A 72089-nucleotide genomic window follows, 5' to 3' on the forward strand; every position below is an offset into this window, starting at 1 on the left:
AACAAATAACGAACATAGTCAAGTTACCATTTTGTGTTGTTGGCTTTACATCCTCACATGTCTGTGTTGAATAAGCTTGCATTGGGGACAAATAATTGCAGCTATCATCAGATGTCACCCAGAGCATAGACGATTAATGGGTTCAGCCATCATATATGAATATTGGTTTTGTCCGGTTTTCAAAGACGATCCGGTTTTTATAGCCATTGAAATCACATGACCTTTAAACGGGACAAAATGGCGCTGCCCATGTCAATGAGGAGTGTTCGATTTGTTGATAGGTGATATGTGGTAAACGTCGCTGAACAACCATGGTTCGGGTGTTCGATTGTCATAGTTTCAAGTCAAAGAAAGTTATTCCCATCCAAGATGAACCACTGGCAATATGTGCAGACGAGAAGCACGTTTTTGTGGCGACGAGACGATGCACTGTTGTTGTTTTCGCAATAACGGAGGACGGCTGTCGGGAGACGAGGCGTTTTGAGACCGTGTCCCTGGTTGAACAACTACTCTACAACCCTGCCAGTGTGTAGTTATCTACTCTTTCTTTTCAAATCAAAATGATCAAATATATCAAGATGTCATTGGATTGTTTGTCGTGAAATACCCCAGAAACTGATGATCCAGCTTAAAATCAAAGTCACACCGGTGCGGAAGATAAATCTAATAGATAATGTGGCTGTCATAGATATGTCACGTATTGTAGCGGTTATGTCAGGGTCAGTTATCAAGAGTTTTTACGAGAGAAGTAACTGTCATCTGTTTAAACACATTATAAACACATGCTGCAGTCTATCCCTTCAGCGAAAAGGCTAGTTTAAATTCATAAAGTTATGATTTTCCTAGAGACGTAAGGCATACAGACTTTTTGTGTGATTTTGTCAACATTTTATAGGACATTGTTAGATATCATTAAGTAGTTTAAGAAAATCTCTAGGACATTTTGGATGACAAATCATCCTATTAATCATCCGAAAATGTTCCAATTTCAAAACCAGTTGGTACTAAGGACTACTCAAATTCTACAAGTACCCTAAGCATGCTAAGTGACCATTCCTATGGTCTAGCTGCAAATGCTTTCACATATTCTGATTTTGTTATTCATCAGACAACTTGACAGTTTGGATAATTTTTTTCTTTCCAACACAAAAACATTTCAAAGAACATGTTGAAATTATTTATAGCGTAGTCTAGTGGATAGAACTTCTGCCTGGGGAGCGGAAGATCAGGGATTCGATTCCCGGCCGATTCATATCAAAAGATGTTAAAAGCTGGTACTTGTTGTTACCCTGCCTGTCGCTCGGCATTTAGGGGCTAAAACAAGGACTGGCTGACTCGAAGTCAGTATACGGTTGGGTATTCATGTTAAGCTGCGACATGGTATCTCAGTGGGCTAGCACTTTAAAATTTGCATTAGTCCGGACTTGTACAAGCTGCCACAAACACACACACATGCATGCATGTCGCTTTATAAGTGCAATTATCTTGAACGCGATGTTAAACCCCATTTCACCTCAGACATGCTGGAGTTTGTATTTCTTTGTGTTTTAGACATTGAGATGATCCTTCTTACCTTGGACTTTAACTATTCATGGTTTTTATCTGGATCTTGCAAAACAGACCATGATCACTACAGTATAACAGAATGAATTTGTGAATTTTAACTGATATTTGTTGCAGACTTTGGACGAATATCAGCCTCTGAGCAGATCCAGATAAATTTCTACTTATGATGTTTCACCTTGCTTTTCAGAAAACTATTTAATAACAGTCGAGTTCAAGAAATCATGGAAAAATTTAACCAAATATATCCGTGTCTATCTAAACTGGGATTGTGACATTCCTCAAGGTTCTAAAATCAAGACTAAAGTACGCATCGCTGGCAAATCCCATTCCTCTCTCATATCTTCCACTCAGAACTATCTGGATGTCGTGGAAATTCCTGTAGATCGGAAAATTGCTGACATATCAGTGTGTTCCCAAACAGGGAACTTTGCTGTGGCAATCGATCGCGAGGTCAAGGTCTTCCACTTAGTAGACAAGACTGTGCCAAGCTCGGGGAAGACGTATCGAGATGTGGAGATCTTTCTGGAGCTTTGCTGGAACTTTAGGCTGGTGACGCTGTCACTGTGCGAGGATTATGTGGTGTGTTCCTCCCAGAACGAGTTCCAGGCTGTGAGGTTGGAGTACACGGATTCCGATTCCGAGTCGTCTCGTCTTAACCAAATAAAATCAGAGAGGAAAAGGTATGTGTATGAAAACTATTACTTATATGCTTGGTATATTATTCAAGGCTGAGATTTAGCTAGGCTTCTAAACTAATGGCCATGGCAGGCAGGCGTTATTTTCCCAAATAAGAATTTCATAAATTCTCAAAATTGCATTCAATGTAATGAAGTCTTACTGTAATTATTTGTTTATAATACTCAATTTTTTCACAAGTTTAGACTCCAAAATTAGGGGGGTGTATTAGACATGAGAACTAGATGTTACCCCCTTTTATCCAGCCAAGCGTGTGGCCATACAACAGAAGACGACCAATGGAACGTTTTGACTGGAAATTACCGGTAGTTAAATCCACTGATGTATAAACAGAAATCACAACACTTACCTCTATTTTTCTCTGATAATAATGATATATTCAATGTTTATTACAACTTATTTGTTTCAGCTATTCTTTTGTTAAATTAATTTGAAATTGTATTATTACAGCCATTTATTGTCATAGTTATGATGGATTGACTTTGGAATCTATGTTAACTACAGAGGCCAGTGATTGACACTGAGTAAAAAAAAAAAAATAAAAACATTTCAAATAACCTCAGAAGTATTCTCTTTGTTGGTACATTTAATATGCTTCAATTCCAAAGGACATACTGAACGATGATGATTGCTTTCCCTGGGCTTGTCAATGTTGTCAGTTGAATAGCCTTTCAAAAGTATTTTGAAACTATTAAGACTGATGGTATGTCTATGTTGACATGAGATAATATCACTAAACTAAATGACAGGGTAAACACAGGCTATAGGATATTGACATCAATGACATGTATGAGTTTGTTGTTCTATTGACAAATTGATTTAGTTTCATGTTGAGTAAGAACATGCTTAAAGGGGCACTGATCCAACGCAATTCCCCGGAACTGGTTGTTGCCTTTGTTATTGTTTTTTCCCAGTGAGTACCCGGATGTATAGCAGAAATCTAGACTAGTTCGCGACCTCTGCTGCGCCATTCGTAAGCGCATTAGTCACTTTTATGGATACCGGTAGTAATAAGGGCGTATGGTCACATTGATCAACAAAATGAAATAAAGATTTCGAGATAATAAGGAAATGTAGGTATCTTTGTGGGTAGCATTGGTAATGGTGACGAAGTTTTGATAAGTCACTTGCTTTTTGTCTGTTTGTTTAGGCTGAAGAAATTAATTAACATGCGCCCTTTGTCAAAATCTTTATAGATCACAGTTAACCAATCAGTGTTTATGCAAAAATGCATAAAACAAATATTGCATCCAGCCTCCAAGTTTATTTAGCTGTCCTTGCAGATGGTAGCCCAGTCTCTGGTCACGCTCAGTGGCGTTGCGTATCATCCGGGTACTCACAGGGGAAAAAACAATAACAAAGGCAACAACCAGTCCGGGGAATTGCGTTAGATCAGTGCCCCTTTAACACTCTCAATTAGGGATGATCATGTTTACTCATGTTATCAGTCCCATCCAAGTTGTCTTTTCTTGTGCATCAATGGGATAGATATTTTACCAAGGCTAAAGAGACTTACCATTACTACTTACACTTACTATTTTTTAATTTTTTAAATAATTTATTCCCAAAATTAACAACTCGGAGCAGCTCGGACCCCATTACATGTTGGGAGTGATAATTCAGATAATCGCAACATTACAATGAAAAATAAAAGAATTATATATTCAAATTGTGGTCTACCCGACTGTTCAGCCCAACCAATAATACATCGGTTGGGTTTGTATTGGTTTACTTGTTTTTCATCGTCTGTTTCTCCTGGCCTCACGTTTCAGTGAACCTACTCTAACCCCTGGATCCATTCTCGTGTTTCTTGCAATCTCAAATTACCCGCAATTTGATTTGCTAGGCTACTCAGTCTAATGGACCAATCAGAAGCCGGGTCACAAAATAGCCTCAATGTTGGGTTGGCATTACCTGCAATGGTACAATTCCCATTGATTACAATAGAGTTTGCCAGAAATTCAACATTGAGAAGCTGACTGACATGCAAAAGAAAGCCCGAAAAAATGTTTCTGATGTCTTCATGTCCATGAGAGGTGGCAGTGGCACGTCAGATTTCCCTTTTACGTATCTCAATGTTTTAAAATGTTGGTAAATGTTAATGAAAATCAAGAGCGGATGATTTGAGATCGTGAGAACCAAATGCATGGATCAGGGGGTTAGTGAAGGTTTTCTGAAAGGCGAGCCTGGGACATATAGAGGATGGTTGCAGTTTGTCACTGAAAACCTGCTTTCAAATGAAGATACCGTATTTGACGTAATAAGCGCCCTGCTCTAATAAGCGCCCACGGCGATATTTGTTAATATATTGGCTAGTGAACAATCCCAATTAGCACCCCTTCTGATTGATCAATGTACACTAGATTTATTTATTCGTGTATAATACGCACTCGTGTGTTATATGCACCCTTAATTATGGGCAATTAAATTCTGGAAAAATATATCTGTCGTATATAAACATTTTAGGCTGTCAGCATAAACCTCAAATTTATGTCATTTTCTGTTTTTTTTTCACCAAAATATTATTCTAATAAGAGCCCCCTGTTTCTAATTTTGAGAGCGCCCTGGGCTTATTACGTCGAATACGGTAGTTTTATCAATCATGTCTATAGCGAAGCACAACAAATTTATGCTAGTGGCTTAAAATAAGGGCAATAGTAGGATGGTGATAACAACTTTGGTTCAATTGAGAAAATATTTTTAGGGTTGTTGGAACCAGATTAGGTGGGGAAACTGGAAACACATATTGTCTTGGTTTGTTAATGAACTGAACATAAGACACATGGTGAGCTTTAGTACCTCGGCACTATTTCTTTTCTCCTTGTCAGGTCAGAGGACAAAGATGGTCAAGGTCATGTGTATCGCACAACGCCCCCATCCCCAGGGTCCTCGTACCGAACCAACAGTCACCTCTCCTCATTGGCTGACGTAGATGAGATATTTGAAAGCGACCCACCAGACATCGATCAGATTGAATACTCCATGATTGGCCAGAACCGATCAACGAATCCCAGCCCCTACGTCCACAGCACGTCCGACTTGTCCAGTAGCTATTCCTCCTCCACCAGGATCTCAGATGATGACTATTTCCAGGCGTGGAGGTTTGAGGGGGAAGACTCCGAGACAGGGGAGATAACTATTCATCTGCCGGGCCTCCAGGGAACGTCCAGGTCACTTGGCCACAAATCATCCCCACCTGTGCTGCAGGACCTTAGAGGTGAGAATCAAGATGCGTGTGAGTGAGTGAGTGACTTGGGTTTCAACTCCGCTTTTAACAGTATTCCAGTCATATCATGGCGTGTCAGCTTAATGTGGGAGGAAAGCCTGAAGTGGTGCTTACAAACCTAGAAACATAATCTTGGTGAACCGGGATTCTAACCCACAACCATAGGTTTCTGGCGTGCCTAAGGGACGCAACTCTGCACGTCGAATCGCGGCGCCTTAGACGACTGGGCCACCCATAGAATCAAGATGAAGCGATGCACTGATCAGTGATCATCATACCAACCATATGCTTCAATCTGTTTCGTTGATTCTTGTCACAAATTGTTTAAATTATCTGTACCTCAGGTGATAAAGGTAATCTTGACATATTAAATTCATCACGCATAGTCTAATCTCATATTGGTGTTAGCCAATCAACAGCAAAGAAGGTGAAATGGGGTTTAATGTCAATCAAGATTTTTGAATTTATATAGTGATGTGTATGTGTAAGTGTGTGTCTGCTTATACTAGTCCGGACTAATGCCCGTTTTGAATATATATAGTACCATCTTTTAACATCTTTTGGTATGATGTGGCCGGGGATCGAACCACAGACTTTCTGAGTCCCACAGATGACATCCTTACCCTCTTAACCTCTTTGGTCATGTGGACAAGGCCTCGGATCAGAAGGTCTTTGGTTCGAATCCCTTCATGAAAGTTTGTGGATGCTACGTCTGCGTGAAAGCAAATACATTTGCGTGTGTTGTAGGAGGCCCGTTCAAGTCGTCCGGTGGGGTGAGGGCCGTCACGCTGCTACACTTCTCGGACGCCGGCATGCGGGAGGACTGGCAGCAAGTGACCATTGTTCCTGCATATCTCCCGGGTAACTTGCTCCGTACTTCTACCTGAGTATTCTGTGAAAGAAGCATGCTAAAAGTACCGCTGTGGAGATTCAGTCATGATGAATGGGACAGGTATACTTATCCTGGGAGGCCTGCTTCATATCATGATATATTACAGGTGTATATCAAGCAAGGTCTGTTGTACATGTCAGCTGTATCCAAGAAGATCAGTTCTGTTACTGGTATACCCTGGAAGGTCTGTTGTTTTTATAGGTATATCGGGAAGGTCCGTTGTATATTGCAGGTATATCAAGCAAGGTCTGTTGTACATGTCAGCTGTATCCCAGAAGATCAGTTCTGTTACTGGTATACCCTGGAAGGTCTGTTGTTTTTATAGGTATATCGGGAAGGTCCGTTGTATATTACAGGTATATCAAGGCAGGCCTGTTGTATATTGCAGGTATATCCAGGCAGGTCTGTTGTATATTGCAGGTATATCCAGGCAGGTCCATTGTAAATAGGAGGTATATCCATGCATGTCTGTTGTATATTGCAGGTATATCCATGCAGGTCTGTTGTATATTGCAGGTATATCCTGGAAGGTCTGTTGTATATTGCAGGTATATCCTGGAAGGTCTGTTGTATATTGCAGGTATATCCTGGAAGGTCTGTTGTTTATTGCAGGTATATCCTGGAAGGTCTGTTGTATATTGCAGGTATATCCTGGAAGGTCTGTTGTATATTGCAGGTATATCCTGGAAGGTCTGTTGTATATTGCAGGTATATCCTGGAAGGTCTGTTGTATATTGCAGGTATATCCAGGCAGGTCTGTTGTATATTGCAAGTATATCCTGGAAGGTCTGTTGTATATTGCAGGTATATCCTGGAAGGTCTGTTGTATATTGCAGGTATATCCAGGCAGGTCTGTTGTATATTGCAAGTATATCCTGAAAGGTCTGTTGTATATTGCAGGTATATCCAGGCAGGTCTGTTGTATATTGCAGGTATATCCTGGAAGGTCTGTTGTATATTGCAGGTATATCCTGGAAGGTCTGTTGTATATTGCAGGTATATCCAGGCAGGTCTGTTGTATATTGCAAGTATATCCTGGAAGGTCTGTTGTATATTGCAGGTATATCCAGGCAGGTCTGTTGTATATTGCAGGTATATCCTGGAAGGTCTGTTGTATATTGCAGGTATATCCAGGAAGGCTGTTGTATATTGCAAGTATATCCTGGAAGGTCTGTTGTATAATGCAAGTATATCCTGGAAGGTCTGTTGTATATTGCAGGTATATCCAGGAAGGTGGAGTCAGGGAGTACCTCTACACCGGTAATGTCGCCTCGATATCGCAACATGGCATCCATGAGCTGCTTCGTCAGCGGGGGACGGGGAGGGTGCCTGTACTCTCTCTACCCTCGGGTAAAACTCGTCACATGCTACAGATATACAACAAGTGCTGTCAAGGTATGTCCCCAGAGTTAGGTAGATATACAACAAGTGCTGTCAAGGTATGTCCCTGAGTTAGGTAGATATACAACAAGTGCTGTCAAGGTATGTCCCAGAGTTAGGTAGATGTATGTCCCAGAATTGGGTAGATATACAACAAGTGCTGTCAAGGTATGTCCCTGAGTTAGGTAGATATACAACAAGTGCTGTCAAGGTATGTCCCAGAGTTAGGTAGATGTATGTCCCAGATTTAGGTAGATATACAACAAGTGCTGTCAAGGTATGTCCCTGAGTTAGGTAAATATTGAACCAGTGCTGTCAAGGTATGCCCCAGAGTTAGGTAGATATTGAACCAGTGCTGTCAAGATATGTTTGAGAGCTTTCAATTACAGAAAATTGACTTTGTTGAGTAAGAAAAACGTACACCTTTATGGCATAACAACTTCTGGTTTACTGCATACAGTGATGTATCGATGTAGAGTCTTACACCGTTATCAAACTGGAGCGACAACAACCAAGTGATGCGAGGTATACATGACATGTTGTGATAGCAGCAGATTAACAGACAACAACGGTAATGGATAACAAGCAGATAATTGGATGAAGCCAAATGTACAGTACCAATAATTAAATAGCACATGGGGTTGGTTTTTCTTGCTTATTTTCCCAACTTCTAGAATTCCAATCAAACGGATAACTCATTCGTCACCACTCGCCCCTTTCCGTAACCTGCAAGGAGACTCGTCCCCCTATCGATGAATGTTATGTGCGAAAATACGACAAACCAATCAGAATGCGCGTTTGATTTTAAGTTCTTCGTCAAAGAATCCCTCAGAAATAATTTTTGATTCTACATATGTCTTGCATCTAAAAATATACCCAAGACACAGTTAAATGTGTTCAAGCATACTGTATAATTCCGCATGTCCCAATGTGTTTTAAATTGCATCTGAAATATATATAACACATGGGGAAATAATATGTGAACCATTACGCAACGAGTTGACAATTGTTTTAGGTATGCCCAATTAGAAAATTGACAAAAGAGGCACAATGAGTAAAATTTGTCAGAGATCAAGCGGTAGCGATTATGCTTAGGCAATTATATGGCAATTGTGCTGCTTGTTTTTGTAAAAACTGTCCTGGGTAATATACGAAAGAAAATAGACTGTCATGTATTGTGTTCCTCATTATAAAAAAACTGACATCTATAATTTCTCTTCCTTATGTGTATCACTTCTAAATGCCTTTCAAAGACTTGATACTTAGTTTGTCAAAGGGCACTTATTGGAGTGGGATGCTTCTTAATATGGTGAATACGGTGTGTCAAATTGTATGACGAGTTAAAGTTTGTCAGAAGGTGTCATGCAATGACAGTGTGACGTGAGGCAACACTATCGGTATATCTCATAGAACTGTATCACTACAGAGTCTCATTGGAAAGTTGATAAATACCGTATTCGACGTAATAAGCGCCTAGGGCGCTCTCAAAATTAGAATGAGGGGGCTCTTATTAGAATATAATTTTGGTGAAAGAGTTGAAAGATCGTAAATTTGTGGTTTAGGCTGATAGCCTAAAATGATACAAAAGAAAAGTTTGTACGTATAAGACACACCAGATATATTTTCCCCGAATTTAATTTCCTGTAATTAAGGGTGAAAATAAAACACGAAGGGTGCTAATTGGGATTGTTTACTAGCCAATATATTAGCAAATATCGCCGTGGGCGCTCATTAGAGCGGGGCGCTTATTACGTCGAATACGGTAATGAAATACAAAAGACATTGTTACAAAAAGAATTCATTCTTAAACTAGTTACGTGAATATGTTGGCTGGTAAGCTGGGTTGTTTTGTGGTTTAACCTGTTGTAAGACCAGTTGTCATGGACACAGAAGTTGGCAAAGTTATATTTTTTTTCACTTATCGTTATGTTAGGGTCTGTGGAATCTGTTGACCAATTCCAGCCAAATCTCGCCATAGAGTCCTGCATGTTGCTTGTTGCCAGATCATCCCCTGCAGTGGGCTGCTGCATGTGGCCACCACCACGGGCGTGGAGACGTACACCGCCCGCGACAGCACCGTCGCCATCCACCAGTCGGAGGAGTACGACTTCACCACGAAGGTGAGAGCCGGTCCCAGACAGCTCAAGACCATGCCTCCATGTGCTGCTGTGATTCACATTGGTCTTGTTTTTCTGCTGTATCTGTCATCTTTTAGAAATTAACATTATTTTACACCAGCCTATTGTAATATATAGAGAATCTCACCCGAGTGTCTTTTGATGTCAAATTTATCAACGCGAGTTGATAAAAGTGGAAAATTGTAGATATCGCTTGATCTCAACAAACGATATCTCCTGTGGGAGCATGTTTTGGATGATAAATTATATTTATGACATGGAAACATGTGAGTCCAATACATATTTCTATTCACATGAGAAACAATAAGCCAATCATGATGTACTGGGTTTGGTCTCCTAGTATTGGACGCCTGCAGCCGTATTTGTCTGGAAGGATGGGTTTCCAGGGTCAGGACTGATGAGGTTCACTGTATCCTCTAAATAGTGGCCCTGTGGTCTGAGGAGCCATATTCCTTGGTGGTCCCCTCAGTTAGGGTGGTCCCCTCAGTCAGGATCGTCCCCTCAGTCAGGGAGGTCCCCTCTGTAGTCAGGGTGGTCCCCTCTGTAGTCTGGGTGGTCCCCTCGGTAGTCAGGGTGGTCCCCTCAGTCCGGATGGTTCCCTCAGTCCGGATGGTTACCTCAGTCAGGGAGGTCCCCTCGGTAGTCAGGGTGGTCCCCTGTCAGGGAGGTCCCCTCGGTAGTCAGGGTGGTTCCCTCTGTAGTCAGGGAGGTCCCCTCTGTAGTCAAGGTGGTCCCCTCGGTAGTCAGGGTGGTCCCCTCTGTAGTCAGGGAGGTCCCCTCTGTAGTCAGGGTGGTCCCCTCTGTAGTCAGGGTGGTCCCCTCTGTAGTCAGGGTGGTCCCCTCTGTAGTCTGGGTGGTCCCCTCGGTAGTCAGGGTGGTCCCCTCAGTCCGGATGGTTCCCTCAGTCCGGATGGTTACCTCAGTCAGGGAGGTCCCCTCGGTAGTCAGGGTGGTCCCCTGTCAGGGAGGTCCCCTCGGTAGTCAGGGTGGTTCCCTCTCTAGTCAGGGTGGTCCCTCGGTTGTCAGGGTGGTCCCCTCTGTAGTCAGGATGGTCCCCTTAGTCAGGGTGGTCCCCTCAGTGAGGATGGTCCCCTCAGTAGATAGGGTGGTCCCCTCAGTCAGGGTGGTCGTCTCAGTGAGGATGGTCCCCTCAGTAGATAGGGTGGTCCCCTTAGTCAGGGTGGTCCCCTCAGTCAGGGTGGTCCCCTCAGTGAGGATGGTCCCCTCAGTAGATAGGGTGGTCCCCTCAGTCAGGATGGTCCCCTTAGTCAGGGTGGTCCCCTCAGTCAGGGTGATCCCCTCAGTGAGGATGGTCCCCTCAGTAGATAGGGTGGTCCCCTCAGTCAGGATGGTCCCCTTAGTCAGGGTGGTCCCCTCAGTCAGGGTGGTCCCCTCAGTGAGGATGGTCCCCTCAGTAGATAGGGTGGTCCCCTCAGTCAGGGTGGTCCCCTCAGTGAGGATGGTCCCCTCAGTAGATAGGGTGGTCCCCTTAGTCAGGGTGGTCCCCTCAGTCAGGGTGGTCCCCTCAGTGAGGATGGTCCCCTCAGTAGATAGGGTGGTCCCCTCAGTCAGGATGGTCCCCTTAGTCAGGGTGGTCCCCTTAGTCAGGGTGGTCCCCTCAGTCAGGGTGGTCCCCTCAGTCAGGGTGGTCCCGTCAGTCGGGTTGGTCCCCTTAGTCAGGGTGGTCCCCTCAGTCAGGATGGTCCCCTTAGTCAGGGTGGTCCCCTTAGTCAGGGTGGTCCCCTCAGTCAGGGTGGTCCCCTCAGTCGGGTTGGTCCCCTTAGTCAGGGTGGTCCCCTCAGCCAGGGTGGTCCCCTCTGTCAGGGTGGTCCCCTCAGTCAGGGTGGTCCCCTCAGTCGGGTTGGTCCCCTTAGTCAGGGTGGTCCCCTCAGCCAGGGTGGTCCCCTCTGTCAGGGTGGTCTCCTCAGTTAGGGTGGTCCCCTTAGTAGTCAGGGTGGCCCCCTTAGTAGTCAGGGTGGTCCCCTCAGTCAGGGTGGTCCCTTTAGTCAGGGTGGTCCCCTCGGTAGTGAGGGTGGTCCCCTCAGTCAGGGTGGTCCCCTCGGTAGTGAGGGTGGTCCCCTCAGTAGACAGGGTCTACTGGTTGAGGGTTGACTCCCCACATCAACCTGGTCTCTGTCAGTGGGTCTCAGCAAAGTGGTCACCCTCAGGAATCTGCATGACTTTGAACCCCGAGATATGAATGAGATGCTGTTCAACAAGGCGTAAAACCGTACTCACTTCAGCAAAACTTTACCGATCTCAATGTGAGGGAGTGAGTGAGTTGGGTTTTACGTCACTTTTAGCAATATTCCAGCAATATCACAGTGAGGGACACCAGAAATGGGCTTCACACGCTGTACCCATGAGGGAAATCGACACTAGTATTGGCATGAAGAGTGAAGGCTTTAACCACTAGGCTACTCCGCAGCCTCAACTGATCTTAGAGTGTCAGTTTGGGCAAATGTCATCACATCATGTGACTGATTATATCACCATTATGTAGATACATTGTATGTGGTCTCCCATCGCAGGCATCTCCTCCGACTGACCTGGATGTCTGCTTGATCGGGATCCAGCCCTTCATCGGTACCCGCGATCTCACCATGACTAACGATCACCTGATTCTTCTGACTAAAGTAGAGGACCCTCACAGGTAAGAATACCCCAGAGTTACCAATATATACTACTCAAAAGAAGTTAAGGATCACCTGATCCTTCTGACTAAAGCAGAGGACCCTCACAGGTAGGAATACCCCAGAGAGTTACCAATATATACTACTCAAAAGAAGTTAAGGATCACCTGATTCTTTCATATTACTATAGTTTATCTCTCATGCCATGACAGATTAACTTTACCATTATAAAAGAATTGGGTGATCCTTAACTTCTTTTGAGTAGTATACATGTTTCTAACAAGGCTGATAAAAAACACAGTAAGTTGTTATACAGTGTAAACAGTTGTTGGGCGATCAGCGTCCGCGTCCCCTGTCTGATGTTGGTGGTGACTGTTACAGCGAGGACATGATGTGGAGCCTGTACGCCCTGCAGATGTGTCCTGCCGCGGAGCTGTACCGAGATATGGTGAGTTGATGAGGCAGTCCATTTATCTGATGTCCGTCTGTCCTTGTGTCCTTCTGATGTCTAAATCATGCCCTTATGTTATTTAAAACTCCATCCCAACCTCACCCCAAATCCTAACCTCATATTTAATCCAAATGCCATCCTAACCTCCTCCTAAATTCTTCCCCATTTCAACTTCATCCTAAATCCTAACCCCATCCTAACCTCATCCTAAATCCTAACCCCATCCTAACCTCACCCCAGATCTTAACCTCATCCAAACCTCATCCTAAATCCTAACCCTCTCCTAGCCTTATTATAAATCCTAACCTCATCCTAACCTTATCCTAAATCCTAACCCCATCCTAAATCCTAAATCCTAACCCCATCCTAACCTCACCCCAGATCTTAACCTCATCCAAACCTCATCCTAAATCCTAACCCTCTCCGAACCTTATTATAAATCCTAACCCCATCCTAAATCCTAAATCCTAACCCCATCCTAAATCCTAAATCCTAACCCCATCCTTACCTCACCCCAGACCCGTGAAGATCCGGGATAGAATTGGTCTTCAGCAACCCATGCTTGCCGTAAAAGGCGACTAACGGGATCGGATGGTCAGGCTCGCTGACTTGGTTGATGCATGCCATCGGTCCCAATTGCGTGGATCGATGCTCATGATATTAATCACTGGATTGTCTGGCCCAGACTCGATTATTTACAGACCGCTGTCATATAGCTGGAACATTGCGGAGTGTGGCATTAAACAACAAACCAACCAACCAACCTAACATCACCCTAAATCCTAACCCCATCCTAAATCCTAAATTCTAAACCCATCCTAAATCCTTACCCCATCCTAACCTCATGATAAATGCTAATCTGTGTATCTCGTAGGCTGTTCGTAGTTTTTGTTACTGTGGTTCAAGTCATGTCTGTGAGAGAGTTGGGACTGTGGTTCAAGTCATGTCTGTGAGAGAGTTGGGACTGTGGTTCAAGTCATGTCTGTGAGAGAGTTGGGACTGTGAGAGAGTTGGGACTGTGAGAGAGTTGGGACTGTGGTTCAAGTCATGTCTGTGAGAGAGTTGGGACTGTGGTTCAAGTCAATGTCTGTGAGAGAGTTGGGACTGTGAGAGAGTTGGGACTATGAGAGAGTTGGGACCGTGAGAGAGTTGGGACTGTGAGAGAGTTGGGACTGTGGTTCAAGTCATGTCTGTGAGAGAGTTGGGACTGTGGTTCAAGTCAATGTCTGTGAGAGAGTTGGGACTGTGAGAGAGTTGGGACTGTGAGAGAGTTGGGACTGTGGTTGAAGTCATGTCTGTGAGAGAGTTGGGACTGTGGTTCAAGTCAATGTCTGTGAGAGAGTTGGGACTGTGGTTCAAGTCAATGTCTGTGAGAGAGTTGGGACTGTGAGAGAGTTGGGACTGTGGTTCAAGTCATGTCTGTGAGAGAGTTGGGACTGTGAGAGAGTTGGGACTGTGGTTGAAGTCATGTCTGTGAGAGAGTTGGGACTGTGGTTGAAGTCATGTCTGTGAGAGAGTTGGGACTGTGGTTCAAGTCAATGTCTGTGAGAGAGTTGGGACTGTGAGAGAGTTGGGACTGTGAGAGAGTTGGGACTGTGAGAGAGTTGGGACTGTGGTTCAAGTCATGTCTGTGAGAGAGTTGGGACTGTGGTTCAAGTCATGTCTGTGAGAGAGTTGGGACTGTGAGAGAGTTGGGACTGTGAGAGAGTTGGGACTGTGGTTCAAGTCATGTCTGTGAGAGAGTTGGGACTGTGGTTCAAGTCAATGTCTGTGAGAGAGTTGGGACTGTGAGAGAGTTGGGACTGTGAGAGAGTTGGGACCGTGAGAGAGTTGGGCCTGTGAGAGAGTTGGGACTGTGGTTCAAGTCATGTATGTGAGAGAGTTGGGACTGTGGTTCAAGTCAATGTCTGTGAGAGAGTTGGGACTGTGAGAGAGTTGGGACTGTGAGAGAGTTGGGACTATGGTTCAAGTCATGTCTGTGAGAGAGTTGGGACTGTGGTTCAAGTCAATGTCTGTGAGAGAGTTGGGACTGTGGTTCAAGTCATGTCTGTGAGAGAGTTGGGACTGTGGTTCAAGTCATGTCTGTGAGAGAGTTGGGACTGTGAGAGAGTTGGGACTGTGAGAGAGTTGGGACTGTGGTTCAAGTCATGTCTGTGAGAGAGTTGGGACTGTGGTTCAAGTCAATGTCTGTGAGAGAGTTGGGACTGTGGCTCCATCCCATGGTGTATGTTCCAGGTGAGTTTCGGCTGCAAGGTGATGGAGACGGGCCCGTCCAGCTACCTCCACATGCTCCAGGAGGCCCACCTCCATGTGAAGAGGGAGATGATGTTCACCGGCAGCCCTGATGCTCTGGTGGAGGAGGACTTCCTCGAGTCCGCTGCGCTGCTGGGAGAGTTCTACTCCCTGTGAGTACAGCGCCACCTACATCGCCACCTACAGCGCCACCTACAGCCCTCAGTAATCTCAGTAATCCCATCTTCCCGGAGGGGGGAGGGGGAGGGGGAGGGGGAAGGGGTACCGATGGAGGGGTGCAGGGGAGGGTACCGATGGAGGGGTGCAGGGGAGGGGGAAGGGGTACCGTTGGAGGGGTGCAGGGGAGGGGGAAGGGGTACCGATGGAGGGGTGCAGGGATGACCTAAGTAGCCCATGGCGTCTATGCAATAATCGTGAACTCATTTCTCACCTTCTCACCTTTACAATTATCCTCATGATCATTGCCAGAAAGTTAGCTTGATTTGGATGCTTGACTATCTCCCTAGGTTAATTAGAAACGTGTTGAGAAATCAGTGATATTATTACCATAATGAATGTATTGATTGCTCTGTTCCTAGCTATCTGGGGGCACGGGTGGCCCAGTCTTCTAAGGCGCCGCGATTCGCTGTGCAGAGTTGCGTCCCTTGGGCACGCCAGAAACCTATGATTGTGGGTTCGAATCCCGGTTCGCCCCGATTATGTTTCTAGGTTTGTCAGCACCATACCCGTGCTCGTGGGTTTCACCGAAGTGGTAAACGTCTGAGACCTGCATCACTTCGGGCTTTCTTCCCACATTAAGCTGACATGCCGTGATATAACTGGAATACTGTTAAAAGCAGCGTTAAACCCAACTCACTCACTCACTCACTCCTAGCTATCCTCCCTATAGACCGAAGCGTCAGCCGAAATGGTCTTGATCGTGTGGTCAAGTAACTATCCAGATAGTGACGGATGTTAGCCATATAATCGCTCGCCGAGACTCGATTTGCATACATGCTGTTTGAATATTTGCGAACGTGACCTAAAACAACAAACAAGACTGACGGATGCTACGTATAATGCAGATACGTCCAGCTGTACAGCTTGATAAATGTTTAAGCTTTGGGAATTTAATATATGTTGTTTGTTTGTTGTTTAACACCACACTCCAGCAATATTTAGCTATAATAATGATGGCAGCCTATAGATAATCTAGTCATCAATCCCCTGATTGATTTCCTGAGCATCGATCCATGCCATCAGTGTAAGATAACACGCTATGAACAAAGCCTGACTACCCTATCCAATAAGTCGCCTCATGCGTCAATACGTTTGCTGGGGACCTATTCTAACCTGGAATCCTCCATATAATACAGTAAACTATGGTTATAATGAACTAACTACCACTACTTTTGTTTGTTTTAACCATAAGAGTGGCGGTTCGGTTGCCTTGTGGTTAAAGCGTTCGCTCGTCACACCGAAGACCCGGGTTCGATTCCCGACATGGGTACAATGTGTGAAGCCCATTTCTGGTGTCCCCCGCCGTGATATTGCTGGAATATTGCTAAAAGCGGCGTAAAACCAAACTCACTCACTGACTTTATCCATAAGTTGTTAACAGCATATATACAGCAAATGGCTGGGACAAATAAACATTTCGTTATATCTGTCTGTTCATTTTAAACGTAGTATGCTGTATATGGAAAATGTTTCAAGATTCATGGCAACGTATTTTTTGTCCTCAGGCCTAACGAGGAAGACTGGCGTTTGTGTTTGCCGTATTACGTCATGTCTAACTTAAGCCTGGACGACATCATCAGACAAGCTGTCCAACACAAGCTACACAAGAAAAAGGTGAGACCGTGGATTGGATGGGCGCAATATCAGTCAGTCGGCATATTCAGGATCTGAGGTAGAAAAGTGTTTGAGTGGGTGTTTTTACGCCGCTTTTAGCAATATTCCTGCAATATCACGGCGGGGACACCAGAAATGGGCTTCACTCATTGTACCCATGTGGGAATCAAACCCGGGTCTTCAGCATGCTGAGGGGCAGTCTGGTAGCCCAGTGGTTAAAGCATTCGCTCGTCATGCTGAAGACCCGGGTTCGATTCCCGACATGGGTACAATGTGTGAAGCCCACTTCTGGTGTCCCCCCGCCATGATATTGCTGGAATATTGCTAAAAGCGGCGTAAAACCACACTCACTCACTCACTCAGCATCCTGAACAATGCTTTAACAACTTGGCTACCTCAATGTTCCTGAAGGAGACGGTGTTCCTAATGGCCTGGCTGACAGAACAGGAACAAGTAATAACTGGAACATAGGCATGTTTTCAATATCTGAGTCAGACCCATCCTCGACACACAGGGGAATTATGCACCATGTAGTTCCTCATACTGCCCTGGGATACCTCTCATCATAGAGAATGTGCGCTGCCAAAGTGACAGCCAAAGAGTGATACATTCTAGACTTTTCTAGTTTATTCTTTCTCAGTTTTTTTACGTAAAACACCCTGGACCCATTCGCCACCATAGCTATGTTCATGAGGATTTGGAAGTGGTGTTACAAGCTCTCTCATAACTGATCAAGCACAGAATTTATTTCGCTTGTGATTGTACATTTATTGGACGGCAATAATCAGTAACATGTAAATAAAATCGAGTTCAAGATTAAGACAACAAATCTCTGACAACAAATTTAAAACTTGTATGTTTATAATAAGTGCCCCTTTGGTATTATATTTGGTTCTGGTAACAATGAAGTCTCCCTTCTTCCCAGGGTTCCCACTTCACGTACGGCAGGGGCCTCCTGTACTACCTCAACTACATCCTGTTCCTGGACGACGACCCCGTGGACATCAAGGAGGTGAGTGAGTGAGTGAGTGAGTTGGGTTAAACGCCGCTTTTAAAAGTATTACAGTTATATCGCGGCGTGTCAGCTTAATGTGGGAGGAAAGCCCAAAGTGATGCAGGTCTCAGACGTTTACCACTTCGGTGAAACCCACGAGCACGGGTATGGTGCTGACAAACCTAGAAACCTAATCGGGACATCAAGGAGGTGAGCAGGGGCACTTAGTGGAGCATCTCTTGAGTCAAGGGAGTTAACTGACTGTAAAAGTCCAGTTTCCACCCTTGCCGAACTAGACCCGTGAAGATTCCGGGGTAGAATAGGTCTGCAGCAACCCATGTAAAAGGCGACTATGCTTGTCCTAAAAGGCGACTAACGGGATCGGGTGGTCAGGCTCGCTGTCATCGGTCCCAATTGCGTTGATCGATGATATCAATCACGGGATTGTCTGGTCCAACCAACCTTGCCAAGGTAGTCTGGTATTATGGAGTTATATTTTGGCTGGACTAAGGAGTCTGTGCATAGTCCAATCAAAATTGCGTAAGGAACTAGACATCCGGTTTGTAAACAACATGGATTTCAAGGTGCAGATTTCAGTTGACTGCAGGATTTGTCAAAAGATGTGTACAGTCAACTGGGCACATATTTTCCAAATTTCATCCTTTTTCATCAAACTGCTCACGTGATTTGATGGCCACTGCTGGCCCTACGATTGAGACCAGAAATTCCAGTCTAGTTTGGCAAGGGTGGAAATTGGACTAAGGTCAGTTAACTATCTTGCCTCGGGAAGATGGCAGTGCGGTTCATTCTGCTTTGTTTTGTTTGTTTTCTGCCCAGAGAGCAGACGATCGGGGCTTTGTTCCCCTGTCTGCATCAAACCTAAAGATGATAAAAGATGGTACTTGTTGTTGCCTTGCCAGCGTTAGCTTGATAACACAAGGACTGGTCGGCTCGGAGTCAGTATACTGTGTCTGAGTGGGGTATACATGTTAAACTGTGGCATGGTATCTCAGTGGGCTAAAACAAGTTCAGTATACTGTGTCTGAGTGGGGTATCCATGTTAAACTGCGGCATGGTATCTCAGTGGGCTAAAACAAGTTCAGTATACTGTGTCTGAGTGGGGTATTCATGTTAAACTGTGGCATGGTATCTCAGTGGGCTAAAACAAGTTCAGTATACTGTGTCTGAGTGGGGTATCCATGTTAAACTGCGGCATGGTATCTCAGTGGGCTAAAACAAGTTCAGTATACTGTGTCTGAGTTGGGTATTCATGTTAAACTGTGGCATGGTATCTCAGTGCTACCAGGACTGGCCCTTCTGTTCATCTGTCCAGCACTCCTAAAGGAGTTAGAACCTTGACCATAACATGCAAACCGATATTATCGCCACCCTAAAATAAACAGATACATTGTATACATTTGTTTGTTATGAAGAGAATAATACCTTTGATATGATTTATCCTGGATCATAACATGGAGACGGTTACATTTGTATGTAGAGAAATACATGTTCATGCTGTCAGATTTGCCATCCACCCATTTAAAATGCTGACAGAGTCAAAATTACGAAATATTTGCAGTATTATATACATGTACAATGCAAATGTAGATTTTGTCATGACTGCGTAAATATCCAGGTGGGCCTCTTGTATTTTTTCCATTTCCATGGCAACAAGTTTTGACAAGTCCATATTAGGGGTACCTGACATAACATACACAGTTCCGAATCCCAATTCCATGGTATTGTTTTGATAGCTCAATAACTACTCACGTATGCAGACAGACAGATTTATGGAAATTCTCTCATCAAGTAACTCAGGTGACGGGGATTTGTCATCTTCTGATGACTCTTCTTAATAATAAGGGATGGGTCTGCATGTTTCTTTAGTGTGTAATGCAAACACGTTTCAGATAGGTCTTTATTCTCCACAGCTGAGAAACTGAGCTTCCAAGGGAGATGTCTAGTGAGAGAAATCGTGACAATAGTGGCGTCTTTGATTACCATGATGTCGCACTCAAATAGACCCGTGAAGATCCGGGGTAGATTAGGTCTTCAGCAACCCATGCTTGTCCCCGTGAAGATCCGGGGTAGAATAGGTCTTCAGCAACCCATGCTTGTCCCCTTGAAGATCCGGGGTAGAATAGGTCTTCAGCAACCCATGCTTGTCATAACAGGCGACTAACGGGATCGGGTGGACAGGCTTGCTGACTTGGTTGATGCATGCTCTCGATCCCAATTGCGTGGATCGATGCTAATGATGTCAATCACTGGATTGTCTGGTCCAGACTCGATTATTTACAGACCGCCGTCATGTCGTGGGAATATTTCTGAGTGCGTCGTTCCAAACAAACAAAGAAACACTCAAATGACACTGTCTGCCATTGTAGCTGTGCTATTGAATGGTCAAAAGGTGACAAAAACGTCACTGATAAAAGTTAAAATATCCTCTCCAATTCTAGGATATATGTAACTTTTATCCACCTGTCTTGATAATTTTGATCTTGGAAGACGCTTGGGTGAGATTCTCCACATAGAAATGACCATGATATGTGACCAAAGTGGGATGAAGTGTGAGACTACGTTCCTTGTATGTTCCTTGTATGTTCCCTGTATGTTCCTTGTATGTTCCTTGTATGTTCCCTGTATGTTCCCTGTATGTTCCTTGTATGTTCCCTGTATGTTCCCTGTATGTTCCCTGTATGTTCCTTGTGTTCCCTGTATGTTCCCTGTATGTTCCCTGTATGCTCCCTGTATGTTCCCTGTATGTTCCTTGTATGTTCCCTGTATGTTCCCTGTATGTTCCTTGTATGTTCCCTGTATGCTCCCTGTATGTTCCCTGTATGTTCCCTGTATGTTCCTTGTATGTTCCCTGTATGTTCCCTGTATGTTCCCTGTATGCTCCCTGTATGCTCCCTGTATGTTCCTTGTATGTTCCCTGTATGCTCCCTGTATGTTCCCTGTATGTTCCCTGTATGTTCCCTGTATGTTCCCTGTATGTTCCTTGTGTTCCCTGTATGTTCCCTGTATGTTCCCTGTATGTTCCCTGTATGTTCCCTGTATGTTCCCTGTATGTTCCCTGTATGTTCCCTGTATGTTCCCTGTATGCTCCCTGTATGTTCCCTGTATGTTCCCTGTATGTTCCCTGTATGTTCCCTGTATGCTCCCTGTATGTTCCATGTATGTTCCCTGTATGCTCCCTGTATGTTCCCTGTATGTTCCTTGTATGTTCCCTGTATGTTCTCTGTATGTTCCTTGTATGTTCCCTGTATGCTCCCTGTATGCTCCCTGTATGTTCCCTGTATGTTCCCTGTTCCAGAGCTGTGGGGACGAGGTGCTACACATCTACCATGAGACAGAGCCGGAGCGACTCTCACACATCCTGCTCATCTCCCGTCTTCAAACATTCAGTCCAGGTGATGATGCAATGGTTGTACCGATGGGTACCCGGAAGTGTATGGGGGAATAACAACTTGTAGCCTCTGGTATTGATCTTATTGGTATGCTGGTATTATTCGTATCTGACAGGACAGTGGTTGTACCGATGGGTACCCGGAAGTGTATGGGGGAATAACAACTTGTAGCCTCTGGTATTGATCTTATTGGTATGCTGGTATTATTCGTATCTGACAGGACAGTGGTTGTACAGATGGGTACCCGGAAGTATAGGGGGAATAACAACTCGTAGCCTCTGGTATTGATCTTATTGGTATGCTGGTATTATTCGTATCTGACAGGACAGTGGTTGTACAGATGGGTACCCGGAAGTATAGGGGGGAATAACAACTCGTAGCCTCTGGTATTGATCTTATTGGTATGCTGGTATTATTCGTATCTGACAGGACAGTGGTTGTACCGATGGGTACCCGGAAGTGTATGGGGGAATAACAACTCGTAGCCTCTGGTATTGATCTTATTGGCATGCTGGTATTATTCGTATCTGACAAGGACAGTGGTTGTACAGATGGGTACCCGGAAGTATGGGGGGAATAACAACTTGTAGCCTCTGGTATTGATCTTATTGGTATGCTGGTATTATTCGTATCTGACAGGACAGTGGTTGTACCGATGGGTACCCGGAAGTGTATGGGGGAATAACAACTCGTAGCCTCTGGTATTGATCTTAGTGGCATGCTGGTATTATTCGTATCTGACAAGGACAGTGGTTGTACAGATGGGTACCCGGAAGTATAGGGGGGAATAACAACTTGTAGCCTCTGGTATTGATCTTATTGGTATGCTGGTATTATTTGTATCTGACAGGACAGTGGTTGTACCGATGGGTACCCGGAAGTGTATGGGGGAATAACAACTCGTAGCCTCTGGTATTGATCTTATTGGCATGCTGGTATTATTCGTATCTGACAAGGACAGTGGTTGTACAGATGGGTACCCGGAAGTATGGGGGGAATAACAACTTGTAGCCTCTGGTATTGATCTTATTGGTATGCTGGTATTATTCGTATCTGACAGGACAGTGGTTGTACCGATGGGTACCCGGAAGTGTATGGGGGAATAACAACTCGTAGCCTCTGGTATTGATCTTATTGGCATGCTGGTATTATTCGTATCTGACAGGACAGTGGTGAGACAGGGAAAACAGAAAGTTGGGGCTCTGACAGGTACGTGAGTACTCAAGTACCAAGTCGGTTTAGATGGACTCCGACTTACTATGTTAAAGACTTGAGAACCTGGTCAAGGGAGATAACTCACATCTTATTTTCTCTAACATGAGTTGCAGACAAGGAAGAGAAACGATAAAATGTCCGGAGTTTTTGACTCAGCTAAAATAAACAAAAAGTCGATTATGTGGCATAGTACGACTGAATCCACCATGCCCAGAGTACCATTTTTTAGATTTCAGACCATGCTTTCTCAGCCCAGAAGTGCAAGGGGTGCACAGGTTGGTATCTGTTTAAAGGGTACCAGTAAGTGGGAATTCATAACAAGAACATATCTTTCAACAGAAACTGCGATGGATTTATTGAAGAAATGGATGGAGCACAACAGACAACGAGAAGAGAATGCAAGGTGAATCTTTTGTATTACTGCTGTAATAACAGACAAGACATTCTACAGTCCGTTTGACTCCAAATGAGAACGATGAATTGCAAAATAACTCGAAATCCAGAAAAGTCAAGTACATCAATACAGTACTTGACCATGAATACCCTGTACCGAACAAAATCTGTGGTCAGGTAGTCCTATCTGGTCCTATCTGGTTCTTGATGAATCCTTGATGACTCTGTCTAACTCTAGTCCCATGTAGGTTACACACAACCAAATGTTTTCCCATAGACTTCTATAGTAACGTTATATTTTTTTTAAAAATAACTAAGCATTCAAGAGCTATTACCTGTACATGTGTGCACAGTTTGGCCTTAGAGCAGCAATAAAAAAATAAAAAATGACTAGCTTAGCCAGCTCCTTTCCCGAGTACAGGAAGCTAAACACACCACCCCCAGTTTCGCACCAAATGTCACCTACTTGAAAATAGCTGTGCTCACATTCAGCATAAGTCATCATGTTGAAAAAGACAGTACTAAATAAAGAAAAGCATGGTCAGTTTTAATAACTGGATGGATGTACATTTGAAAGACATAAAAATCTTACAGAATATCCTCCAATCACAGCCTGCAGATATCTCTCGATCTGCACTGAAGGCTCCCTATGAAAACCGCACTGTCCAAACTGGTTCTGATTTGGTGTAGTAGAACCTTTAGCAGCACATTAGTGTTTCATTGTTTATAGCAATGTTACATCAGAATGTTATTACGTTACCCGTAAAGATCCGGAGTTGCATAGATCTTCAGCCTCCCATACTTGCCGTAAAAGGCCAGTATGCTTGTAAGAGGATACCAACAGGATCGGGTGGTTTTGGTTGATGCATGTATTCGATCCCAATCGTGTGGATTGATGCTGATATCAATCACTGGATTGTCTTGTGCAGACTCAATTATTTACAGACTGCTGCCGTATAGCTGGAATATTGCTGAGTGCGGCGTTAAACAACAAATCAACAAACAAACAAATGTTCTGACCAACTGTTGACAGTGACTTTGACCTCCTGGCCGTTGTGAAACTGAACCTGAGTCTGGTGGACCCGGAGACGGCCAGTACCGCTCTCCTGGCAATCCCGGAGGTGAGCTACACACCCATTGTCTTTCCCACAGTTTCTGAATCAGCCAACATTGATACAACAAGACCAGATTCTTTTATTTTATGGTTTACTGATTTTTTTAACCATTTTGGGTTGGGGGAAATAAATAATTTGTGAAGCTGAATAAATGTTTTATGTAGTTTTGCATGACGTTTTTGGGATGGTCATTTTTGTGAACAAAATACATGCTAGTACTTTTTACAGCACAGAATTTTATGCTTGTCATAGGAGGCGACTAACAATATTGGGTGGTCAGGCTTTCTGACTTGGTTGAAGCATGTCATCGTATCCCAATTGCTCATGATGTCAATCCCTGGATTGTCTGGTCCAGACTTGATTATTTACAGACCGCCATCATAAAGCTGGAATATTGCTGAGTGTGGCATTAAACAAACAAAACAAACAAACACAGAATGTTCCATATTTATGTATTTACTCCTGAAATGGCTTTGCTCTCTTTGCAAGCCAGAGATCACAATATATGATTTGTGATCAATTATTACTATATGGGTTGTTAGTTATTAATTTGACTTAAATGTAGTATATGTATCATTATGTATAAAACTGGCAATTTCAATCTTTGAATCATTTGAAAACAAGAGATGAAATTTCACTTTCTGTTTTTTTTCAGCGAAGCTTGATTCTCATATGTGGGGTACACCCAAGCCTGGTTCACAAGGACTTTACAGAGTTCACTCCCCTTGCTCAGGTTTGTGCAAATGTTGGCCAACATGGCTTCTGTGCTTCCTTGTTGTTAATGGTATCAGGACGGCAACAATCACACACTGTAACTACACACTGTAACTACACACTGTTAGTACACACTGTAACTACACACTGTAACTACACACTGTTAGTACACACTGTTACTACACACTGTAACTACACACTGTTACTACACACTGTAACTACACACTGTAATATACTATTACTACACACTGTAACTACACAGTTACTACACACTGTTACACACTAACTACACACTGTAACTACACACTGTAACTACACACTGTTACTACACACTGTTACTACACACTGTAATATACTGTAACTACACACTGTTACTACACACTGTAACTACACACTGTTACTACACACTGTAACTACACACTGTTACTACACACTGTAACTACACACTGTAATATACTATTACTACACACTGTAACTACACAGTTACTACACACTGTTACTACACACTGTAATACACTGTAACTACACACTGTAACTACACTGTAACACTGTAACTACACACTGTAATACACTGTAACTACACACTGTAACTACACACTGTAACACTGTAACTACACACTGTAATACACTGTAACTACACACTGTAACTACACACTAAAACACACTGTAATTACACACTGTAACACTCACTACACACTAACTACACACTGTAACTACACACTGTAACTATACACTAAAACACACTGTAACTACACACTGTAACTACACACTGTAACTACACACTGTAATACACTGTAACTACACACTGTAACTACACACTGTAACTACACACTGTAACACTGTAACTACACACTGTAATACACTGTAACTACACACTGTAACTATACACTAAAACACACTGTAATTACACACTGTAACACTCACTACACACTAACTACACACTGTAACACTGTAACTACACACTGTAATACACTGTAACTACACACTGTAACTATTCACTAAAACACACTGTAATTACACACTGTAACACTCACTACACACTAACTACACACTGTAACACTGTAACTACACACTGTAACTACACACTGTAACACTGTAACTACACACTGTAACTACACACTGTAACACTGTTACTATACACTGAAACACTGTAACTACACACTGTAACTACACACTAACACTGTAACTACACAGTGAAACACTGTAACTACACACTGTAACTATGCACTGTTACACACTGTAACTACACACTGTAACTATACACTGTAACTACACACTGTTACACACTGTAACTACACACTGTTACACACTGTAACTACACACTGTTACACATGTTACTACTCACGGTAACACACTGTAACTACACACTGTAACTACCAAATGAAACTACACACTGTAACTACACACTGTAACACACTGTTACTTCACCCTGTAACTACACACTGTAACTACATGCTGTAACACGTTACTACACACGGTAACACACTGTAACTACACACTGAAACACACTGTAACTACACTGAAACTACACACTGTAACTTCACACTGTAACACTGTAACTACACACTGTAACACATCAACTTGTAACAGTCTTCATCCTCTGTCATCACTTGTCACTCTGTTGTTTTTGTTCATATCTGTGTCTTCAGCGGTAGCAAGAACTTGTAACTGACTTTAATAAGATTAAGGTAATCTAAGCATGTGATTAATCCTGCTTTGTTTATTTCAAGCATTAATTGTGTATTGTCAAGTTTATCTCTTACGCCATTGTAATATGCAGCTACTAGCCGACTCGTCTCGCATCAAAACACAGGGCTGTGTACTCATGGGTAGATGACCACGGAGTACGCTGATCATTGTGTGGGATTACCAAGAGTGATTAATGAGTAATTTCGGTAATTCGATGCAAATTAGGTGTGTCGGAGTCCAGAGTGCGAGAATGTCGGATTAACGGGTCTAAATAGCACTGATTTAATCAGTTCCCGTCATTAGTGTCGGATAAAGCTGATTATCGGATTAACAAGTGTTGGATTAACGAGTGTCGGATTAATGAGACTTGACTGCATACATAATCTTACCTTTGAGTGGGTACTGAGTAGGACCCGGGTACCCACAGGACTACCTCGACCCACGGTTAATCATGTGATATATTGTTTAATGACAAAAATTATTTAGGTGAGGTGAAATGGGGTTTAACGTCGCCCAAGATTATTGCACTTATATAGTGACGTGCATGCACGTGTGTGTGTGTGTGGCTGCTTGTACTGGTCGGGACTGATGCTTATTTATAGTGCTAGCCCACTGAGGTGAAGTGAGCTGAAATGGGGTTCAACGTCACGTCCAAGATTATTGCACTTATATAGCGACGTGCATGTACGTGTGTGTGTGTGTGTGGCTGCTTGTACTCGTCCGGACTGATGCTGATTTATAGTGCTAGCCCACTGAGATACCATGCCACAGTTTAACATGAATACCCCACTCAGACACAGTATACTGACTCCGAGCCAACCAGTCCTTGTTTTCCGCCCTTAATGGCGAGCGCCAGACAGGGTAACAACAAGTACCATCTTTTAACGTCTTTTGGTATGACGCAGCCGGGGATCGAACTCCGGACCTTCCGCTCTCAAGGCTGATGCTCTATCACTAGACCACGGAGGCGGTCTAAAACCTATCTAGAACTCTACGGTTACACTATAAGTGACTAATGTTTGCATTCATAGGTTTGCATAAAGATAAAACTTCAGTTTATGCATGACCAGATTGGTTTATACGAGTATCAAAATACATTTTGCCAGGGCTATGGTCAAACTATTCCCAATCGGACATTTGGACCTATCTCTTGAGACCTGTAGCGGGTACCCGGGTAGGGTTGGGTAACAGGGGGTAGGTACCCGGGTAGTAAATTTGGACTCGTCCCAGCCATACTGTACTGAGACAGCGCATTGATAGAATACAGAAGTTAAGATTCATTAGTCAAGTCTGTCTGTCTTCAATAGTGAAACAGGGGGCACGGGTGGCCCAGTCGTCTAAGGCGCCGCGATCTGTGCAGAGTTGCGTCCCTTGGGCACGCCAGAAACCTATGATTGTGGGTTGGAATCCCGGTTCGCCCCGATTATGTTTCTAGGTTTGTCAGCACCATACCCGTGCTCGTGGGTTTCACCGAAGTGGTAAACGTCTGAGACCTGCATCACTTCGGGCTTTCCTCCCACATTAAGCTGACATGCCGCGATATGACTGGAATACTGTTAAAAGCGGCGTTAAACCCAACTCACTCACTCACTCACTCAATAGTGAAACAGAAGCTCAATATTTCCAGCTGATGCGACAACATCGCCCAAGCACATTCCTTCACCTGCTGGTTGAGTTGTTTGACAGAGGTGTTTTGACACTGGACTCCAGCCTTAAACTGCTACAGGTAGGTCACATTGTGAAGGTGTCTGGTATTGACAGGTTAGTGTGTAGGAAGGTAACCATGACTTATAATGCTACAGGTAGGTCACATTGTGAAGGTGTCTGGTATTGACAGGTTGGTGTGTATGAAGATAACCATGACTTATAATGCTACAGGTAGGTCACATTGTGAAGGTGTCTGGTATTGACAGGTTGGTGTGTATGAAGGTTACCATGACTTATAATGCTCCAGGTAGGTGATATTGTAGAGGTGTCTGGTATTGACAGGTTAGTCTGTACAAAGGAAACTGTGACTTAACATACTACAGGTATTGAGAGGTATTGGATTCTATTCTATCATTATTAGAGTCATCGTATTATAAGTACAGGTAATTATTTTTAAATCTTGTACATTTCATCATCACCCTTAAAGAGGCTGTACATAATGTTGATATCTCATATAAAAAATAAATGACTTGTGGTTGTTGTTTATCGCTCCTCATGGCTTATTCTCCCTGCAGTGTTTATTGTACGATAAACAAACTTCAACCCCCATTCATTGTTTATTTCTTACATATGTAGCATTTTATCTGAGTCCTAAAGGATGAGGCATAATATATGTTTTTTTGTCCCAATGGCTTAACGCTGAAAATAACTAAATGAAAGCTGTTTGAGTTGATAAGATAGCATTTGTTTTTTAAAAACTTGATTAACATAATAGAGTCACAGATATACCACACAACATGATTATCAGGCCAGGTATTCAATAAAAGAAGCTTTAAACTGGGTTTACAGGTTGGAGGCTGTGTAATATATATTATGAATTGAGTCACGAGAATACAGAGAGCAATACAGATTCATTTTACTTCTACAACTTCAAAAAAAATTCATAATAATATTCATAATAATATGAGTTCTTCACAGAATGACGAAGGCAAGGATATGTCCACCAACACCCACATCAGGGAATACCTGGAGATCCTCGTTACAGGTGAGTCTTCTCTCTTCCTTCGCTGGAAGCAGAGAGCCTGAGGTGAGTGCACCTGCTTGTTATGCATGAGATCTGAGTTTTATTCCAGCCATAAACAGCCACAAACAGATTCTTCCATAGCTTCTACTGAAATTAGGGGCGGTCGGGTAGCCTAGTGGTTAAAGCGTTCGCTCATCATGCCAAAGACCAGGGTTCGATTCCCGACATGTGTACAATGTGTGAAGCCCATTTCTGGTGTCCCCCGCCGTGATATTGCTGGAATATTGCTAAAAGCGGCATAAAACTATATTCACTCACTCACTCATAATACAATTTCTATTCCTAAGGCTAAAAAAGATAATAGTCTTGTTTCTCACGCACCACTGCATCATCATAAAGCCTGCAGCATGTTTCGTTTTTAGTTCCGTTTTATTTTTATTTTTTAAATCCTAATACCAAAAAACAATGTGTTCCAGTATAGCACGCAGTTACTTCCCTTAACATATGCACTGCTTTACTGCACAACTCTGGTTATTATCCCCCGCCCCATGCTGAACTGGTGCCTCTTGCTATTTAGGAATTTTAGAAATTTTTATTTTTCACGTTTCCTCGGCAATAAGTTGGACATAGGTTCTACAGGGGTGGTGTTCGTTTCCAGAGCGTAACTCAAAAAACGTTAAATACTTTCTTACAAAACTTTGCATGTCTACCAGGCACATACTGAACTGGTGCCTTTTTATACATAGCACTTTTAGACATTTTTATTTTTGTTTATGTTTCCATGACAACAAGTTGGATTTAAGTTTTAATATAGGATTGGTTTACTTAAGGAGTATAACAAATAAACTGTTTAATATTTCCTTGCCACACATTGCATGTCTATATATAAAGCACATACTGAACTAGTGCCATTTGATATTAAGGTGTTTTAGAAATGTTTATTTTAGAATTTCCATTGCAGCTATTTTGATGTGGGCTTAGAGAAATGTTGGGTCAGTTACCTGGTTTGGGACAAAAACGTGTTGAAATGGGCGGGGGATATAGATGACTTTGTCAACTATACGCTTGTTGTCATGGCGACAATAGGAGTTTGTATGCTTGTTTATGTAGGCAGGTCCTTTCCTAGGTTGATAGTATACAAGTGGTTACAAACTAGTTTGAACAAGAAAAAATCTACCTCCTGCCCGTACTATATTTTCAAAAGTCCTTGCCTGATTACCGATTCTTATCTTTTTTTAAGCCTAATATGGGTATATCTAGGATATGGAAACACTCGTGGCTATAATTTCTATTTCTCCTGTTTTTAGATTGGAAGAGAAAGTACATATTTGAAGATGCTGTGGTGAGATATTAAGTTGTCACAAATCTATCTTTTGTCAAAATACAAATTATACTTTAAAATGTGTAAACACACATGAACACCACACGTTCACATGCGCCTCTATACATGTGTGTGTATATGTGCATATGTGTGTAGAAATACATATGTGAGTATACTTGTCATGTGAACGCGTTTACTCACGTGTGTATATTTACACCAGTAGCAAATTTGCAAATGTAAATTTGCACCATGTTTATATGTTGCAATGTGAACGTTTATGTTAACATAACAGAATGATCTAATTGATATCTGTTCTTTTGCCAACACCAAACAAATTGTCAACAGTTGCCAACTTTTATGTGTATATACAGAGTTGAGCGGATGCTGTTTTCTTTTGGTTTCAAGGAGTCAAAACTTTGTGTACAAATTAAATCAAACACATGTTGCTTCACTCGAAAATCATGCGAAGTAACTCTCTTCTCATTCAACTTTGATTGGAAAACAACCTCTTTTGTGTTGAATTTCATAAACAGACTGACGAATGTGTGTGCCTTACACAATTTACATACTTTATTTACACACCTAAGTTGATTTTCATGTGAACGCCATTTTGTTTAAAGCAAATGCAAGTGATACGAGAGGTGGAATCTGATTGGTCCATAGGAGAAGCTTAGAAGGGACATAACTGGTAATAGCAACTGGTGGCGCTACGATCGAGCCCAGTAATTCCAGCCTAGTTAGGCAAGGGTGGAAACTGGACTTTTAAAGTCAGTTAACTCCCTTGGCTCAGGAAGATGTCTCATACCTGGATGGGTCACTGTTTAAAGTAGGAACAGATAGATAACCTGCCCACATGATCTGAAACCAGGAAGTAAACAATGTGTTAACCCTCACAGTTCTTGTACTATAAAACAAGAGAAGTGACTGCTGAAGACAAATGATTGCTCTCTTAGTTCTCTCCTCTAACTGAATGGTTCCACTTGTTACAGAGCATGCTGAGTGAGATGTACATCAAGCGTACCATCAGCAAGATACTACCCTCCTCACGACAACTTCTCCTTCCTCACCAGTTCAGGATGGTCAGTACACGTCAACGTGACGCATCGTCATTACACTGAGATTCCCCCAGCAAACAGATAAATAAATAACAATAAGGCACCTACTTTTAAGGCCTATTTTAAGAATGACATATGACGAAGAGATTATTACACGCTGGTTTCCATTAGGGCTGGGACGGGTAACTCGGGTGCCTGGGTCGGGTGGGTACTGAGTAGGACCCGGGTACCCACAGGACTACCCAGACCCGTGGTTGGTCATGTGATATATTGTTAAATGACAAAAAATATCTAAAACTCTATGGTTACACTACAAGTCACAAATGTTCGCATTTCTTTCTGACAATGCACCCATTTCTTCTGACTTTTCACATCGTTGAATAAAGATTTTACTTGAGTCAACTTCAGTGTACGCATGACCAGATTGTTTTATACATGTATCTAAATACGTTTTGCCAGTGCTATGGTAAAAAAATGCCCAATCAAATATTTTGTACCTATCTCTTGAGACCTACAGTGGGTAGCCGGGTAGGGGCGGGTAATAAGGGGTGGGTATCCGGGTAGTAAATTCAGGCTCGTCCCAGCCCTAGTTTCCATATAGTACCATACACTTTTTTACCTTATATCAGTGTTCGAAATACCTGCCTGCCCGACCGTCTGAGACGGGTTGATTTCAACTCGGGCTGCCAGATTTTCAAATCCCCCTGCCCGACGGTCGGGTTATATTTCATATGTGAAAATATTCTAAATATTTCCTGATGATAAGCATTAATTCACATGTAAAGATGAATGTTAAAATGTAACCAAAAAGAAACCCTGTTAGCTTATCCTGAGAAACATATGGGCAGGCAGGTTTTGGTCAGGGCTGGCAAGTATTTCAGCTAGCCAGTCCTGTGGTCTGGCTGAAATTTTTGGGAGTTTCATACCCTGCTTATATAGGAGATTTTCGAATATGCTCAGCTATTATCTCTATTTCCTGTTGCAGCCTAGCGGAGGTCACTTCACTGGGAGGTTCTCGTGGCTTGACTACCTTCCTCCGTTCAGTGGACCTAAGTCTATCAGTCGGCCTTGTCAGCACATCACCATCCCCAGTGGCAGTGGCGGCATGCAGCGTTCAACGTCAGTGTCCATCCCGGTCAAGGTGGTGAACAAGGCCGACTCCTTGGACGATAAATGCCCCTGTTGTTTCTGCAACGAGGATTTACTCAAATTACAGGTGTGGTGAAGTCTGAGGCAAATTCATTCTACCTTGAAATCAGAAAACACAATATGTTTATCTCCTAATTTTACCTTTCACTTGGTAAATATTGAATTCTGATTTGTCAATCAGAGGGTTCAAATCACAATAACCACCTCAGATGGAAGCAGCTGTGAGTTCCAAATTTGATTTGGAGTGGTTACATATACAGGTAACCACGGTAACCCAGCTAGTGGTAAATTCAAAACACAGTATGTTTATCTCCTAATTTTACCTTTCACTTGGTAAATATTAAATTCTGATTTGTCAATCAGAGGGTTCAAATCACAATATCCACCTCAGATGGAAGCAGCTGTGAGTTCCAAATTTGATTTGGAGTGGTTACATATACAGGTAACCACGGTAACCCAGCTAGTGGTAAATTCAGAACACAGTATGTTTATCTCCTAATTTTTCCTTTCACTTGGTAAATATTGAATTCTGATTTGTCAATCAGAGGGTTCAAATCACAATAACCACCTCAGATGGAAGCAGCTGTGAGTTCCAAATTTGATTTGGAGTGGTTACATATACAGGTAACCACGGTAACCCAGCTAGTGGTAAATTCAAAACACAGTATGTTTATCTCCTAATTTTACCTTTCACTTGGTAAATATTGAATTCTGATTTGTCAATCAGAGGGTTCAAATCACAATAACCACCTCAGATGGAAGCAGCTGTGAGTTCCAAATTTGATTTGGAGTGGTTACATATACAGGTAACCACGGTAACCCAGCTAGTGGTAAATTCAAAACACAGTATGTTTATCTCCTAATTTTACCTTTCACTTGGTAAATATTGAATTCTGATTTGTCAATCAGAGGGTTCAAATCACAATAACCACCTCAGATGGAAGCAGCTGTGAGTTCCAAATTTGATTTGGAGTGGTTACATATACAGGTAACCACGGTAACCCAGCTAGTGGTAAATTCAAAACACAGTATGTTTATCTCCTAATTTTACCTTTCACTTGGTAAATATTGAATTCTGATTTGTCAATCAGAGGGTTCAAATCACAATAACCACCTCAGATGGAAGCAGCTGTGAGTTCCAAATTTGATTTGGAGTGGTTACATATACAGGTAACCACGGTAACCCAGCTAGTGGTAAATTCAAAACACAGTATGTTTATCTCTTAATTGTTTCAAATGACTTAGATTTTGACTGTGAAGACCATAACAATTTTTGTTGTACCTTTATAAGAATCTTGCAATTCCATTGGTTAATCTGTACCATGTGATGAAACAATACATTTCTATGTACACCCCCAAATCACATGACTGACATTGACCTCAAATATTGACTCATCACAAGATAAGTATTGTATTTCATCATCTAGAAAACAAGATGGCGTCTGGTAGCAACATTTCACGTTCGCAGGCTACTGTAATCTAAAAGAGGACAGTTTTAAGGCTACATAAACTTTAAAGTGATTGTCAGTGTAACAATTATTTACTCTTCACGAGTAATTCTGTCCTCTGTCAGGGGTTGGGTCCTCGGGTCCAGCCACACCACCTCGGGTCCAGCCACACCACCTCGGGTTGGGTCCTCGGGTCCAGCCACACCAACTCAGGGGTTGGGTCCTCGGGTCCAGCCACACCACCACGGGTTGGGTCCTCGGGTCCAGCCACACCACCTCGGTTTGGGTCCTCGGGTCTAGCCACACCACCTCGTGTCAAGCCACACCACCTCGGGTTGGGTCCTCGGGTCCAGTCACACCACCTCGGGTTGGGTCCTCGGGTCAAGCCACACCACCTCGGGTTGGGTCCTCGGGTCCAGCCACACCAACTCAGGGGTTGGGTCCTCGGGTCCAGCCACACCACCTCGGGTCCAGCCACACCACCTCAGGTTGGGTCCTCGGGTCCAGCCACACCACCTTGGGTCAAGCCACACCACCTCGGGTTGGGTCCTCGGGTCCAGCCACACCACCTCGGGTCCAGCCACACCACCTCGGGTTGGGTCCTGGGGTCCAGCCACACCACCTCGGGTCAAGCCACACCACCTCGGGTTGGGTCCTCGGGTCCAGCCACACCAACTCAGGGGTTGGGTCCTCGGGTCCAGCCACACCACCTCGGGTCCAGCCACACCACCTCAGGTTGGGTCCTCGGGTCCAGCCACACCACCTTGGGTCAAGCCACACCACCTCGGGTTGGGTCCTCGGGTCCAGCCACACCACCTCGGGTCCAGCCACACCACCTCGGGTTGGGTCCTGGGGTCCAGCCACACCACCTCGGGTCAAGCCACACCACCTCAGGTTGGGTCCTCGGGTCCAGCCACACCAACCCAGGGGTTGGGTCCTCGGGTTCAGTCACACCACCTCGGGTTGGGTCCTCGGGTCCATTCCAGTCTTGATTGGCTCACTCATTTTTGACTAACGTACGATTGACTCACACAGTGTTGTCTCAACTACTCACTCAGTCACTCACTCAGTCACTCACTGTTGCCAGTCGCTCCTATGTAGCGAGGAACTGACGGAGGATCTGTGTCGAAGTGTCACACACCAGATCCAGAACGAGGCTGACCTTACTGGCTGGGATTCAATATGGCTGCTGTGTGTCCGTCTGCTCGACTGGAAGCAGGCGACAGAGTTCCTCATTGACCGATACCCTGGAGTGGTGCCCAAGTTCATGGTCTGCACGTATGGCCTGGACCAAGAGAAGGTGAGCATTATGATCTGAGAGACTCAAGAAGAAGGCTTGTAATGATTTTAGTTTAGTTCCAGGTTAGGATTTGTCCCCAGACTCGACTGAAATAGATCGATTGGCCAGGCCAAGTGACTTGGTTATCATCGTTCCCCAACGACTTTCTCATATCAATCACTGACCCATGAAGATCAGGGTAGAGAATAGATCTTCAGCAACCATGCTTGTTGTAAGAGGCAGCTAACGAGATCGGGTAGTCAGGCTCACTGACTTGGTTGATGCATGTCATCGTATCCCATTTGCGTGGACATCATAATGTCAATCACTGGATTGTCTGGTCCGGACTCTATTATTTACAGACCACCGTAATATAGCTGGAATATTGCTGAGGGCAGCATTAAACAACAAACAAACAAACAAACAAACAAACAAACAAACAATCAAATCAATCACCACTTTGGTTCAGACTTGATTATTTACACGCCTCAGAGATGTGGGTGGAATATCACTGACTGCAGTGTCAAACAACAAACAAACAACCTTTCTCCATACAATCATAACCAGGGCAGATTCTGTAGCTTCAGGCAACCATTTATCAGTTGAGTGTGGACGCAAACAGCTCAGAACCATGTGATGGTCCACAAGTGTAAATCTGAACACAACTAGCCAATATATATTTTACAGAACTACATATAATTAATGCTTGTTATTACATTCTAAAGTGTTGTGTTTGTTGTGTCAGTGGCAGTATGGGATGTGGTGTTATGCCATACTAAAGTGTTCTGTTAGTTGTGTCAGTGGCAGTATGGGATGTGGTGTTATTACATACTAAAGTGTTGTGTTTGTTGTGTCAGTGGCAGTATGGGATGTGGTGTTATGCCATACTAAAGTGTTCTGTTAGTTGTGTCAGTGGCAGTATGGGATGTGGTGTTATTACATACTAAAGTGTTGTGTTTGTTGCGTCAGTGGCAGTATGGGATGTGGTGTTATGCCATACTAAAGTGTTCTGTTAGTTGTGTCAGTGGCAGTATGGGATGTGGTGTTATTACATACTAAAGTGTTGTGTTTGTTGTGTCAGTGGCAGTATGGGATGCGGTGTTATTATATACTAAAGTGTTCTGTTAGTTGTGTCAGCTTGGGATGTGGTGTTATTACATACTAAAGTGTTGTGTTTGTTGTGTCAGTGGCAGTATGGGATGCGGTGTTATTACATACAAAAGTGTTGTGTTGTGTCAGTATGGGGTGTGGTGTTATGCCATACTAAAGTGTTGTGTTAGTGGCAGTATGGGATGTGGTGTTATGACATACTAAAGTGTTGTGTTTGCTGTGTCAGTGGCAGTATGGGATGTGGTGTTATTACATACTAAAGTGTTGTGTTGTGTCAGTGGCAGTATGGGATGCGGTGTTATTACATACTAAAGTGTTGTGTTGTGTCAGTGGCAGTATGGGATGTGGTGTTATTACATACTAAAGTGTTGTGTTTGTTGTGTCAGTGGCAGTATGGGATGCGGTGTTATTACATACTAAAGTGTTGTGTTGTGTCAGTGGCAGTATGGGATGTGGTGTTATGACATACTAAAGTGTTTTGTTTGTTGTGTCAGTGGCAGTATGGGATGCGGTGTTATTACATACTAAAGTGTTGTGTTGTGTCAGTGGCAGTATGGGATGTGGTGTTATTACATACTAAAGTGTTGTGTTTGTTGTGTCAGTGGCAGTATGGGATGCGGTGTTATTATATACTAAAGTGTTCTGTTAGTTGTGTCAGCTTGGGATGTGGTGTTATTACATACTAAAGTGTTGTGTTTGTTGTGTCAGTGGCAGTATGGGATGCGGTGTTATTACATACAAAAGTGTTGTGTTGTGTCAGTATGGGGTGTGGTGTTATGCCATACTAAAGTGTTGTGTTAGTGGCAGTATGGGATGTGGTGTTATGACATACTAAAGTGTTGTGTTTGCTGTGTCAGTGGCAGTATGGGATGTGGTGTTATGACATACTAAAGTGTTGTGTTTGTTGTGTCAGTGGCAGTATGGGATGCGGTGTTATTACATACTAAAGTGTTGTGTTTGTTGTGTCAGTGGCAGTATGGGATGCGGTGTTATTACATACTAAAGTGTTGTGTTGTGTCAGTGGCAGTATGGGATGCGGTGTTATGACATACTAAAGTGTTGTGTTGTGTCAGTGGCAGTATGGTATGCGGTGTTATTACATACTAAAGTGTTGTGTTGTGGCAGTATGGGACGCAGTGTTATTACATACAAAAGTGTTTTGTTTGCTGTGTCAGTGGCAGTATGGGATGCGGTGTTATTACATACTAAAGTGTTTTGTTTGTTGTGTCAGTGGCAGTATGGGATGCAGTGTTATTACATACTAAAGTGTTTTGTTTGCTGTGTCAGTGGCAGTATGGGATGCGGTGTTTGGAAGCGGTGATGAAGGAGCTGCCTTCGTCGACATCGGGAGAGGAGGTGTACATCCAAGCATACAGAGGTCAGGGGTCAAACACTATCCTCGATTATCCAGTGTATTATAAATTTGTTCTATTATGACATCTTTCCCTGGAACTTTGTTTGAGACCCGTTAAAATGACACATACTAAAAATAGCAATCCAATCAAATTATACAGTTCTTTCATGATTGGTAATAGCAGTTTTGATGTCACTGGTATTTGACTCAACACGTCGCAAATACATCCTGGTAGTTTAAGGATTTTCCACCCTTCTCAAATCTTGCTCAGCTAAAACTTCATTTATGACAAGGGGCACGGGTGGCCCAGTCGTCTAAGACACCATGATTCACTGTGCAGAGTTGAGTCCCTTGGGCACGCCAGGAACCTATGATTGTGGGTTTGACTCCAGGTGCCCCCCGATTATGTTTCTAGGTTTGTCAGCACCATACCCGTGCTCGTGGGTTTCACCAAAGTGGTAAACGTCTGAGACCTGCATCACTTCTGGCTTTCCTCCCACATTAAGCTGACACGCCGCAATATAACTGGAATACTGTTAAAAGCGGCGTTAAACTCAACTCACTCCCTTATTTATGACAACCTTCTGATTTGTTGTACACTCCTTTACTTTCAATATATCAAGGACTCGTTCGTATGAGACAAACATTTGAATTTAGATTGAAGTCTTGTTCAGAACGGTCTGCAAATTCGTCTGTGCAAGATGTTGTTTCCGGAGCATCTCTTTAAGACTACAATATTTCTTAACCAAACTTGGTACATTGATAGGTCTAGTGTTGAACTGTTGCCTTTTGATAGTTTTGGATGTTTGAAAAATTAATTTGTTGTTTCCATAGCAACAACTTTGACTAAATTCAAGTGCTTGTTTCCGGAGAAGATCTTGGAAACCGTAAAATATTTCTTAAGCAAACTTGGCACATAGATAGGTCTAGTGGTGAACTGATGCCTTTTGATAGTTTAGGATTTTATAAACATTTATTTTTCTGGTTTCCATAGCAACAACAAAGGGGCCCTGGGATATTTGTGGTCTTATCCTTTCTTAAGGAAATTATCTTTTTAAGTCGAGGACATATGTATTTCTTTATGGTAGGATTTGTCAATTTCAGGCATCCTGAAGGATTTATCAGAGTTACTTCCCCCTGAAGACTTCCTCAGCCTGTTGCCAGCAGATGGCAGTTTTACATTCATGTTGCCGTACATCACACAGTGCTTCCGGCACCAGCGGGCCAAGGCACTCAAGAATAACATCATTGACAAGGGACGTCAAATGGTCACACGTCACTGACCAACGCTTGACACCAAGACTTGACCAGCTTGTACCTTAGATTTTGGAACCTGAGAATACTGAAATGTGTAGATTGTACTGACATATTCCATGGAATATTTCCAACATTCCTGAAGATCTGGGGTAGAATAGGTCTTAAGGAACCCATGCTTGTCTCCCGGTGAAGATCCAGGGTAGAATAGGTCTTCAGCAACCCATGCTTGCCGTAAAAGGCAACTATGCTTGTCGTAAGAGGCAACTAATGGGATCGGGTGGTCAGACTCGCTGACTTGGTTGATGCATGTCATCATATACCAAAAGCATGGATCGATACTCTTGATGCCAATCACTGAACTGTCTGGTCCAGACTCAATTATTTACAGATGCCGTCATATAGCTGGGATATTGCTGAGTGCGGCGTCAAACAACAAACAAACAAGTAAAACTCCAACATTCCAAGATATTGCAATAAACAGCACTAACTAATCTATGCATTTGTTCTAAATTCTGTGATGATTCATGTAACAAGAATAAGACAGATGTAGTGTTGTTGGGAATTGGTTAAAATGTATTATAGCTAAAACGGATAGAATTATCATTAAAACGCCCGCATGTTATCAGAAATTATAGCTAAAACGGATAGAATTATCATTAAACCGCCCGTATGTTATCAGAAATTATAGCTAAAACGGATAGAATTATCATTAAAACGCCCGCATGTTATCAGAAATTATAGCTAAAACGGATAGAATTATCATTAAACCGCCCGTATGTTATCAGAAATTATAGCTAAAACGGATAGAATTATCATTAAAACGCCCGTATGTTATCAGAAATTATAGCTAAAACGGATAGAATTATCATTAAAACGCCCGTATGTTATCAGAAATTATAGCTAAAACGGATAGAATTATCATTAAACCGCCCGTATGTTATCAGAAATTATAGCTAAAACGGATAGAATTATCATTAAAACGCCCGTATGTTATCAGAAATTATAGCTAAAACGGATAGAATTATCATTAAAACGCCCGTATGTTATCAGAAATGAGCGGGCCACTGTAACTTGATAATGTCCTCATATTGCTTGACGACGGGCCATTATCACGCCCGTTGTTAGGTGACGTCACAGGATAGGGATAGGTGACGTCACGTTCAATAGTGACGTCATCTGGTTTGTTCTATGACGTTTCCATATTTGTAAAAGTGGGTCAGTTACATTCGTGTTGATCGCAGTAAATGTTTCCTTTTTATTTGATAACAAATTCCATCCATTTTAGCTATAATAACGGTAACACTATTTTTCAGGTCTTTATCATTTGCAGAAGCCCTCTGTCTTTACAACTGCCCTCCTTCGTCGGGCCGTTAATGGAAGACCTCAGGCTTCTGCAAATGATAATGCCCTGAAAAATAGCGTTACCCTTTTATGACTGATAATGGATATGCAATCGATGATCAACAATTATTGATTATGTATGGAACATATTCTTGCTTGCTTCAGCAATCCTAAAGTACACAAATATTTTCCAATCAATGTTTCAGAAGACGTTGTATACTTGGCAGGTGGTCATGAATGATGTTGAAATGTTGTGATGGTTTGATCAATTGTTACAGTTGAAATCTTTGTGCTTAGTCCTGCCTTTGAACTGTAAGAGCTAATCGGCAAACCAAAACGTCAAGACTGTAGATTTAGAATTCCATGATGTAGTTGGCTGAAACTATCATTTGCCATCTTCAAAAACGTAATTTCAACTGTTGATCTAATTTCCATGAAATCTAAAACAGGAAAGTTTATTTCTCAGGAAATAAAACATGTAATGGCAACATGTACATGCGGTGGAATGCCCTACTGCTGTGTTCAAAGAAAAAAAGCCTGCTCACTTTTGAGCAAATCTTTGGCATGTTCCCCTGCTGTAAATAGTAAAAAATGCTGAAAGAAATGTGTTGCAAAATTGGTTATATTTTTTTGCTCAGAGAAAAAATATGTCTTTAATCAGCAACTGAATGTCAGTCTACTGAAACTTTCTAAAATGAATATATTTACCATAAAAAGTTGTTAAATAATAGTTATAAAATATATCTATACTGAGACTTTCTTCATTTTCAGATACTGCAGTAATCTAGACTTGCCAAACATTATAGACTTGCATGGGCTAATTGGATATATTTGTTTCAGGGCCTTTATGGCTGACTATTATTTACCATGTCAAATGCCCTACTCCAATAAAGGGGCGGTCAGGTAGCCTAGTGGTTAAAGCGTTAGCTCGTCACGCCGAAGACCCAGGTTCGATTCCCGACATGGGTACAATGTGTGAAGCCCATTTCTGGTGTTCCCCGCCGTGATATTGCTGGAATATTGCTAAAAGCGGCGTAAAACCAAACTCACTCAGTCACTCACTACTCAAATAAATGCCCCCCAAACAACCTCTGCAAGTAATCTTTATAAGTGCCCCCAACAAAGACTGAAACTTTGTGACAGTCCACATTTTCTTGTTTATAATGCAGATTTCTTTTTCAGAAAAGGTGTATATGATTGCCTAGTAACTATTATAAGAAATATTATAGTTTCATTGACATGACCTTGATCTTGTTTATGACTTTAATAAATCCCTATGTTAATATTCTATGTGACTGGAGCGCTTATTTCGGAGAATACCGAATGTTTAATAGTGTCATTATTGTAGCAGGGGATGGAGTCATCCCACAGATGACATCCTTACCTTGTCAACTTGCTGACAGGGTTAACCTCTTTGGTCATGTGGACAAGGCGTCCGACCTCTGATCAGAAGGTCCGTGGTTCGAATCCCATCACGGAACTCGGAAATTTTATGGCCGCTACATTATCATGATTAGGAAATAGTCTCCAGGTTAAATCTGACTCAATGGTAGTGATATTATTTAAGGTGTAATCTAGTTTTGATTATTGGTGCTTTCTCCTTCTTGTTTACCTTGACCTTCCGGCTCGGGGGGGGGGGATTTGATAATTTTCTGAAACAATGGCTGCATTATCGTACCTACTTAAATGTGCAATGTAAAATTGTGTTATGTAAAATACGGAGAATTTAGATGATGTACATGTTGTGACCATACTGAAATTGTCATTTAGGTCAAAAGTATTTGACCCGTGAAGATTCCTGGGTAGAATAGGTCTTCAGTAACCCATGCTTGCCGTAAAAGGCGACTATGCTTGTCGTAAGAGGCGACTTACGGGATCAGGTGGTCAGGCTCGCTGACTTGGTTAATGCATGTCATCGATCCCAATTGCATGGATTGATGCTCATGATTTCAATCACTGGATTGTCTGGTCCAGACTCGATTATTTACAGACCACCGTCATATAGCTGGAATATTACTGAGTGCGGTGTTAAACAACAAACAAACAAACAAAAGTATTTATGGAATCATTTCGTATATGATATTTTGGCACGGTTCCACTTCGACCCTCATTGACTGAATCTAGTGAAAATTGCAGCTTTGTCAAATTTTGATATTGAAATAATGAGAAATCACAATCTTCTGGGTACTCAATCAATCAGGTGCCTTCACAGCATTAATCATACTGTGTGTTAATAGTTTTAGCAGTGTGTGTGTGTGTGTGTGTGTGTGTGTGTGTGTGTGTGTGTGTGAAAAGTCTTTCAAGGAAATATTTTTTCAATGTCATTAAAATCAGATCTAAGTTCACGCTGCCGCAAAATCAAATATTTTTTCAATGTCATAAAATCAATCTAAGTTCTCGTTGCCGTTAAAGAAAGATCTTTGTTTAGCGATAGCGAGAACTAAAATCTGATTTTAATGAGACTGATATTTTCGGGAAATACTTCTGTGTTCTGTGGATAATGTTATGAAGGTGTGGAAGAGATTTTTGTGTGTTCACATTGTGAATGAAACAATGATTTATATATATATAATTCATTATTTTGTAAAATAATACATATTATATTTATATCATCCGTTGATATATGTCATTAAATGATTAAATGAATCATCTTATAAATAGTGTTTGTTCTGCATACGCTAAAGAATATATTTTCAAAGACAATTTTATCTGGCCCCTCCTTTTGGCTCTAGCTGAGGTGGCATTGGTTGAATCAAGGAATCACTGCCTAAATTGTCTTCCAACAGGTCAATTCCAACACGTCGGCCAATTCCATCTTCCCGAGACAAGGGAGTAACTAACTTATTACAAAAGTCCAGTTTCCACCCTTGCCGAACTAGGCTGGTATTATGGAGTTACATTTTGGCGGGACTAACGAGTCCATGCATAGTCCACTCAAATTCATGTGACGAAATCGACATCCGGTTTGTAAACTGCTCTGCAGATTTCGGCCGATTGCACTGTGTGAAAAGCATGTTCACCTCGGCGTCAACATATCGTGCAAATCTTTTCATGTTTTTAGTCAACGTACTCATGTGATTTGATGCACTGCCCGTCACTGCCCGCTCTCCCATTCAACTTTTCTTGAAACCACACCCGCAATTGTTTATGTCAACATGACCGACCAATGGGATTAACTGGATTAACGCTTGAAAGGGTAAGAATTTATGGCTAACCCTTGCCCAAAGCCAGCTGACCCTAATGACCGAAAAGGGGTTTTGGATCGTAAAGACGTGTAAGTTTCCCTAAGACCGAAAACGGGTGTTGGATCGTAAAGACGTGTAAGTTTCCCTAAGACCGAAAAACGGGTGTTTGATCGTAAAGATGTGTTAGTTTCCCTAAGACCGAGAACGGGTGTTTGATTGTAAAGATGTGTAAGTTTCCCTAAGACCGAAAACGGGTGTTGGATCGTGAAGCGAGAGTCACCAGAGCGTGAGGCACGGTAACGGTATAACGAGACAGCGGTGGCACTATAGCGCGGTAATTGAGCGGATGGTAGAGCTCGGGCTGCGCCCGGTAAACTGCATTGTTGCCGATGCACTTGAGTTTAGTACAGCTACCTCACGGGCAAATAGTCAGTGCCACCCTCAAGAAAATTAAAGTGATACTAGACGAGGTTCAGTTGAGGTTAGATATGGTCAAAGGTCAATATCTTCTACTCGCCAAAGACCCAGCTGACTGCAAATACAACTCGCAAAATTATTCAAACTCACACCTTGGCTGAAACAAATAAACAGCTTTTGTGAATGGTGTGTAAACATTTAATTATTCATTACACAATATGTCTGTAGGATTTTTGTTAAGTCTTTGTTCAGTTGCTAAATACTGCACTGGGAGTTACCATGGTCATGGGTATTTGAAATTGAAATCACATTCGTCACCACTCGCCCCTTTCCGTAACCTGCAAGAAGACTCGCCCCCCATCGATGAATGTTATGTGCGAAAATACGACAAACCAATCAGAATGCGCGTAAGATTTCAAGTTCTTCGTCAAAGAATCCCTCAGAAATAATTTTTGATTTTACATATGTCTTGCATCTAAAAATATACCCAAGACACAGTTAAATGTGTTCAATGATACTGTATAATTCCGCATGTCCCGATGTGCTTTAAATTGCATCTGAAATATGGGGAAATATATGTGAACCATTACGCAACGAGTTGACAATTGTTTTAGGTATGCCCGTTTGCGCTAAGACGGAACCCGGTTGCAAAAATGGCCATGAGATGGGCACGAGTCGCTATTCGGCTTGTCCCGGAATAACACGAGTTGGTCACGAATGATTGAAATCAAAACAGAACGACAAGATTCACTTGCTAAATTATTTCAGTAAGCGCAACTAGTATGACGTCACAAGGTCCAGCGTGACACAGTAAATGTGACGTCACAGTTGGATGAATTGTTTGATAGGCAGTAGAAGTTGACGGATGACAACGTTTCGGTATAAATCCTTATAATGTTGTCAAGCAAGACTGTCTTCCCCTGGTTGACAACGGTATAAGGATCTATACCGAAACTAGGTCTTTACAGTATTAAAGAAGTTGTTGTCCTTACATTGTGTCTACTTTGTCACAGTTGGAGATACATTAGCACCACTTTCTTACTTACGCGTGAGACCGTGAAGATCCGGGGTAGAATTGGTCTTCAGCAACCCATGCTTGCCGTAAAAGGCGACCATGCTTGTCGTAAGAGGCGACTAACGGGATCGGGTGGTCAATCTCGCTGACTTGGTAGATGCTTGTCATTGATTCAAATTGCATGGATTGATGCTCATGATGTCAATCACTGGGTTATCTGGTCCAGACTCGGTCATTTACAGACCGCCGTCATATAGCTGGAATATTGCTGAGTGCGGCGTTAAACAACAAAGGCACAAGTGAAGATATCACCCGTATTAACAAACATACAGCTGTATTACACATTGTGTAATACCAAAGCACGTGCTTATGTACTCCGGGAACAAGTTTCACGAATAAATATTAAAAACACTCAACATCCCTGGGCTTGTTCAAACATTGCGTATAGAGATGATAGAGCATCTTATGCACACACGATGACCCCAGCAAACCTTGTTGCTAGGCTGACGTCACATGACATTGTTTTGCCGGTGGATCTTGCAACAGAATTCCAAAAAATAGATCATAGGGTATTGTGACGTGATTGGTAAACTTTGAGGTGCAAGGCCCCGTTCCACAAGTCGATCGCAGCGCAACGACTGGTACGTCTACGTTTGTTTGTTTGGTTGTTTTGTGCCACACTCAGCAGTATTCCAGCTATGGAGCTATATGACGGCGGTCTGTAAATAATCCAGTCTGGACCAGACAATCCAGTGATTGACATCGCTCTTCAGATACCAGAACTATTAACTAGTTTTATAAAATTGGTATTACACGGTAGCTCGTTTTGTATTCTATGTATATTATATACTTCAGTGTGAAAGACTGAGTTTTCTGCTGCTTATATTTTTTAAGATTTTGCAATCTCGGAACTACTGTTCAAGTCGCAATTACAAACGGTGGTGAAATGTCCCTGCGTATAAGGTATGGAGAATTTACGTTTCAATATCTTACATTTGTAAAAATAATTTGTTGACAAGTACACATAAAGAAAATAATAAATAGGGGGGGGGGGGGGGGGGGGGCTGGAGAGGGGATATTTTCACTCGTGGCTACTTGTGAAAATATATCCTTTCCCCCCGTCACTCGAAGAGTGAAAAACGAAATTTCACTTAACACATGAAATGCTTATATATATATATATATTGCTTCTAAAACTAAAGTTTTCATGGTGTGTTACTGACCATACGGTATAAATGTGTTAAGCTGGGTCCCGTCTCTAATATCACAATATCGCACGTTGACGACGCGCGCATAGGGAGCCGGGAACCAGCTTATAAATGTGTGTGGTTAAAAAAATGGCGTGTGCGCATGACGTCACGAGTGTGCTTGATTATGACGTCACACCATTGTCAAACACGAGCGCTCGTCAGACAGATCACACAGACAGCAGTAGCTACCGTGGTTGATAACTATAGCTGCCCAACTCTACCAGGTCTAGAAATGTATGAGGCCTTCCCGTTCAACCACCTCCGCCAGAGGACGTAAGTAGCCTACCAAGCTTCCAACGGCAGAAGCTTCTGACACGACTTGTTTTTGAATCGTGAACAAACAAGTGAAAAGAGACCCGTAGAGGGACTGATACATGTTGACGTGTAACGTGTCTTAAAAAACTGAAAAAAACGGGGCGCCCTTCGAAATCCCGAAGTGATGCTTTGTTTGTTTTGGAGTTAATTGAAGAACATATTTTCCGTTCGGAAGTACCGTTGAGTCCCCTGCAGTTAACTCGCACCAGTAAAATTTCTAGCTACTTATATCTTATTAACTAAATCTATCTTACTGAATAGAGGTTATCACGCGAGAGAGTTTTGGGATGGTGAATATCCTGTTTTTAAAAAATAAACATTGTGTTTAGCGAGCCGTCTGAGTCTTTTTCGAGTAGCATGCCGCCCTTGTCGTGTGAAACAGGAAGATAGAATATTTAAACTAAATAGCTAACTAGATATGTCTTAAGGAAGAGAATATATGGATGTCAACTTCTTTATTATGAGGAACACAACGTTTCGAAGTATATACTTACTCCTTGGTTGATGCATGCCATCGATCCAATTGCGTGAGACGATGCTCGTGATATTATCCCTGGATTGTCTGGTCCAGACTCGATTATTTACAGACCGCCGTCATATAGCTGGAATATTGCTTGGTGCGGCGTTAAACAACTAATCAACCAACCAACCTTCACCAGGTGAATGAATGCGAGAGAGAGTTTTAGTGATTTTACGACCGCTTCAGCCGTCGGCTATTTCGCAGTTGGGGCCAGACGGGTTAGATAAAAATTAATAGTTGGGAATACATGTATAGGGATAATCGGCTGGCCCAAAAAACTGTAAATTAGTGGGGGTAAAGATAGAAAGAAATATAGGAAAGGGGGTGGAATATGATGGAAGAAATTTAGTGGGTGATAGAAGCTGTCTAGAAACCTAGGCTAGTTGATACATGATAAGGGGATAGGGTTAGGATAAGTATAAAATCAGTTAGGCTGACGTATTTATTGTGGTGTATGGTAAATGAAAGAAAAAACAAGGAGGGAGAATGGAAAACCTAGCCTAATAAACATTGGGCTTATGCGGCGGGGGTGAGGGAGGCGTGCGGCGGGGGTGAGGGAGGCGTGTGTCAGGGGAGGTCCGACGTTATGCGTATGGGACGGCTTGGGTGGGTGGCTGGATAAATGAACATGATGTTTAGTAGTCTGGATATGGATGGCTTTATCGCGCGGACGTCGGAGAAGGCAATCCGCGCTAGGAATTTCGATCCCGATCCTGAAGTGTTGTTTGTATTTGGGGAAGTGATTGAAAATGTGTTCTATGTTTTCAGGGAGTTGACAATAGGTGCAGTTGGGATGTGGGTGTCTGTTTTGTTTATATAGTGTTTCGTTAAGATTGACTTGGCCGCTTAACATTCTGTTTATAATTTTATCCGTGATAATAGACTTTGTGAAGTTGCGGCATTTGGTATCTGGTTTACTGAAAAGAGATTTTATCCATTTGGATTTACAATTTTGAATATTAATTTGGAAATTTTTATTTAAGATGTTTTTGTCTGATAAGTGATTTGATTTCGGCTTTGCTTGTAGTGAAGTTTATACATGGTGATGGATGTGTAGTGGCTATTTTTGCTGCTGAATCTGCTAGGTGGTTGCCCTGTGTTCCCGTGTGTGCAGGTGCCAAAAGTAGTATTATTGTTTTGTTTGTATCTGTGATGCTAGTGTGTATGTCTATGATATTGTTTATGATGTCTTAGATATTTTGTTTTGAATTTGGGATAGTGAGCCTAGGGAGTCAGAAATAATTAGATAGTTAGAGTCATTAGATTGTTTTATATACAGTAAACTACGGTTATAACGAACTCAAAGGGACTACTAATTTTAGTTCGTTATAACCGTAGTTCGTTATAAGCATATATACAGCATAACTACAGCAACTAGTCGGGACCAAAAAAGTAAGTTCGTTATATCCGTCAGTTCGTTATAAGCGTGTTCGTTATAACCGTAGTTTACTGTAGTGATAAGCACATTGGATAGCTAATAATTCTGCTGTAGTAGTATAAGTCTGTCTTACAGACCCTGATACAACTATATATCAAATACAGCCCATGCAAGTCTATAATGTTTGGCAAGTCTAGATCACTGCAGTATCAATGAAAATGAAGAGAGTCACTGGGCTCTTTTTTATTATATTTTTATTAAGATAACTGAACATCTGTTTTTTTATGTACGATATGTTCATTTCAGAGACTAGATTTTAGTCTACAGTAGTATGTGTGTAGTCAGTATAGTGGAAGTTGGTGGTGATAGGTATTGGTTGTGTGATCTGGATGCCTAGTCCTGTGATATTATTGTTATTTTGGGAGGCGTCAGTATAGATGTGTGTTTGTGGTTTGGCCAGTTCTGTTGTATGTAGTTGTTTGTTATAAGTGTTTTGTCTGGTTTTGTGGTACGTGAATATTTTGTGAAGTGTTAAATTTGTATTAGGCGGGGGTGTGTCATTAATGTAGATATCAGATGGGGGTGTATGTCTGATGTTTTCAAGTTTGTGAGTTTTGATGAGTTTGTGTAGATGTGTTACGTATGGGGCTAAGTTATTGCTGTTTTTGAATTTGTCAGAGATTTGTTTGAAAATGGGTTTATGTTGGGCCCCAGCCCAGTAATTTAGGATGGTTTGGTTACGTCTTAGCTTAATTGATGAGGTGCCGGAGATAATGGGAGTGAATTTAAGGAGGCACCGGTTCTGGTCCCCAGGGCTGTTTTTAGGGCTTTATACTGGATAGATATGAGTTTTTATCTAGTTTTTCCGTGATAGAGTGGAGGTCCGGGGCGGCATAGTCAATTTTAGGTAATATAAGTGATTTATATATGTTAAGTAATGTTTGTTTGTCGGAACCCCAATCAGAGCAGCTAATGGCTCTCATTAGATTAAGATCTTTTTGACATGATGTGACCAGATTAAGAATATGGGGAGCCCATGTTAATTGTTGGTCGAAGATAATTCCCAGAAATTTTTCTTCCGTTTTAAATATAATATTTTCGTTAAGAGTGCGTTTGGGTGTGTAATTTTGCATGTGTCCATTTTTAAATAGCAAGCCTGCAGGGTGTATTGTTTCTGGGGCTTTAGGGGTAATATATAGTAATTTTGCATAGTAATTTTGAAATTTGGAAAGAATGCCAAGAGTGGGTGGGGGACGAACTAAGGGAGCTGTGTGTGTTGGGTGGTTGTTAGATGGGGTTTAAATGCGACTAATTAGTCCTGTTTTATTTAGGTATACGCCCAAGGCTTTGAATTTTTCTAATTTATTTTGTGGATTTAGGATTGATTCTAGTGTAAGTCCGGTTTTAAGATTTAGGGTGGTCTGTAGTGTTTGCAATGTGGGCATTTTTCTGTTGTGTGTAGATTAGCTATTTTACGGTGATTATTTAGTTTGGTGTGGCCTGTTTGTAGTTTAGTAATTATTTTGTCGATTTTTTTGGATGGGTGTAGTATTTTTGGTTTATTTAGGGGTTTTATTTCGGGGTACTTTCCTGATTTGGCTATTTGAGTTTTGGTATATATTTTGCCATTTGTTTTTGATTTTTTGTTTAGTGACACTTTTGATTTCTGATTTTGAGCTGGGTAAGTTTAAGCTTATTTCTTGGAGTTTAAGGGATAATTTTGCTGCTTTATGAATGCCATGAGGCAGAGAGCATATATATATATGTAATTGGCGCTGATAGGTGAAAGGATGGACATAGCAATGGGCAAATGGACGCCAGCTGGGTGATTGGCACCGACAAAGATCGAAGCAATAAGTTCCAAGAACCACGCAGATAGGTTCCGTGGTCACGGTTCATGGCTGGCTGGTGTCTCCTGATGTCAGTGGCTTCTTGTACTTTTTTGAGTGAGTGAGTGAGTTGGGTTTAACGCCGCTTTTAACAGTATTCCAGTTATATCGCGGCGTGTCAGCTTAATGTGAGAGGAAAGCCCGAAGTGAGGCAGGTCTCAGACGTTTACCACTTCGGTGAAACCCACGAGCACGGGTATGGTGCTGACAAACCTAGAAACATAATCGGGGCGAACCGGGATTCGAACCCACAATCATAGGTTTCTGGCGTGCCCAAGGGACGCAACTTTGCACAACGAATCGCGGCGCCTTAGGCGACTGGGCCACCCGTGCCCCCTCACCCGATGAAGGAGTAAGCATGTACTCCGAAACGTTGTGTTCCTTAAAAAAAAAGAAGCCGAGATCCATATATTCTCTTACTTTTGTGTATCACCTCTAAATGCTTTTCAAAAACTAAATATGTCTTTTTGCATGAAACGCACTTGCAGAACGACCCTTCCATGCAACAAGTAAACGTGCGGAACATTTATCGGGAATGTTTTAGAGGCTCCATTGTTTTAAAGGAATGGACAGTTGTTTGTCACTTATACGTCATCTTGAACAAACATTTAAATTAATTTAAAAAATAAATGAAGTTGATTTTCACTTGGCAGGCGGGACTATTTTTTAAATATATTTTGACAAGTGAATAATTTACAATTTTGTCAGAAAACATGTCGGCAGTTGGGCTCGAACCTGCATCGTTTGATTCGAGGACGTCTAATTGTCCACCTCAGCTACGGCGAAATTAACTTTTAATACTTGACTGGTAAAAATACTTATATGAATGTAATGTTGTGTTTTAGCAGGTTACCCATAACAATGTTCATATTTAAAGCAGTTAGATGAAGCTTTCACGAGAGAAAAAACCCAAAACATGTTAACATATATATCCCTGTTCAGGGCTCTATATTTCTTATAATTCCCGTCAGCATGTATTTACAACGTGCGAGCGATTGATAAAATACTTGTTTGGGACCCCACGAAATTATGAAGAGCCGTATACCATGCATTGTAAATATCAGCTCGCGACGGTGCTTGGTGCACGTGCAACAGCGGCAGGGAGTGTATTCCTCGTGCATCACACGTGAGGGCGATTCACACAGCCACATGCAGTCTTGGTATATTATAGATTTCTGGTATATTTTGAAATATTTTCCACAGGGGAATTTTTTTTCAAAGTGTAAAAGTAGCGATGTGTTTTAAGTAGGGGAATATCCTCGTAATTCTCCATTTCTTAAAAATAAAGGGCCTCAGCCCGCGGGACGTAACTCTGTAGAGCGAGACGACTGGGCCAATCGCAGCCCAATGTTAAAATGAAACAAACAAAGGGTATTCAACAGGTTAGAATTGAAGCCATGCTTCAAAACCGTAACAATCTTTTGTGCAAGAATTTAATGTAGATCGAAGTTTGGTAGCCTGCAGTTATGGAATTAATCCCAGACCATAACCGTCATCTGTATATGTATATATTTAAAGTCTGTGTATGGAGGTTTGTTCAATACTCTCGGCGACATATGCAAGAGAAATGAGAAATAAAATATTAAATAAAAAGATATTGCAAAACAGTTCAAAACCATCTAAATTTGATATCCTAATTTATATTTTGCCATACGTTTTTTTTTCAAAGCGAACGAAATCAATACTTTAGGAATTATGTCCAATCCAGCAGGGCGCAACAGCATTATATTGTGACTGGTCTTTTATGAAATGGGGGAAGGTGAGGTCATGGAAAATGTCATATGTATTTGGGGAGCAATGAAAGACTGATTATCTTTTGGACATTCATTCTGCTATTTCATTGAACGCAGCACATGCGCACATGTGGTGTAAAATATCCAGACACAAGTCTGAATCGGCCAACACTTGGGAGTCGACCAGAAAGAATATGCGTGCAGCAAAATCAATAAGTACGACATTGCTTCGGAGACCAGTTGCAACAACGTTGATGGCAGGGTTAAGTTGTGATCAATTCTCGTAATGTCTCGTCACACGTGGAAACGCGAGGTCTGAATTTTCAACGAGTTTTTTTTATCTCATTTCAGCACGGTGTCTAATTTAGACTCCGAGGTGACGTCTGTCGTCGATGCCAGTGTGCGGAGCTTGCTGGACCCCATAGTCGGACAGTTTTGGCGCTGTGTGGGATGCATCAGTGAGTACATATGTACCTTTTTTTATGCCTCAAAGTGAGTTTGACCAATCAAAGAGCAGAACTACTAACCCAATAGGAGCCCGTGTGCCGTCAGTAAGAATCCAAGATGGTTGTTACTGACGTAATATGAGACCGTATACCGTCAGTAACAGCCATTTTGGATTTTCCAAAACACACCTCACATATTCTGGAACATTCTGGTACAGAAATTCGTTTTTCGACACTGTTTTGTGTTTGAATATAATAAATTTTGATGTGCAAGGACGTTAATGTTTTCTGGATCACGTTCGTGACTTTAATAAAGATTAGGGGCGGTCGGGTAGCCTAGTGGTTAAAGCGTTCGCTCGTCACGCCGAAGACCCGGGTCCGATTCCCGACATGGGTACAATGTGTGAAGCCCATTTCTGGTGTCCCCACCGTGATATTGCTGGAATATTGCTAAAAGCGGCGTAAAACCGTATTCACTCACTCAATTAATGAAGATTAGGGGGGCGGTCGGGTAGCCTAGTGGTTAAAGCGTTCACTCGTCACGCCGAAGACCCGGGTTCGATTCCCGACATGGGTACAATGTGTGAAGCCCATTTCTGGTGTCCCCCGCCGTGATATTGCTGGAATATTGCTAAAAGCGGCGTAAAACCATACTCACTCACTCACACTAATAAAGATTATATAAAGTTAAAAATATCAACAAGGTTTGTCCTTGTAGTCTCCCTTTGACCCTTAATGTCTTAGGTTGTAAGTGTTAAGTTTTGAGTTCTAAGTTTGACATGACTTGTGCGACAAAGATACCAAATAGTGTAAACTTTTCGGCATAATAAATTCGTTACGTTGTCTTTAGTTGCCGTGTACGGTGTCATATTAGGTTAGCAGAAAAATACTGGGGTCGGCTCACGCCTCGCCGAATGTTTTTCTGCTAACCTAATATGACACCGTATATGGCGACTAGACACCATAACAAATAGTATATAACGTCCTTTTGTTAGACGGGTGGCCCAGTCGTCTAAGGCGCCGCGATTCGCTGTGCAGAGTTGCGTCCCTTGGGCACGCCAGAAACCTATGATTGTGGGTTCGAATCCCGATTCGCCCCGATTATGTTTCTAGGTTTGTCAGCACCATACCCGTGCTCGTGGGTTTCACCGAAGTGGTAAACGTCTAAGACCTGCATCACTACGGGCTTTCCTCCCACATTAAGCTGACACGCCGCGATATAACTGGAATACTGTTAAAAGCGGCGTTAAACTCACTCACTCACTCACTTAATAATGAATTTGCACACTGGAACACTGAACGAAGTTTTAATTATTAATAAAAAATGATGCAGTTTGGATATGTATTAACGGCTGTGCACGAATATCAGTTTTTATTACCGATACTCACTAAGAGATGAAGATTAACATATGTTAAGAACAGTGACGAATTCCCTACTCTGGTATATGCTCAGTTTTATCAGTACACTATTTATTCGGTAGATCATACACTCACCCCGAATAGGATTCTTAGTCAACTTTAGCATAATCAATTAACAATGACCACCGGTCTGGTGAAAGGGGCGTTGAGGCGTTGAGTCACATACGTGTAGGGAACCGCGTCAAGAAGCGTCATCGAGACCAAAATAACCGTGGTCAAGGACGTACATCGATCACTATACGTATTTGCCTTGGTGACGTGTTGTGGAGCTACGTTGAAGCAATGGACCTGGGCCCGTTCCACGAAGCAGTAAGACCATCGTAACTCCACTGTTACTTATTAGTTGGACGTCCATCGTAGCTCCACAACCTAATTACGACAGTCGTAGTGGTAAGACCATCGTAACTCCATTTCTACTTATTAGTTGGACGTCCATCGAAGCTCCACGACCTACTTACGTCAGTCGTAGTGGGAAGTCCATCGTAGCTTCACAACCTTCTTACGTCAGTCGTAGTGGGAAATCCATCGTAGCTCCACAACCTACTTACGTCAGTCGTAGTGGGAAGTCCATCGTAGCTTCACAACCTTCTTACGTCAGTCGTAGTGGGAAGTCCATCGTAGCTCCACAACCTACTACGACAGTCATAGGGATTAGTTAGCTTTGTGGAACGGCCTGGATGTGGAAGATGGCCTTGTTTTGGCACTATGCAGAATCTATTGACCTGGACCCACTTGCACAAAGCGATCTTAGCGCTAAGATGATCTTAACTCCCATACGGCTTGTCAGTTCAATGTTGGAGGAAAGCCCGAAGTGAGGAGGTCTCAGACGTTTACAACTTTGATGAAACCCACGAAACATAATCGGATCAAACGGGGATTCTTACCTACAAGCATGGGTTTCTGGTGTCCCCAAAGGGACCCAACTCTGCACCCCGAGTTGTGGCGCCTTCGACGACGGGTCCTCCCGTGCCCCCTATATTGGTTAAAATAGTAATTGTTATAGATTTAATTGATAAAAAATGATTTCAAAATGTTTACACAAATTCTGATGACATAGGCTCCAAAAGATCGTCAATAAATGGAACTTGCTATAAACTATTAGTATTACCATGCTATTAACATGTAAGTATTCTCATAATTAAAAACAATCCCACTGTTACCTTTCTCGTACCGCACCGACGCATTCTTATTGGCTCTTGGCCAATATTTTGGTTTGATATTTTGGACACCTCCCTTTTAAAAATGCTGGATGCATTGAGATTATTTTGGATGGCCTTATGTCGCTGGAATAGGTTCCAAAGTGGCGTACACCTTATCTCACAAACACTGTGGAATCAAGTCTTCGACAGGCAATTAGAACACGAATGCGGAATCGTTGGTCCGAGCGTCAACACAAAGAAGCACCCGTAAAATATACTCTACTTACACGTGGCCCGGCCAGTGTTGAATTGCGTCCTTGGCGGCCATTTTGAAAAAAAGGTGATAACTTCCAAAAAAAGCTGCCACCGCTGCAATGCTATCACACATTTTCCAACTCTAGGGGTCCACACCTTGCCAGAAATCACTATGAGCATTTTTCCCCTAGCTTGATACCGGTGGCTACACTGGACTATTCCTGCTTCGCAAACCAAATAAACTCCAACTGACATCTATTTAGCCATTACAACTGCTTCATGTTTTTCGGAATCATCTCGGATAAATAAGACATTTTTTTTTGTTTGGTTGGGGTATCTTTGAAGTAATTACACCAAGTAACAGATGTACTAGAGCCCTGTTTGAACACGGGCGTGCTCGCGCTGTGGTCGAGTTAGAATTCTTTGTTACAATACACGTAGGTCACGTGCCAAATATACTCAACCGCAAAAGAAACGCAAGTCAAGTTTTTTGTTTGTGAAATGCACAAAATAGTAATTTGTGGAAAGCTATTCACTTTTACATGTCATTGTCCTTACTGACCCAAACCCATACTGACTCAACCTCACCTCCAACAACGCCCTCAGTGGGCCTAACATCACCTGCGTTGGCGACGTCATTAGTGGCAACAAGTTGTCTTCTCGGACGAATTAAGGTTCAACCTTTTTTCACGCCGATGGCCGCATCAGTGTGTGGAGGCGGCGTAATGAAGACGGCGCTAACTGCTGTATCTTAGGCCAGTTGTCATCACAGGACCCCTCTACACGTGTTCCGTCAGCGTGTGACTGATGTCGTGTACAGGGATGATGTTCATCGTAATCACGTCAGACCTCTCTTCCTGGGTCAACCTCAACTCCAGGTCTTTCAGCAGGACAACGCTCGTCCCCATACAGCACGGGTCTCTATAGACCTCCTCAGCGTGAATGTCATTCCTGTGAGTGAGTGAGTATGGTTTTACGCCGCTTTTAGCAATATTCCAGCAATATCACGGCGGGGAACACCAGAAATGGGCTTCACACATTGTACCCATGTCGGGAATCGAACCCGGGTCTTCGGCGTGACAAGCGAACGCTTTAACCACTAGGCTACCTGACCGCCCCTCATTCCTGTGATGTCCTGGCCGCCCTTGTCAATGGACACGGCGCCAATTGCGCATGCCTGGGACGAGATTGGGAGACGTTTTCAGGCTGCAAGACATATACACATACTACCAGGAACGGGAAGCCTTTTTGGTGCGGGAATGGAACAGGATTCCTCAAGCCTTCTTCCAAAGACTCGTCGACTCAATGAGACGGCGGCCTGTATCGCAGCTAACGGAGACAACACACACTATTAATGGACACGACTGACACTTGTCATTTTATGTTTGGGGGAACCGTGTTATCGGGGGGATTTTTTAATATACACGGATGGTTGTCATCAAACAATCAAGGCTTATTTGGTATCAAATGATTTCTCTGTAATCATTTCTTAATATTATTTACATATCTGTTATGGTCTTAACGTTAACCGCATCTTTATGTACAACTTGCGTTTCTTTTGCGGCTGGATCCGTGAAGAATAGGTCGTCAGCAACCCATGCTTGTCGTAAGAGGCGTCTATGATTGTCGTAAGAGGCGACTAACGGGATCGGGTGTTCAGGTTCGCTGACTTGGTTGATGGCTGTCATCGATCCCAATTGCGTGGATCGATGCTCATGATATCAATCACTGGATTGTCTGGTCCAGACTCGACTATTAACAGACCGCCGTCATATAGCTGGAATATTGCGGTTGAGTAGGATCGCGTGGCCACTCTGATATGCTTCTGTAACCCTCCCTTCATCCAACCTACTGCTGCCTTGTGCACATAACATCAAACCATTTGTAGTATTGTTGGTATTTTTACTCCGATTCGGAACTTTGAACTGGTCGAACTTTGACCGCTCATCTAACTGAAAGATGCGTAGGTTCTTGAGCCAATCAAAGATCATCTTTCTAAAACGATTCGGTCCCATTTCTGTACCACTTCGAATAGGAAATGTCGATCTTGGTAAAGAAAACCACCACAGAACAAACATGTACCATTTTGGGTTTGGGTATTGATCCCGTGGCGCTTGGAAACGACAGGGTGTACAACTCCAAAACATTTTTTTTTGCATTCGGAACTCATCGATTATATTCACTCTCGAGTTACACAAATAAGGTACACTTGTCTGAATGCTTTGTTGGCTAAGTAGAACGTTCACCTGAGCTGATTATTGAGGTTTCCTCAGATCTTCATGCAAAAAGGTATCGTATGGGAGTAAAATATCTAATGTAATACGACCCGTGAAGATCCGGGTTAGATTAGGTCTTCAGCAACCCATACTTGCCGTAAGAGGCGACTATGCTTGTCGTAAAGGGCGACTAAGGGGATCGGCTGGTCAGACTCATTGACTCGGTTGATGCATGTCATCGTATTCGGATCGATTCTCATGCTATCAATCACTGGATTGTCTGTTCCAGACTCGATTATTTACAGACCGTCGTCATATAGCTAGAATATTGCTGAGTGCGGCGTCAAATAAAAACCCCAAAACAAACAAACAAACACGTAAAATATATAATCTAATAATTCAATGAGATTGGTTGGCCCATGGTGTGCTTGTTGGCGCCATATACCGTGCAACCTTATGCGCAACCAACACAGTGAGGGACGTGTGTGACTGCTCGGGGTCACAAGTCGCTGTGTGGAGTTGCACGGACGCTCGCCCACGTGTGAGTGAGTGAGTTTGATTTTTTTCCGCTTTTAGCAATATTCCAGCAACATCACCGCGGGGGACACCACAAATGGGTTTCACACATTGTACCCATGTCGGGAATCGAACCTGGGTCTTCGGCCTGACGAGCGAACGCTTTAACCACTAGGCTACCCGACCGCCCCTATCCACGTGTGAGGTAGAATGCAGGTTGGTTACCAATGCGTGTCAGCCCGATATTTACCAACGTGACCAATACCTCCAAAATCCAACTTACAAGTAAATTACCGGTTACACGTGAAAGAGATAAATGGTTTCTCTTTAGAAACCACCCTAGACATACGAAAACATGTGCGTGTTTAAAAATGGCGGTGTTTAATTCGATATTGTCGCCCTTCTTGCAATGTATCACATGCATGATAAACCCAATCACAAGTCTGACGTTCATCTTATCAGGCCCATTACCTGTCCTTGGCAAAGATCTGATACTCCACTGGAGCTGTTCTTTGTGGGAATAACCTTCGTTAAATACAGGGATTATCTGTACTCTTTTGTTGAGAAATCTATGAAAATCGCAAAACAAATGTAAAAAGTGTCAATCTTATGATTCACACATACACTTTTATTCAAACAAATCGCAAAACCGTTTTCACAAAGTTATGTCAACTGGAGATGTTTAGTTGCCATCATTTCATTTCAGTTAGAGTGCAATATTCATGTCCTACGCGCGTGTGAGCGGGTGAGTGGTAAGTGGTGAATACGGCAGTACTCCGCTTTAGCAATATGCCGCCATTATCACGTTGGGGGGACACCAGAAATGGGCTTCACACATTGGACCATTGTCAATTTCTGATTTCAGTGTTGTAATTTGACCTAACTCCCAGTATGGTGATTTACACAACTGTTTTCAGGCACAATCACTGTTGGGGCGTGTGAGTACTTGGCCTGCCTCTAGCGTTATAGCAGCTATAATGAGTGAGTGAGTGAGTTGGATTTAACGCCGCTTTTAACAGTATTCCAGTTATATCGCGGCGTGTCAGCTTAATTTGGGAGGAAAGCCTGAAGTGATGCAGGTCTCACACGTTTACCACTTCGGCGAAACCCACAAGCAGGGGTATGGTGCTACCAAACCTAGAAACATAATCGGGGCGAACCGGGATTCGAACCAACAAACATAGGTTTCTGGCGTGACGAGCGAACGCTTTAACCACTAGGCTACCCGACCGCCCCCCACCCTCAGAGGAGTTTAGAGGGCTTCAGAATTAGGCTTCATGCATGTCAAACCGTGGCAGCATATGATGGATATAAAGAACAACAAAAGAACTGCACGTAAGGGAACAGTTGGTGTTCTGGTTATCAGTTTGATATAGTGTGAAGAGCGTAACGTCGATGAAACTAATCTGTACATTTGCTGGTTGTAAATTCGAACAGGTGCTCGGCAAAGTGTTGGCTAAATAATGTGCTTGAGATCCCAATCAACTGTACAAAAATAGGCGCAGGTCGAACAAACGGATTACCCAAATGCGAACTGTCGTGAAGTTGTTTGGGTCACAAATTCATTTAAATCCATCTTTCTAAAAGAATTGAAACTTTGTTGTCAAACCCAGATTTCACAGACTGTGATGAATCTGAACCCTTCGTTTCATCCTCAATGCAGCCAAGCTTTGAAGCCAAGCTTGCAAGTGTCCAGGAAATAGCCACATTTTGAATTTGGTCTTCTAATTTGATTGGCTAGTCCATCGGGACGCGCCGTGATTGGCAGTTCGTTCAATAAAACAACATATACCCTGTCACTTGAAAGCTCCAGGCAGCTCCTTTATATTCATCAAGATGAAAGAAATTTGAATGTGTGTGCTATTGTTTTATTACATGAGCCATAAAACTATCACAAAGGACACCGAGTTAAACAATGCCCTTTCCAGTGTTCGCAAAAAGCCTTCATTGGTTTGGTTTTATTTCTAAATAACCACCTATTTTCATTAAAACAACATCACAAGCTCCTAACAGTGGAGATTGTAAATTCTAATAGAGTTGATCCAGGTCAAACGAAATTGATAGAATTCCGTTCAAGGTGGCCAATCAATATTTATTCCAGATGAAGATCAGTTTGAGCCCAATGAGCCGTGCCTGATCAGATAAGTGAGACGGAGACTGGGACTAAATTGACAGGATGACCCTCTGCTTAGCTGGGCGTTTCTCTTGAGCAGTAATCAACATGGAGAATACATATGATGCTTAATTCAGCTCAGACCTTTAATGGAAGTGAAGGGAATCTCATTTCCATGCTGCGTTGTATTTCAGTCAACCTCATTATCGATCACCGATTATCGTCCGTAAGCACGTGCTTTATCAGCAATCGGACACACAAGTTGTTCTTCTTCATACTTTGAGGGGTGAGGTGAAAAGGGGTTTAACGTCGCGTCCAAGACTATTGCACTTATAAAACGACGTGCATGCACGTGTGTGTGTTTGTGTGGCTGCTTGTACTAGTCCGGACTGATGCCGATTTATAGTGCTAGCTCACTGAGATACCATGCCGCAGTTTAACATGAATACCCCACTCAGACACAGTATACTGACTCCGAGCCGACCAGTCCTTGTTTTAGCCCCTTAATGCCGACTGCCAGACAGGGTAACAACAAGTACCATCTTTTAACGTCTTTTGGTATGACGCGGCCGGAGATCGAACCCCGGACCTTCCGCTCTCCGGGCGCACGCTCTACCACTAGACCACGGGGGCGGTCTCCGGGCGCACGCTCTACCACTAGACCACGGGGGCGGTCTCCGGGCGCACGCTCTACCACTAGACCACGGGGGCGGTCTCTTCATACTTTGTGAATGTGCACCGGCTGCAACGACAAATTTAAGCAAAGTCGACAAAACACTTTCGATATTCATAAGAGTTGATTGTACGATTCCGACTATATCTTGAGCTTGTGGTTTTAACAGGTGTTCGCGAAAAAGGTAAGTGTATCCTGCGCTACCGGTGGCACCTGTCACAAACACACGAAAATGCCAGTCAATGTATTTATGCCCACAGCATGACAAATGCCAACTGCATGGATTCACGTCAGAGACCAACAGATAAGTCTTGAACAATTTCATAGTGTAAGTATATTGAAATATATTGCTGAAGTCTAGTCTGTCTGTCTGTCTGTCTGTCACCTGAACAAAATCTCCGGAACATGTGGTACAACTCAAATATAGGAAGTGCATTGAGCATGATTGGACCTGACCTCCACATGTCTACCATCAATCTTTTCAAAGTTTTGTCGATGCCTTGGATGTTGTAATCTTGATCAAACAACTTTTGAGCAAGAATCGTATGACGCAGTTTGAGAACAACTTGTTGCCGCAGGCACCAATAGTGGAGTGAGTGAGTGAGTATGGTTTTACGCCACTTTTAGCAATATTCCAGCAATATCACGGCGGGGGACACCAGAAATGGGCTTCACACATTGTACCCATGTCGGGAATCGAACCCGGGTCTTTGGCGTGACGAGCGAACGCTTTAACCACTAGGCTACCCGACCGCACTCACCAATAGTGGAACTGCTGGAATATAACTCAACATAAATGGAACGTTGACTATAGGATGGAGAGTTGAAGTCACCCCTCTTGTCATACTGCCTTGAGATTATTTCGTCTCTCTGAAAATTTATGCTTAGATTTAAACAGACAAGACGGTTACGCCTGTCTCCTTTATTTCTAGTTCAGGTGTTGGGCGAACCTAGGCATCGAATGGGCTGTTTGACCGGTATCAGATTATCGTTATATTCGAAGCTTAAGCTAAACCTCTTGTCCAAATTCCCTTGTTTTGATTTTGCTAACCCGAGCAGAAATTCCAATTCATATGCCTAAGGAAACAGATCAGCAAGAAGGGAAGCACAGTTGGTGCCTATGGGGATGCCTTTGCCTTGCCTTAAATCCTTTCGTGAACACATGTTATCATCACTATTGGATAGAGATTCATTAACACACGCTCATGATATAATCGGAAGCGTACAATTGACTCTTTTTTGGCTGAGATTTCTTATGAATATGAAAAGGGTTTTGTCGCTTTTATTTACAACTAGACCTCACACAGATGTTACAAGGCAGGGCGGGAAACTTAGGAATGGCCAGGAGTCCGAACTCTGACCACACAGAAGGACTGACTGACTGACTGAGTATGGTTTTACGCCGCTTTTAGCAATATTCCAGCAATATCACGGCGGGGGACACCAGAAATGGGTTTCACACATTGTACCCATGTCGGGAATCGAACCACACAGAAGGAAGCGAGCTACAAAAACATGTTTTATATCACTGAAAAGCTCTCGAGGAGTCGAATCCAAATAATGTGTGTCCCAGTGTGTTCACATGTTCACAAGCTCAAAAATTGGCCCAGAAAATGCATTACTGCAGAAATTTCTGGCAGAATTCTTTTTTTCTACAGAAATTTCTGGCAGAATTCTTTTTTTCTACAGAAATTTCTGGCAGAATTTTTTTTCTGCAGTAATATTTAGCAGAATTATTTTAACTCAGGAGAAATAAGATTCAATCATTGGATAATTTAACCTGGAGTTGCTTCAAATGACCTTTTTCCTCAAAACAAACATTTTTAGTTCACATGATTACAAGCAATAAAATACATACAAGTAAAGAACAGAGATTATATTTTCAAAATGGAAACTACCGCATCGCAGCCACGATTCAAACCAATATCAATGAGGAAGTCCGGCATTTCGCATAATGGTTTCTCAGTAAAGTTCAGATAACATTTGAACTGACTTTTGACAAATTGTCCTGAACCTCTGAAGATATAGGTGTAGCTATATTCCTGAAGTCTGACATGAATGTCATTCGTGACCAACTCGTGTTATTCCGGGACAAGCCGAATTGCGACTCGTGCCTCTCTCGTGGCCATTTTTGCGACCGGGTTCCGTCTAAGCGCAAACGGGCATACCTAAAACAATTGTCAACTTGTTACATAATGGGTCACATATATTTTCCCATGTTCTATATATATTTCAGATGCAATTTAAAGCACATCGGAACATGCGGTATTGTACAGTATTATTGAACACATTTAACTGTGTGCTGGGTATATTTTTAGATGCAAGACATATGTAAAATCAAAAATTATTTCTGAGGGATTCTTTGACGAAGAACTTGAAATCATACGCGCATTTTGATTGGTTTGTCGTGTTTTCGCACATAACATCCATCGAAAGGGGGACCACTCTCCTACCCAGAGTTCCATGCGGCCGGCAGCCAGCTAGTATAGTACCTCTGCCACAGACCAGCGCCATGTGACGATTCGTCACATCTTTCACAGTCCAGTCAAGATATTGCATATGCTTTTCATCCGTTTCATGTTTGACAAGTCTACACATTTTCATAAACAAATGTCAAAGAATGGTTAACTTTCATTGAGAAAGTATGCAAATACGTAAAAATCTACTTGTTTTTGCGTAGTTATCCTATGTTTACATTGGTTGTACGGCTCCACGTGCTGTCATCGAAGCCCAACGGAGAGCTAGCGACACGGTCACTTTGATGCATAAATATATATTGTCATGCAACTCACTGTCGCAGTTGTAGTAGCATATCTATATAGTTATGCAAAACAATATGTAAAGCGCCCCCAAATACTTGCATTAGTCCGTTCTATACTGATTTCTGAAAAAGCGCGTTTGTTTACAAACAAGAGAAAAGTCCGGTCACGTGATATGCAAATTAGCCTGTGGCAGTGGTGTTATGCTGAGTCACCACTGCGACGATGTGTGTAGGGGGATGACATGAATGTAAAAAAAAGTCCTTCTTGGTTATGGTTAACCTTCGAGACATGGATTTGGCGGTACATAGGATGGACAATACTCGTTACTCAGGAACTGAGTTATTCACAACCGTACACATTTCCATGTCTATGCATGTTCTTACGGCATGTGTATCTCACATTGTGTGTTTTACATGGAATACTCCTAACCTCCTGCTTAAAACAGACACATGGTGTCATCACTGTCATCATTTTCAGTACCTGTAAAGATCCGGGGTAGAATAGGTCTTCAGCAACCCATGCTTGCCGTAAATAGCGACTACGCTTGTCGTAAGAGGCGACTCAAGGGATCAGATGGGCTTGCTGACTTGGTTGATGCATGTAATCGATCCCAATTGCGTTGATCGTTGTTCATGATGTCGGCCTGTATCGCAGCTAACGGAGACAACACACACTATTGATGGACACGAGTATCACTTGTCATTTTATGTTTGGGGAAGGGGGGGGGGGGGGGGGGGGGGGGCGTGTTATCGGGGGTATTTTTTAATATACACGGATGGTTGTCATCAAACAATCAAGGCTTATTTGGTATCAAATGTTTTCTCTGTTATCATTTTTTAATATTATTTACATATCTTTTATGGTCTTAACGTTAACCGCATCTAAAAGAAACTTGCGGGTTTTTTTTCGGCTGGATCTGTGAAGAATAGGTCTTCAGCAACCCATGCTTGTCGTAAGAGGCGACTACGCTTGTCGTAAGAGGCGACTAACGGTATCAGATTGGCTTGCTGACTTGGTTGATGCATGTAATCGATCCCAATTGCGTTGATCGTTGTTCATGATGTCAATCACTGGATTGTCTGGCCCATACTCGATTACTTACAGAGCGCCGTCATATAGCTGGAATATTGCTGAGTGCGGCGTAAAACAACAAACCAAACCAAAGACAGAGTGTGGTGGCATTAACGTGTTAATTCTTCAAAGGGACAGCGCTGGCATCATGATTGGGGCAGACTCAAGCCATCAATTGCAAAACCACAGACTATTTGATATTTTTTGGGTGGGTGGAGTGGTGTGGTGTGGTATTGTGTGGCGTGGTGTGGTGTGGTGTGGTGATGTGGTGTGGTGTGGTGTGGTGTGGTGTGGTGTGATGTGGTTTGGTGTGGTGTGGTGTGGTGTGGAGTGGTGGTTTTCTACTGTGTCAAACGAAAATCCGAAGTCAACATATCATATAACAAAAGCGTACACACCCTAACACACTCTCACACACACATGTACATACACTCACACTCACACACGCACGCACGCACACACACACACACACACACACACACACACACACACACACACACACACACACACACACACACACACACACACACACACACACACACACACACACACACACACTAAAGCCTATGTACTATGATATTTCCTCTACCTTATTGAATGACCGTGAAAACAGAAGTCACGGTAATATACCGAAATGTGCTTTTTTCATACTTAGGTAGTAAGGGAGATATATTGATATCCCAATTCTGAGTGACACACGGTCCGTCAGGTTGCAGACTAAAATACTGACTGTTTATTTTCTTCTGAGACTCTCGAATGGAGATGAACCACTACTCATGGCTATCACATGACATGACTGTACTTTCAATGCTACTATTAACTTACAATATAGAGCTTAGATAATAATAAGCTATAGACAACTAAGTCTATCAATTGTCTACGGGGGCTAGTTGACCTTGACCTACATAAACGTTTCCAATTTAACGTCAGTCGGTGTTTTGTCACTCCGATCCAGACGTAATTCTAGCATCACTTCAGAAATGTATATGTGCTTTTAAGGAGCAAAATCTATCTATTACAATGGATCGCCCTTTACAAAGTATGCCCTTTTGAATACAATGACGTTGTGACGTTATTCTACACCGGATACTATCTAACTAGTCATTTAACAAAGAAAGTAGAAATTCCACATGTTTTCTACAATGATTCTTGATATATTCTTTACTTTGTATTGTTTGACTTTACCAAGACGAAAAAAGAACACAAAATGGGTAATCTATGTTTCTTTTAGTTTTGGTGTAATGCCTGGGGCAGCAACATTCCGGGTATATCACCGCAGCCTGTAAGTAGTCGGGTCTGGAGCAGACAAACCAGCGATGGAAATTATGATCAACGGTGTACGATGACATGCCATCATCAACGCCACAGAGCTTGACCACCCGATCCTTTAGTCACCCGGGGCTGTCGGGTAGCCTAGTGGTTAAAGCGTTCGCTCGTCACGCCGAAGACCCGGGTTCGAATCCCGACATGGGTACAATGTGTGAAGCCCATTTCTGGTGTCCCCCGTTTGATATTGCTGGAATATTGCTAAAAGCGGCGTAAAACTAAACTCACTCCCTCACTTTAGTCACCCCTTACGACAAGCATAGGTTATTGTATAATTATGCTATATTCTCGTTTCAGACAGAATTCTTGGTAGAACTGATCCAGCTGATGAACTCGAGGAATGGGTGAGTAACAAATACATTGAACTTCGAACTCTAATAACTAGATATTTTGTTTACGTTGATGTTACTTCGCGCAAGTTTTCTTATCGACACAATGGTATAATATCTGCTGTTCTCGAACTTGCCATAACTCGATATATGTTCGTGGGTCTGCATAAGCCAAATATAGAACCATAAAACTGTAACATTTAGAGGGAATTTATTAAGCTAATAAATCCCCCAAAGCACCCCCGGACAATTATTTATAAGAACATCTGCTCTTAGAATATGCATTCGAAATTACGCGTATGTAGTGTACCCGATGTGTTCTGATTGTGTGGGGGCGGTCGGGTAGCCTAGTGGTTAAAGCATTCGCTCGTCACGCCAAAGACCCGGGTTCGATTCCCGACATGGGTACAATGTGTGAAGCCCATTTGTGGTGTCCCCGCCGTGATATTGCTGGAATATTGCTAAAAGCGGCGTAAAACCAAACTCACTCACTCACTCACTCTGATTGTGTGACATAGATATTTGTGTAACATTATGTTGCGTGCATATGTTGGAGTGTGTTCTGGCTTATGAGCTCATTGCGAGATGGCGATGAAGAATGTTCGGTGAATTTTGAGCAATGTGTTAGTTTAAATCCTGCGTCCTTGCTACATTGGTATGTACTTGCTTCAATGGCATGAGGGGGCGGTCGGGTAGCCTAGTGGTTAAAGACCCGGGTTCGAATCCCGACATGGGTACAATGTGTGAAGCCCATTTGTGGTGTCCCCCGCCGTGATATTGCTGGAATATTTCTAAAAGCGGCGTAAAACCAAACTCACTCACTCAATGGCATGAACACACGAAAGGAACACAAAGTTGACTTTAAAATGCACTTTGGAAAGATAAATGACCTTATTACGTCATAAAGTTGACAATCAAATCCCTTGTTATATTAACTTCTGGTATTTTCTGACATTGTATATTTATCCTGGAAATATTTTTTAAGCACTGGAGTAGCACTTTGGAACATAAGCAATGTTTGCTTTGGAATAATTGACACAAGAACGAACTCAAGTGCCATTACATGGTATTATTTTATTACTCGAATAGCTCCTTTAAGTATGAACAACGTGTCCGTCTTAGGCGACTCTGCTTGTCGTAAGAGGCGACTAACGGGATCGGGTGGTCAGCCTCGCTGACTTGGTTGACGCATGTCATCAGTCCCATTTGCGTGGATCGATGCTCATGATGTCAATCACTGGATTGTTTCATCCAGACTCGATTATTAACATACCGCCGTCATATAGCTGTAATATTGCTGATTGCGGTGTTAAAAAAACAGACAACAACAGCTACGTTTTGGAAAAATAAAAATAAAAAAACAGTCTAAAATGTCATAAAAGTTGACAATCCGCAACCCGTATTATAGTACTGACAGTATATTTTACCAAGAAAACTTTTGTTACAATCAGAAATAGCCCCTTTAACTATTAAGTGAAGTGTATGGGGGAGTGCAAGGAACTGTTTGGCAAGGTCACCAGAATGTATAGAAAATAAACAACCTGCTATAAATCCAGGGTTCAATTCAATCAGGTATCACCCAAATACCAAATACGATTAGGTTAATTCCATGTTTTCAAATTTGGTCCCATTCCTGTGTTAACGATGCATTATAAGAACTATTAGTTTTCTCTGTTCGTATTGGTTGACGGGCTCTCTCTGTGTGTGACCGCCTCCGTGGTCTTGTGGTAGAGCGTCCGCCCGGAGAGCGGAAGGTCATGGGTTCGATCCCGGGCCGCGTCATACAAAAAGACGTTAAAAGATTGTACTTGTTGTTACCCTGTCTGGCGCTCGGCATTAAGGGGCTAAAACAAGGACTGGTCGGCTCGGAGTCAGTATACTGTGTCTGAGTGGGGTATTCATGTTAAACTGCGGCATGGTATCTCAGTGAGCTAGCACTATAAATCGGCATCAGTCCGGACTACTACAAGCAGCCACACACACACATACACGTGCATGCACGTCGCTATATAAGTGCAATAATCTTGGACGCGACGTTAAACCCAATTTCACCTCACCTCTCTCTGTGTGTGCCAACAGCTTCCTCGGTACAATGTCAATTGGAGAGCTATTGAAATATTGGCTGACCCACTGTGGTCATGTTTGACATTTCTGTGACGAAGATGATGAACACGTATCTCGCGTCAACTGATTGACTCGTGACACATGAAATTGTCATCGAGGTCAAATTAAGCCGCAAAGATTGGGGAAATATCGACTGATGTGCCATCTTTCCACTGGTCGCATGATTCTCTAATATTTGTGGCTTTTTGCTTCTGATTGTACAACAACTGGCCGCTCGTATCCAGCGTGTTAATGTCAATCATGGCTGCCACCGATTCAATAATAAAGATGAGGTTCAGTTTTACTGCAAAAGATTTGATGTGGAACATCGGCTTATTTGATTTCTTCTCTCAGATTGTTGAATTGACAGACGCTTAGAAATCATAAAGATGTTATGCGATTTTGTGATTTAGTCTCTGACAGAGAACGTCTCTACTAGCGATAAAATTATGAAAAGGGACATCAATGCTGACTTTCATTCGACAGGAATCTGAGAAACGATAGTGACTTACAGGCGATACTGTTCATATAATAATAATAATAATAATAATAATAATAATAATAATAATAATAATAATAATTATTATTATTATTACCGTGGGCCACGTGTGATTTTTATGGTCTAATTTCTATACGTGTAATCTGATTGGCTTGTGTTTTAAGAATACATTCGAGCTCCTCGGGCATATTGGTTTATGCAAGGCTCCTGACTCTTCTGGACCAAACTAAAGTGGTAAACGTGTAACTGTGGCCGATAGATTTAATCAAATGACAATCTCAGTGTCCCTATCAAACTGACCCGTGAAGATCCGATGTAGGATAGGTCTTAAGAAACCCATGCTTATCGTAAAAGGCTTGTCGTCAGAGGCGACGAACGGGATCCGGAAGTCAGGCTTGCTGACTTGGTGGATACATGTCATCGATCCCAATTGCGTGGGTTGATGCTCATGATGTCAATCACTGGATTGCCTGGTCCAGACTCGATTATTTACAGACGGCCGTCATATAGCTGGAATGTTGCTGAGTGCGGCGTAAAACAACAAACCAACCAACCCTAACTTGAGTAGTTCGTAGGTTGCCATGCAGGGACTGGGTACATGCGCTATCATATATTTAGACTATTGAATAGTGTCAGATTTTGAACCATCTATCCTGCTCCTGTTTCAGGTGATGGTCACAGTTCAGAATGGCCAGATGAAGGAGGTTCAGAAAGAGGCTGTTGCAGGGGAGACAATTCCAACACAACCGGAAGTGACTCCTATCGAGTTTGATTGAACATGTTAATGTCGTACTCATTGTTTGTGTGTGTCCTCCCAATGACCCTATTCAGTTAACAAGCATGTGCCTCTGAATAATTAAACATTGCTTTTATTTATTGTAGTGTAGTGTTCTGTTCTTTTTCAAGATACATGTATGCTTCTCACCGAATGAAACATAAATGGAATATGACAGAATAAAGTTGTCAAGAGAAACGCACAATTAGGTCTAGTGTATGAGGAAAGAATAGATCAGCAGTACTCCAGACCAAGTTCAATTCTGTTAAAACATTTGAATTTTCAACTTTTTACAGCACAATCCCACACGACGAACTCCTCCATTCCTTCATGGGGCATTTGTCACTTAAGGGGATGAACATAGATAGTTATCTTGAAATGTTGAGGAAACAATAAACAGAAACATGAAACGCATGTCCTATCCAAGTGAAAAAGGACCATTGAATGAATGAAATATTTCTAAGATCTCTTTTTCTATTTATATAATTATTGTTGATTATATTTGCCAATTTATGCGTCGCCAGAACATCGCTTGAGACTGATTACAGGCGTCTGCTACTGACGTAAGGGAGAGCTTCGACGTCGGGCTTCTGTCAGACATGTCAGTAATTGGCTGGTTGATGTAGAACAGGCATTTTGTGTCTGGTGTAAAACATGTAGATCAATCAAGTTTCAGTTTGTCTTTTATTCGAAATTCATTGTGTTGTCGAGTAATATTCCAGCAGCTCCAGCCTTTAGTGCCAACATTTCACAACTTTTGAAGTACAATCAAGCATGCTCCTTCTACGAATATTTCTACGAGTGTCTTAAGATTCTTTCTTACTGTTTGATTAAGGTTACAACATTCAAAGATTCAGTAAAGCTTTCAGACTGTTTTATGGTGGACATGTGGAGGACATTCTCAAATATCTCGTATCAGAAAAGGATATTTGATGCAATTCCATGTGTCCTATTCCATGTGTTCCCATGTTTTTGTTCATGTGAACAATTGACTTGCCTTTGCATGTGTTTGTGACGGGTGCCACAATTTTGGCAGGCTACGCTCCCCATTGTTTTCTGACGATGATGGAAAGTGATTTGTCGTTCTTATTAATATTGTAACATCCATGTGCAGAACAAAAGGTTATATATAAATATCCATACACATCTTCATTGAGGTCACAATATTGAAATGCATACTCAATCCTCTTTTCAGATTTTGGATGTCATTGACATTTGTCACACTGAGGTCATCGATGTTTAGGGCAATGTACTGAATCAATCACAGGCCGCAAATATTTATACGACCTCCACCTCCAGCAACACAGGAGCAGTTTGGTCTACAGCATGATCCAGACAGTTCTTAATAATCCAACCAACAGCAATGAAACATACTTATTTTTATGCCCAGGACAATATCGTACCCATCAGCAGTCGCTTTGACCGTGCACGATTTTGAAATATTTTTAATAGATTAAATTTCGTTATTCCTTTTCCGGGAACTGAGCAGGAAAACTTTCCGCTTCGTTGTGCGAAGAGCATGGGCAAAGCGCCACCATCTTGCATCTGCCATTAGTGAGTTAGTGAGTGAGTTGGGTTTAACGCCGCTTTTAACAGTATTCCAGTTATATCGCGGCGTGTCAGCTTAATGTGGGAGGAAAGCCCGAAGTGATGCAGGCCTCAGACGTTTACCACTTTGGTGAAACCCACGAGCACGGGTATGGTGCTGACAAACCTAGAAACATAATCGGGGCGAACCGGGATTCGAACCCACAATCATAGGTTTCTGGCGTGCCCAAGGGACGCAACTCTGCACAGCGAATTGCGACGTCTTAGACGACGGGGCCACCTGTGCCCCCTTTGCCATGAGACAGAGCTTTAGGGCTGATCATGTTAACGTGAGATCGGACTGAGACTTCACACCTTGAGTCCACTTGAGACAGGACTAGCATTGTTCTCTCACTGCGGACGCTCTTTGATGTGTCGGCTACATCTTCTGGCATGTGTTCCGGCATTAGCTTGCAGGGATTCTTCCACTTACATTTAATGGTAATTTTTTTTATTATGTTAGCTTTTTTAAAATACTTTTGCTTTTCTCGGTTTTGACTTTGCTAAGATGTCTTTGCATGTCTCTGAGTTGTCCCCAGAGTGAGTGAGTGAGTGAGTTAGCGAGTGAGTGAGCG

General features: G+C 42.5%; 2 protein-coding genes across 2 annotated transcripts; both read left to right on the forward strand.

Moving 5' to 3' along the window:
* The first annotated feature begins 236 nt into the window (after positions 1-236).
* Positions 237-39714, forward strand: LOC124148214 (Hermansky-Pudlak syndrome 3 protein homolog). Its single transcript, XM_048382913.1, has 23 exons — positions 237-525; positions 1754-2246; positions 5091-5479; positions 6236-6349; positions 7600-7775; positions 9764-9880; positions 12430-12551; positions 12913-12979; positions 15218-15387; positions 16960-17068; positions 17994-18080; positions 21379-21475; positions 23027-23090; positions 24114-24201; positions 24851-24928; positions 28226-28324; positions 29224-29290; positions 30577-30611; positions 31580-31669; positions 32631-32861; positions 35330-35542; positions 37919-38009; positions 39090-39714. The coding sequence occupies exons 1-23, from the start codon at positions 312-314 to the stop codon at positions 39266-39268; spliced, it is 3390 nt and encodes a 1129-aa protein (XP_048238870.1). The 5' UTR covers positions 237-311; the 3' UTR covers positions 39269-39714.
* A 6851-nt stretch (positions 39715-46565) lies between these two features.
* Positions 46566-70033, forward strand: LOC124148168. Its single transcript, XM_046519140.1, has 4 exons — positions 46566-46723; positions 52637-52743; positions 66519-66565; positions 69821-70033. Exons 1-4 carry the CDS (start codon positions 46575-46577, stop codon positions 69926-69928), a joined length of 411 nt encoding a protein of 136 aa, XP_046375096.1. The 5' UTR covers positions 46566-46574; the 3' UTR covers positions 69929-70033.
* The last annotated feature ends 2056 nt before the right edge of the window (positions 70034-72089 follow it).

The sequence above is a fragment of the Haliotis rufescens genome, unplaced genomic scaffold (assembly GCF_023055435.1).
Source record: "Haliotis rufescens isolate VD_foot unplaced genomic scaffold, xgHalRufe1.0.p SCAF_42, whole genome shotgun sequence".
In the NCBI taxonomy this organism is placed as follows: domain Eukaryota; kingdom Metazoa; phylum Mollusca; class Gastropoda; order Lepetellida; family Haliotidae; genus Haliotis; species Haliotis rufescens.

What these genes read in the sequence shown, in the direction of transcription:
- LOC124148214 (XM_048382913.1), top strand. Translation starts at nt 312, where the DNA reads ATGGTTCGGGTGTTCGATTGTCATAGTTTCAAGTCAAAGAAAGTTATT. An exon ending in AGGATTTACTCAAATTACAG is followed by an intron (nt 32,862 to 35,329) that starts GTGTGGTGAAGT and finishes CACTGTTGCCAG; the next exon opens with TCGCTCCTATGTAGCGAGGA. An exon ending in GTACATCCAAGCATACAGAG is followed by an intron (nt 38,010 to 39,089) that starts GTCAGGGGTCAA and finishes TGTCAATTTCAG; the next exon opens with GCATCCTGAAGGATTTATCA.
- LOC124148168 (XM_046519140.1), top strand. Translation starts at nt 46,575, where the DNA reads ATGACGTCACACCATTGTCAAACACGAGCGCTCGTCAGACAGATCACA. An exon ending in GCGCTGTGTGGGATGCATCA is followed by an intron (nt 52,744 to 66,518) that starts GTGAGTACATAT and finishes TTCTCGTTTCAG; the next exon opens with ACAGAATTCTTGGTAGAACT. An exon ending in CTGATGAACTCGAGGAATGG is followed by an intron (nt 66,566 to 69,820) that starts GTGAGTAACAAA and finishes CTCCTGTTTCAG; the next exon opens with GTGATGGTCACAGTTCAGAA.